Source organism: Cyprinus carpio, chromosome B3 (genome assembly GCF_018340385.1).
Source record: "Cyprinus carpio isolate SPL01 chromosome B3, ASM1834038v1, whole genome shotgun sequence".
Classification (NCBI taxonomy): Eukaryota; Metazoa; Chordata; class Actinopteri; order Cypriniformes; family Cyprinidae; genus Cyprinus; species Cyprinus carpio.
In genome coordinates this window covers 40,367,542-40,422,564 of record NC_056599.1, presented here as the reverse complement: position 1 = coordinate 40,422,564, position 55,023 = coordinate 40,367,542, and the positions used below count along the sequence as shown (strand labels likewise).

Sequence of the window (55,023 nt, the reverse complement as noted above, 5' to 3'; positions counted from 1 at the left end):
ATAGATGTTAATAATGCCGAGAAATGCACCTTTTCATATGGACAAGGGAAGAACCACATAATTAGAGAAGATTTGTTTTTTATTTGAATTTTTTTTTTTTATAGTAGAACTTTCAAGATTTATATAGATTTATTTCTTGTCTGTGAGCTGGTTTTATTGTGTTACGTGCTCCATTCATGGAGACTGCATTAGACGACAGAAAGCACATCCAAAAAAAATTCTTTCCGCAGGAAGAAAAAAAAAAGCAAAGGGATTACGTGGGCGCCTACTTATCATACAGTAAGCGTGATATTACTCCCACACTCCTCATAAAGTTTAAGCTTTATGAAGTTTACCTCACTTCGGAACATGCATTCATGGATTTGTGCTGCACAACATCTTCACTCATGGACAAGTGTGACATCTTATACCTCTGTAGATAAATACAATTTAAATTCACGTCTCGCACACTTCATTGCACTTTGAATGGAACATATACGTTCACTTTGAACTGGAATCATGGGGGAATATCCTGTGATGGAATATCCACTTCGCAGGGCACTTACGTTCGAATAGAACAAACGTCTGAAGCGATAAGAGAAACATACAAAATGTGCAGAGCAGGGGGGTGTGTTTGATGTGGTTTAGTGGACGTCTGAAGCGATAAGAGAAATAGTTAATTATAACAATTAAGTGACTGCGACTATTTCATTGTGATTTGGTTTGCCTTTGGAATTTTACCTTATTACTTCAACTGTATTGTTAAAAAATGCACAAACCAGCACAAACATAGCACAAACAAATGAGACTATTGAGGCTGAGTGACCTCAGAATGATCACTAAACAATTTAATAGCCTATCTAAAAAACCGAAGCAGCACAGACAAAAATTTTATGGCACAAACCAGCCCAAATGAAGCACCAACAAAGAAGATTATTTTGGGTGAATTTGGAGTAGGGCCTATGTGGGGGGCTAAGTTACCTCATCGCCTATAATTCAATGTCTTATTTTAAAAACCGAAGCAGCACAAACAAAACTTTTACCAGCACAAACCAGCACAAACAAAGCACAAACAATTGAGCCTATTTTGGGTGAATTTGGAGTATGTGGGGGGGTTGAGTGACGTCATCGCCTATAATTCAATGTCTAATATTTTAGAAAATGAAGCAGCAAAAACGAAAATATTACCGGCAGAAATGAAGCACATACGATTGAGCCTGTTTTTGGGTGAATTTGGAGGATGTGGGGGGGCTGGTGACGTCAACGGCTATAATTCAAATCTAATATTTTAAAAAACCGAAGCAAGACAGCACAAACTAAACTTTTACCGGCACAAACCAGCACAAACAAAAGAGTCTATTTGGGGGTGAATTTGGAGTATTTGTGGCTGTCAGTCAGGCATTCAGCCTTTAATCCCTGGTCGCGTTAGGTTATGACAGTCAGCTCAGTAAAGCTCTGCCCAAAGGAGGCACTGGAGGAGGAGGACAAGCTGGGCCCACAGGCTTTGGTGGTTGGAGGCCCGCCATTTTTTAGTTGATATTTGGGGGCTTGCAGCGAATGAGTGGGAGAGTTTGTTCCCAGCATACACCAGTTTCCTCCATTTTCTGTGAGAAGCATAGAAAATGGAGATGCTGGAGAGAGGGATAATGTGTATGGTGAGATGGGCTGTGTCCTTGGTGTTTCCGGTGGCTGTGATATGTTGTCCTGGCTTCCCTGGCTGTTTTCCAGAAAGTCGACCTTGGGTGCTAAGTCTTGGAAGCTGTTCTGATACATCACAGTCTGTCTGTGATATACAGTTCAATCATACGTAAATCATATGGCAAGCTTAAGCCTATTGCGTGTATTTAAACACAGAACTGTTCAGCTGTGCTGACCGCACGCACCATACCATTGCTGGTGGGCCAGTAAACACTGTTGAGCTGCTCTTGACACGGTCTTGTGTTGTTTCTACCTGTGCGGCAATTTTTTTTTTCATCACTAATTGATGGATGTCTACAATATCAATATAAGGAGAAGCCTAAAAAAGGCCAGAGGCCTTGCCCGTGTCTGAACTATAAAGTGAAAACTGGCCCGAAGCCCGGCCCAAGGGGCGTAAAAAAAGTTGGCCCATCGGGCCCGGGCTGAAATGCAGGTCTCTAAAGTAGATATTGTCCTTAAGTACTCTTGCACCAATTTTGTTTGGGTGAAGGCCATCCGGTTTAAACAGTTGTCTATGGCCCCAGAAAAGATTGAAGTTGATGAAATTCACTTATTTATACAGCAAGATCTTTGAAATCATGTGTTCAGGCCAAGCAACCATGAAAATATATTGGTTCCCCTTGCTGGGAGTGGTCCACTGATGAACAACTGAACTTTGAGTCTTTGAAGTGTTTCAAAGAGTTCACAGAAATCCTTCTTAAGGAGTTCTGACTGCTCTTTCCGAATATCATTCTTCCCCACATGGATGATGATCAGTGTTGGGCAAGTTACTCTGAAAAATGTAATCAAATTACTGATTACTCCTTTTAACTTCTCACAAGTTATTGTTTTGATTAATTTATTTAATAAGTTATTAGTATTTGGTTGAGTTACTGGTGAGGGGCCCAGAATGTAAGTAATCACGTTACTGTTTTGATAACTTTATTGAACCCGATAAATATTATTAAAGCATCAACATTTACAGAACACATGTTATTTTTAACTAAAGCAAACTGCTGCTGTGTGAATGAAAAAAAAAAGAACTCTGCATTTATAATCTCAAAAAATACATTTCAGTTTATCGCAACTCACAAATCTCTGTTATTAAAACAATAAATATACAGTAGGTGGCCAACAAGAGTGTGCTTTCTACGGCGCCGCGAGCGCCGCCATGTCTGCAAAGTGCATTTGCAGCTTTTGATCCCTGAATGTCGCTTTAACCACAAGTTATCAAACAAACGCATCAAAGCACATTTTCGCAAATAGACGTCAGCCTTGCCTCGCTGGTGGTGTTACATTTGACGGCTGCAGTCAGAGGAAAATTAAAGAAAAAACACTGTAGTTAAAATTAATATTCACAGATGAAACTTTAGTAGCCTTAAGTTATGTTCATTTCTTAGAACGAATAAAATAGAATAAAACACGCACATACTTTGTTATTCGTTATCTGTCATTTATTTTGACAGATAACTGCTTGGGAAAAGATATCTGTCTGTACACTGATTAAAAAATTGTTACCTGTTTTATAAATTATTTCCATTATTTTAGTAAAAACATAAGGCACTGAATAATTTAGCTCCCATTATTTAGGCCAAACTAAAAAACAAGAAACAAATAAATTAAACCTGGCCAAGATGTTAGCTAAAATCATTGAAACTGAAAAGAATGGGCGGATTAATAAATGTCCTCACGTTTAAACAAGTTTCTCTCCTTATAATCAACAAAGTGCACATGATGGAAAAAGAACTTGATTTAACTGGCAACTTCAGTGATTTTAAAGGGAGCCTTATCTAACTTAACCTGCTTTGTATCTTTATTATTTAATGTAAAAGAGATTTATTAAATCAATTAAAATGAATGAATTGGAGCAGCATCAGCCGTTAGATCATTTTAAAACATCAAATAGCCTTTAATTTACAGGTTATAACTGCTTCTGTCTCGGTTGTAGACTTGTGAAGATTATTTTTAGGTTACAGTATGGGATCCGCATTTAAAAGAAATGTGCTCTTTTACTATTCATATTCAAGTGTTTGTGCGGAAAATTATTGATGCGCATGCATGACAGGGAAGCGCCCTCGAGACAATTTTTTTATTTTTTTTTTCCCCTTTTTCCTGATAATGAAATAACTTAAAACTGGGGTGCCTTACATACATGAGAAATATATCTACAGAAATCTTGAAATGTCTACTTTTAAATGAACCAATTAAAAAACGAAAGCAAATACTCCCTGATTATGCGTGTCCTGTGGAGATGAGTCCAACACCGGGAATTTCATCTTGCAGCTGACAAGAAAACATTAGTTTATTAATAAATAATTAAAATGTCTAATTTTTCACAATTATTAGGCTACTTCTGCCTGTGCTTTGTGGGGCAAATTTAATACGTGTGCTTGAACGCGGAATATATTAGCTAAGGCTCATTATGGATTAGACTGTTCATTTAATATGAACATGCGATTATTTGAATAATGACTTAAATGAATGACTAGTAACTAGAAAATCTTACGTGGGGGGGGGAAGAATCTATTAAATATCATCTAGACATCTCTGTTAAAGTTTTAAAAGCATGTTTTATACGCATTTGTTTTAAATTCTGCTTTCAGAACGTCCGAGATGTCACATCCTTAACATTGATTTTCCTCTGAAACACAAAAAACGAAAAACTGAAAAAACTCAAGACATTTCGTCTCTGACTTGTCTCGGACTCGTTGGTTGTTTTGCACTCGGACTTGTCTCGGACTTGGTCATTGGACTCGCCAAATGTTTCTCGTTGGTCTCGACCAAGTCCAGGAAAAAAAAAGGGCTCCTTCAAAACAAAATCCCATTTACATGTCGTGACTGAAAACATGTGGAAAACGCTAGGTGCGCCGCTTTCCCTTTCCTCATTTTTTCCAAAGCACTCTGTAGCCTGCGCTCTATGCTCGCGCTCCAGTGGCGTCTGCTGTTGCTAAGCAACCATGACCTGCTCTCCATGAAGACGCAGAAGTTTTCAGCAAAAAATAAATGGATTGGATTTCCCAGCACTAAAAATCCCTTGCAGTAGCTCTGCTAATAAATTCATTTTAAAAATGGCTATCCTTGTACAGCTATGATCAGCTGTTTTTCTCCATCTTGGCTTCACTTTCAGTTTTGTTACGGGAAAGGATGTGAATGACCAGCAGCGCACTTGCTGCGTTCTGAAAAGTTTAGATGTTTCTAATTTAATTTTCTACCTGTTAGATTGTGTTTTATTTTACGTCTACACATAGGTAGCCTTTAACTTACCCTTTTACAATAATGCACTACTAATTAATGTTGTACAGTATAGGGGTTGCAAGACTACTGATTTCTACTAGTCGATTTTTTTATTTAAAAATTACTTGAGTTACTCGAATACTTGTGGTTCAATTCTATTGTAAATGAAAACACATTAAATATTTTTTTATCAATAAACGCTTTATGCAACAATTACATATGTAAATTTGCAAAACTTTATAATTATGACATTACACATAACTTTTCATGTAACAGCAGTATTTGTATCTGTAACAATCACAACATTTTTTGTATCTGCATTCGGATACAGTTACTTGATAAGTCCGTTATGACTTCTTATCTTTTTTTTTTTCATAGTTATCACTGAACAAGTATGTCGTGTTAAACTAAAATAATGATTAATTTCTAAAATAATATTTATCATGCAGAGAGATGCCATAACAAACGTTTAGGGATCATTTGAACAGGACTGAATTAATCCAATGTGCACATTTTCATTATGCAGAACTCTTATTTTTTAACTTCACTAAACAAATGTGCGTGTGCCACGCAAACCGGCAAAAGATAAAGATGCAAATAGAAAATGTATCCGTATCTACGCTGATTATTAGCCTACTCGAGAGAGAACTGGTTTTGGTTTTTGAGAGACTGAGAAGCGCAACGCGGCTGCTTGATTAGTGAGCGCGCTGTGCTTATTCCATCATCATTCATTTCATATCATAGCCTAAGTTTTTAAATCATTGCCTTTTAAATATATACAAATAATATAACGTGTATGATGCATTATTACAGGTGAAATTACTCTTCCCAAGCTCTGATTTCTGAGAGATGCACGGAGAGGCAACACCAATGTGGTTTTTGATTTGTGCTCTTTTCACTCATAAAGTTTACATTCATTCACTTCACACTCGTGACTTTAGAGGTCTGTGTATACTATTGCGCTGATCCCATTTAGATTTTTGTGTTTTTACTAGGGCTTGCGTAGACTAGTCGAGCTCTGTCGGAAACAATCATTATTCCTTGTCCGTTATTCATTTTTGAAGCCATTATCTGTGCCATTCCGAATAAGGTATTCAGCTTCAGGCACACCCCTAATTATTACATTACAATTTTAGTTTTTCATGCAACATAGGATAAGGTCATAGAAAAAATAACAGCTCCACGCAATATTGTAATCCTAAAATTCACGTACTTGCAAACTCTTTGTATGCATTATGGTTAATACATGCTCGAGTAGTCGATTGTTTAAGACAGCGCTCGACTAATCTATGCAAGCCCTAGTGCAGTATGACAAAAAATTTGCTGTATTTATGTGCGCATGCCCAGTAGAGCCAAACGTATCCCATCTAGCCTTAACTGCACGCATTTGTCATATCCCGAGCTTTGCGTGTGTGTGCTGTGCCCAAGGCATCAGTCATTTTAATTTTTGACCACAAACATAATGTCAACAACAGCAGCATTATAAAGTAAATAAAATGGTAATAAAGTACATAAAAATAATTTGACCCTACAGCTCCAAACTCGGTCCTAGAGGGCTAGAGTCCTGCAGAGTTTAGCTCCAACCCTAATTAACCCTCTGGAGTCGATTAACGCGTATACGCGTTTTGGGGTATTTTCTCCTGATAACCCCGAAAAGAACTTAAATTACACTTTCAGTTTTTGATCGTACAGATAAGTGCAATACATCAATCGATCTGTAAAGGGTCTACTTTTTTTTTGTATACAGACATAATAACAACAAAACTTTGTGCACTTACTAAAATAAAGATAACAAACAAGGAGTGCTGTCTGCAGCCTTTGTCTGCGCTGATCTTCAGATACAAATGCGTCATTAAAATTGAACTGTAACTCAGTGAATACTCAACGAAGAGACATGAGAGAGATATCTATAGAAAGCCTGACATGTCTACTTTTAAACAAAACAAGTGCTGCTGAAAACAAATATTCTGTGATAAAGTAATCCATATGAAAACAACGCGATGTCCGGTTTTCACGTCTCCCTTCATTATCTTCTAATGCGACCACGCCCCCGCGCCGAGCGCGCTTTGAGATTCAAATGTTTCACTGAAGCGCGCGGCTTTTGAATACGCCCACACACCCGAAGACAACGCAGCGAGACTGTTCTTCAAGTTTTTATTATTTTTACTGTTTGCTTCGCGATGAGAGGAATAAGACATAATTCACCCCAAAAGATGTGATGTGTGTTGGGATTTGAGATTTAGGATTTCCTCAGAAAAAAGAATGAAGCACTTTATTCAGCAGAGTTCATAAAACATGAGTAAGTCTCTTTTTATTTATTTATATACTTGTACTAGTTTTCACATAACGTGTAAACATTTTACTAGTTAGACTTTTTCCAAATACTTTTTCCAAACTATATTCCTGACTAAATGTATAATCAAGTGAAAATATTATGAAGTTTCAATAACAATATACACTACTATACCATTCAAAAGCTTGATGTAAATAATATAAATGTAACAATAAATGTAACTGTAACAAAATGCAACAATCATTGCTGTTCTTTCAATTTATCCCCCCTAAAAAACCTAAAAAAAATTCTCAGCTCTTTCAACATTAATAATAATAATAATAATAATAATGATAATAATAATAACAATAAATGTTTTTTTTTGTAGAAAATAAGATTGTTAAAAGGATTTCTGAAGGATTGTGTGACTGGAGTATGATGCAAAAAATTCAGTTTTGAAAGTCAGCTTTTGATTGTTCCTAATAAACTGTTTTAACTGCACTCACAAGTGAATATTAAATTAGTGTGTGGGATAATTAAATATATTCTAAATAAACTACAAACATAAAATTATATAGATTTATTTTGTCCTCACATTCTTTCTTGTAGCTCATCCCTCTCAGTGACACAGCTGACTGAATGGCTCATTATGCAGCTCATTATCAGGCCTTTGTCTTCTCAGGTGTGAATTCATGATAGTTTTGACGCCTACTCGCATATGACTTTTACCAACAAAAAGTGTCTTAGAAAATTTAAATCAATATATTGTTTTCTGTAAGTGAGTAAACAAGATGATTTTCACATCATTTAGAAAAAAAAAAATTCTAGGCTACAAGCCTCCAGTTCTCAAAATTCCTGGGAACCAATTTTCTGTATGTGTTTTATTGCCTTATTCAAGTGATTTAACATTTTTTAGTTTTTCACTAACCACGCATAACATTTTTTTTTCTCAAAAACACAATCTGTACATACATGCTGCTCACATATTATTATAGCCTAGTTTGTGCAGATTACAGTGAGATTAGACTATTAGCCATTTAGATATTTATAAGAAACTGAAAAAAGCACAAATGTCAGGGCATGACAAAACTTCTCCAGGCCCCAAAAATACCCTTAGACTCCAGAGGGTTATTAAAGCCTTGAACCAGCTAATCAAGCTCTTACTAAACACACTAGAAACTTCCAGATAGTGTTAAGGCCAATTGGAGCTAAACTCTGCAGGGCATTGGCCCTCCAGGATCTAGTTTGGAGACCACTGTCCTACAGAGTTGTTACTTTGCACATGCTTTTTGATCATTACAAATAATAATGTAAAATTATTTTCTTAGAAAAGGAAATATGCTGCCTCTAGCATCACATACATTAGTTAAGTATGTGGTCTTGAAGAGGATCCTTTCTTTTTCTCTCGTTTGGACTCGGTCTTGACTTGGGCTTGAAAACTTTTGGACTTGGACTTGACTTGGACTTGAACCACTTTGGACTCGGTCTTGACTCGGTCTCGACTAGTCCTGGTCTTGGACTTGACTTGGACTCGACAAAGCTGGACTTGATTACAGCTCTACTATGCAGTTGCAAAAATTGCAAAAGCCAAACCCAACGAGACATGAAAACCCTTTGCCTAAACCTGCTCTGGCAAGTTTGAAACCCTCATCAGACACTGTCCATATGAAAAGAGCAAGACATTCCCACATTTATTTTTCGACCCCCATAAGCTATACAGAACTACCCCCCAAACCCCTCCAACTGAACTGAATTCAGTCTCTACTGGTTGCTTAGTGTAAAATGGACATATCTAAAATAAAATAAAAATGGTGTAAACATAACCAGCGAACTGCAGAACACATTTTTATTAATCATTTTATATATTATTTTTATTATATCAAATAAATAAAAAAAAACACCTCAACCCGGGATTTGAAACTGTGTTGCTAAAATCACTAACTTGATAAACAAAACTTCACAAGGAGACGCTCTTCATTCATCCCACTTTGCAATAATAAAAATAACCATGTCATCAAGCAGATAATTCTTGTGTTTATTATAGTGTTTAAATGCTGATCTTATATATCAGGCCCGGATTGGCTAATCGGCAGCACCAGAGAGGATTCCCGGTGGGACGGTCTGTTTTTTGGCCGCGAGGGCTGTGTGTTGTCATGTTACTGGGTTGAAATATGCAGCCTGCACTCACAGCAGCCCTACTCTTTTTATTTATTATTTTTCTCCCAGCCTCAATTGATAATTAATCATTCTTTTTTGGAAAAAATCATTGTTATTTGTGAACGTAGGTGTTTGAGGAAGGCTTTTAAGACCAAGCGGAATCCTCTACCAACTGCTCCTGCTTCACAGTGAGCCTGACTCGGGACATTCCAAAATGTCATTTGTCATTGCGCTTAAAGGGTTAGTTCACATGTCATTAATGACTCACCCTCATGTCTTCCAAACCCGTAAGACCTCTGTTCATCCTCGGAATACAGTTTAAGATATTTTAGATTTAGTCTGAGAGCTTTCTGACCCTCCATTGAAAATGTAATGTCCAGAAAGGTAATAAAAACATCATCAAAGTAGACATGTGACATCAGAGGGTCCGTTAGAATATGTTGAAGCATCAAAAATACATTTTGCTCCAAAAATAACAAATTACGACTTTATTCAGCATTTTCTTCTATTCCGGGTCTGTTGTGAGTGCGTTTATGACGCTGCTGACATGTGTTTTCTGGTACGCCCAGTAACAAGATAACACGTCAGCAGCGTCATACTTCAGCGGCGTCACTGCAGGTGTTGTGAATGCGCTCACAACAGACCCGGAAGAGAAGACAAGTAGAACAGTCAGTAATAAGATAGGAACAAACAAATCACATTAGCAATATCATAAATAAATACAACTAAACAAAATTTCAGGTACAGAAACTAATTAAAGTTTTAAATAAAATAAAGATTAATCAATTAAAGTCATTAAATATATTCAGTGAAGATCAGTGAATGATTTTCTTTTGTTCTTTAACTTTAATGACAGTCAGCGCGTTTATTAGGCTGCTGTCTCTTTAAGCAAAAATACTGTACATGTGTGTTTTCTTTCTCATCTGTTTACGTTCATGTAAGACAAAAATGCCTGTGTTTATGATGATATACTGATGTAGTTTTCTGTATATTGGTCGACAAATATGAAAGAAGTCAGTTTCGGGCTCAGAACAACCTTTTCTGCAGTGGAAATATACGGAACGGTCTGAGAACGGACACAAAACCAGAACCCGCAGCACGACCGCTGCTCCTGTGCACGCTGTGCACGCCGCTTGCGCTTCATGTGCACTGCACACAAACAGGGTGCAAATTCTTTTCCGTTCCTGCACTTGAATCGTTTTTAATCAAATTGAAATGCGAACGCAGGAATCGTTAAGCATAATCGAAATGCACGCGTTCTTATCAAAATTTTCTGGTTTCTGATACCAACCCTAGTGGTAAGTGAATGTGTGAGATGCAGATCGGAGCAGATGGGGTGGTAGACTATCCTTTTCAAATCTGCAGTAAAACACATTCAGTTGTTGATTCTCCTCAGACTGTGGGGGTGGTGTCTTGTACATGGTGAAGTTCCTCAGACCAGTCCATACTGACGCTGGATTGTTTGCTGAAAGCTCTTTTCTCAGCTTTTCCGACAATTTTTTTTTAGCCACTCTGATCTCTTGTTAGTCTGTTCCTGTCCTGGTTATACAAGATTTTATCCCCACTTCTGTAAGCATCCTCTTGGCATGACGAAGCTGTTTGAGTTTCCTAGTAAACCACGGTTTTATCATTATTAAATGATAGAATGTCCTAGCTAGGAATGCAAATATCTTCACGAGAAAACTGATATATGAAGTTACAGTCTCTGTGAGTCTCTTTAAGTGCCATAGTTTAAAAAAAATGCTTTATTGACTGACGTTTCATAGACCTTCAGGGTTTTTTATACTAGATTTCACTTGAATCTCAATTAAAACCATTTTAAACTGACTTTAAAATCTCAAGGAGATATAAATTGAAACGGGTGAAAATGTCAAAGTGGATGCTAAATAGCCTAAATGACCTTGTATCTTGTTATAGTAACCGAAGACCTTGATTGCATGTTACCATGAAACTAACAATATGATTTGTTTTTTAAATGAACAATTCCTGTATAAATGGGACAGCAAACCTTTATATCAAACATTTTTAAATCGTCAGATGAGCAACGCAGGAGGCAGTTTCTGCACCAGAACGCACAAAGTGAATGTGCATGCACCAATTTTTAGGGTTGTTTTGAGCAAAGCCGGTGAGTGAAGTCGGAAGTAATAAAGAGATAGATATTTTCACACTTATTGTACACTTAATATACCTGTATAATTAATAATGTATTGCAAACAGCTTTTGTTACTTTGACTGTTCATTTTACTGCTCTATGACATTTCATCTTTAATTTATGGCACATTAGAGCAGCTCGATTTGCAGTGGCTCAGTATTGTAATCACAAGACATCTTCCTAAAATAAACAGGTAGCCACTTGTTATCACATTATACGAGTACATGAGTACTATTTTGTGTCATGTGCACTGTACACAGATGCTCGTGTACGAGTAAACAAACGAAGTATACTTTGGCCTTTTAAAGCAAGATAAACCATGCTCAGCATGCACACATTGATGAAGAATGAGTGAGACGCGAATAACCTAGTGCAGGGAGTCGCGAGGACAGGATTAAGAAACCGCTGCCCTAGCACATTTCACACAAAGGCTGCTAGTTTCACTTTTAAAACGTGTATGTTTGTTGGTTAAAATAAATGTGGTTTACTGCCCAATATTGCTTATTTTTTTTTTTTTTTTTTTTTTTTTTTTGAGACTGAGCCCATGCAAAATGCGCAGAGAGCGCGGTTTTCGCGAGGACCAGGATTAAGAACTGCTGGCCTAGTGCATTTCACACTGGCTGCTAGTTTTACTTTTAAATTGTGTTTGAACGGTTAAAATAAATGTGGTTTAATGCCCTATAAATTTGTTTGTATTTATATTTAAGATTTAGTTTTAATCCAAATGCATGCACTAATTGAGTGAACAGCAATCAAGATCTTGCAACAGGAGTGCACGCGCTTCTTGACTCTCTCTCCTTACCGATAAATAACTTTGGTAAACTTGTGCATTGGTTTACTCGCTTGCTTTTTGACATATCTGACTTAACTACAAACTTTTCAGTGATGTCTGTCAGAAAGGGATATTCGCTAGACAAGCTCACGCATCTGTGCCACCGTGCGCGTAGACATCCTCGGTTCTCTAATAAATCCATTCACTACTCTCTGTTCTGATATCAGTGATACTTTATCTGGCTACGGCATTGTCCACAGGCTGTGTGGTATCAGAGCATTTTTTTATGAATAAAAGTACATGAGTGCAGTATTGGCCCCTAATACCAGTATCGTCGCATCTGTGCATCCCTATTATAAAGTCATGTCCTCATGTCTTTCATGTCTCAATCACTTTATTTGAATGTCTAAAAATATTAAACATATAGTATGGGAATGTTTAATGTAATTATAATGTTTTTATTCTTTTTCAGACTTGCTGGGTGTAATCTCACTGCTCACATTGTGAAACTCTGTCATCAGCTCTACAATCCTCAAAGTTGTCCTGATGGAGCTTTGATCTGAATAACAATGACCTGCAAGGATTCAGGAGTGAAGCTGCTCTCTTATGCACTGAAGAGTCCAAACTGTCACCTTGAGATACTGAGGTGTATAAGAACAAATAACGGATAATGTAGAGTCAGTCATAATGTTGATTTGTGTTTGTAAATAATCGTGTTGTGTATGTTTTGTAGATTGTCTGGCAGTATGGTAACGGAGGAAGGCTGTTGGTTATGTGTCTTCAGCTCTGAGTTCAAACCCTCACACCTGAGAGAGCTGGATCTGAGCTACAATCACCCAGGAGATTCAGGAGTCAAGTTGCTCAATGACAAACTGAAGGATCCAAACTGCTCACTACAGATGCTCACGTATGTGGGGGCTTCTTTTGATAAGAAATTGTGGTGAAATTTAGTTAAACTAGTTGTATCTGAAGTAATACAGCAGAGTCCACAAATCACACTTAACCCTCAGGTTTGTTTCAAATCCCTGTAACACCCAGTTGTGGTGTTCCCAGGCAAAAATGACCGGAAAAAATAGATTATATTTTTAATTTTTTATTATTTTTTATAAATATTTGTGTGTTTTTTTTTGTCAGCTTGTTTTCTTTCAATTAGGATTGGTTTTGTGTTAAAAAATAGCTTATAAATCTCTTATGCAATATTATCACCAAATATTGGACATCATTTTGTGAGTCAAAAAGCATTATTTATTGATAATTTTGACAATATTACCAATAAAATCTGAAAAAATTGCACTGTTTACATACTAGGCATTCTCTCAATGTTTAATCAAGAAGTTTGTTTTGAAAGCTTTTTATTTTGTACAAAATTGCAACAACAACAAAAAAATTCACTTGTGGTGTTCCCCGACACCGTAACAACTTATGTGACAATTAGGTTTTTTTTTTTTAGGGATGATGTCTCCATGCACACCACATAATCGGTAAAAGGCCAGTTAAATGGAAACAGGCTGTAGACAGCAATTTTCGCAAAGTTTTTTTTTTTTTTTTACGCATATTCTCTGTCGATAACAAAAAAGGAAAAACTGGATGGAAAAACTTGGCTAGTGTGTTGATGATTTTGATTTTCCAGTGACTGTTGTCACCATAGACTGTATATAAATTAATATTTATGACTGAATATGATAGATTTTTAAATTGAATATTTTGAGATCCAGTGTGTGATTTAAGTGTTCTCTTAATTTTTTTTGAGCAGTGTATTTGAACATGAACATGATCAACATGCTTGCGACATGCCTTGCATTTTAGTTCCAAAGTTTTATATTGATTTTATTTTCATGCCTTGCATTTTATATGGGGAGGGAAAATTTCTGCGGGGTGTCCCCTTTACTAATAATGCACAAATGAAAGAACACTAATGCAAAATCTCATTTACATATCGACCAATGCACCGCAAATAAAGAAATAAAAAAGACACAGTAAATTGAAAAGAACTGGAGGCCAAAAAAATGAAGGTTTGCTAGAAGTTTTGACAGACTTGGTATTGCGTGAGTTGAGGGTTCCAAGTTGTCTTTTATTTTTCTTGAAAATTAAAAATAACATGGCCTGGCAAATGATATGTTCGAATAATGTGTTCTTCTGGTGATCCAAATAAATTAATATGCGTGGAAAAAATCCACTCCCTTCTACTACGTGCTCTCTGTTTTTCTGCGGTGCCTCTCCTAGCAACAATAATTGCAGCTATTTCAAGTGCAAAATAATTTAAGAATTTGAGTTAATGGTACAAATGCAAGTAATTTGACAAGCGCAAATGTTAGTAAACACGTTGCATTATTCATTTGAATACTTTCCTCCCATAAATTTTGCCTCCTGAAAGGCAAACTCCTACAAATGCATATTCAGTAAGGTCAAGCAAAAAAACAACTGTGTCCACGCCTTTTCAGTGCTAATTCATCACTGCGCATCTTTAGTAAATCCTGACGGTACATTTTTGATGCCAAAAGGTGGTTTGTGCTGGCGCAAGCTGTTAGTAAAACTGGCTCAATGTATTTCTCAGATTTCCAATCTTCCATTCGTTTCAATGGATGGGTCATTTTGAGCAATTAAGCTAAGATCAATAAGACCTACAATCAGTCAGTATCAACATTAAATATAAAAACCAGTCCTATTTGAAGAAACAATACTTGACAAAAAGATTGAATCCCATTTTTGGTGATAATATAGCACAACAACCGATTTATAAGCTATTTTTGTAGTCTGGTCAAATCATTTTGACCGGGGAACACCACAAGTGTTATTTTGTGCTATTTTTTACAAGATAAAAAGCAATTCAAAACAAATTTCTTGGTTAAACTTTAGAGCATGTTAGTGTGAAAAAAAAAAAAACTAAATTTTTTTTAGGTGATAATATTGCATAAGAGATTTCTAAGCAATTTTTTGTAGGCCGGTCATTTTTTGACTGGGAACACCAGAAGTGTAACAAGGTTGAATAAAATAAAAAAAATGTTTAACTAAAATTTAATTTTTTTTGCAGTGAAGTAGTTATAACACTTGTGTAAACAAAGTCAGTAAATCTTATTCAAATGCAATAACATGAAGTAACATTTTCGGGAGAGAAGAGAATTCTCTCTGGGTCAAAATAACCCGAACACATCCTAAGGGTTTAAAGGTATAATTCACCCAAAAATTAAAAATCTGCCCAATTACTCTCATGTCATTCCAAACCTGTAAAGACCTTGCTCATCTTTGGAATACTTTAAGATATTTTTGGTGAAATCTGAGAGCTTTCTGACCCTGCATAGACTGTAAAGCAACTGAAATGTTCCCAGGAACGTAGCAGCCGGCACAGTGATGTAAACCGAGATACACTGCGCCTTGTTTACAAACAGAGGGAGATGCATGCTGAATGCAACAGTGCTCCGGACTGCGACTAAAACAAAATTTTCGCATTTGCGACCAAAAATATGTATTTGCGAGTGAAGTTTTTGTTGAGGTCGGCACTGGCGACTAGAGAAATTTACATGTAAAAATTTTGCATATAATTACTTTACTACTTACTGTTTTGCGATCACATATTTTGTTTATCTTGACATAATAAACTGAGACAATGCGTATCAAAGTTTATGTGGAAAAAAGCCTTTCAAACAGTCCGCATCTCTGCTGAACAGCTGAAAGCAGGTCCAGTTGTGCAGCATGAGAGAGTGGAGACTCGCGAAGTAAAAGTGCAGAAAAACAGTGTCTATTTTGTGCGCAACTTGAACAAAACTACAGTAGGTAAAGCTGTCAGCTGTGTAGAAATTAACAATATATCATTAATTTCACTTATAATCTATACTATGGCTTTTGTTATCAAGATATTTAGTCTAAAGGTTGTGCTCTGTTAATGTGTGAGCTTCATATTATATTTTTAGCACTTGCCATTAATAATTGCAATAAGCTTTGTTACATTTTAATAAACAAGGTATATTTAAATTAACCGCTAGTGGGCTGTGAGCCTATGTGAGCCTGGGCTACCATGCCGAACGGCTTAACAATAGTGGGGGTGTAAGAAAAATATTGATTCTCAAAAACGGAATATCGATATAAAAATTATTCATACAAGATTCATGGCAGTTGTTTTGTTTTGAGTTTAGCCTATATCCTGACAGCTAGAAAGCAGTCTTCATCTCTGAACTTAAACAGTGACAGGAAATACTAGCATTATGGCACGCCACTATTGTTAGCGTTAATATAGTTTGCTGCCAGTAATGGAGGATGAAAAAATTGTTCCAGTTCTCGCCAGTTCCTGCCTTGCTGAAGTGTGACGTCATTTGGGCTTTTGTGGTAACGTCTGCCCCGGGACCACTGTGTTGTGGTAATGTCCACCCTGGGACCATGGCTTGTGGTAATGTCCACCCTGGGCACGGGGCATGGCAGGCAGTGGGGTCGCTGCGCGACTGCAGCTTTCTCTTGTGATGGGAGCGTTTTGTGCAATTAAGGCGTTGCTCGCGTCACAGTCACGGCGATTCCACGCGGAACATAAATACAAACTGAAAAATCGGTGAAATCCAAGTTGAAAGGTTCTGATAATATTCAAACATAGAGCTGTGCAATTAATCGCATTTGATTGTCATGCGCATCTCATCAGTAAAGCCGGTCCCTTGATTAGTAGTAAATCATCATCATCATCATTAATTGTTCAACATCTGTATTTATGTTGTTGTTTTACAATTGGTTTTTTTTTTTTTTTTTTTTTAGGAATCCTGCAAGAATTTTATTTTTCATTGATATTAAGTAGAAGTCATTTTTTGTTCAGATCAAAATGTTATGACATTGTATGTCACAATTGTAAACCTAAACTATGAACCTTTAAAGCCAGGGTCTAAAAATATATATGGTCATTTTTATAAAATACATATTATACATATAGCTACATTTAGTATCCTGCAAGCACTTGAATTTTTTCCCCCCTTTACACATACTGCACAAAAAGTGTTCAAATAACTTTGAATGTTACAAGGACTGATTATTGCAAATGCAGATACCAGTGTGTTCTGGTTAAACAATTTTTATTTATTTGTGTTCTGGTTAAACAATTTTTATTTAATGTGTTCTTAATGACAAGTTTCCTAAAAATTGTCCTATTCCTAAAATAAGAAATATCCCAATATATCGTTTTGCTTACAGTATCGCAATATATTACAACCCCTGTATCGTGATGTGTGTCATACCGCCAGATTATTGACGATACACAGCCATAAAAAAATAGTAGGCTATGACTGTATGAGCTCTGGCTGCCATGGCGACCGGTTTTAACCCTTTAGGCGCCAGGGTTTTTTGGAAAAAATGCTGTATTTTGACATCAAGATTTCAAAAGTTTGTGGCTAGAAAGGCCTTAAAGATAGAGATCCTACTGTGAATAAGAAAAATGTTGGGCATGACCGAAAGTATATTTGGGGTGTAAATATACTCATCTAATTTGCATATTATGACGTCACCAGGGGGCGGCCATCTCGAATTTCAATTGATGTTTGAACGTACTTGCATTTTTTTTGTGTGTGTGCCTTTTTATCCTCATTCCAAATGATCAGAAAAGAGGAAGCCAACAATATAAAACAGGAGAAAGTACTAAATTATTACTATATTACTACACTTTATAGTAGTAAAACGGATGTGAACAGTAGCCTACTTTTTGATCAGTTCATCAGTAATATTATTTGATAGCTGTGCGACTGTACATGTAATGGCAGCGCGCAGCACCTGCCGCCACTAAATTACATTATATTTGTCCCATATTGTCGTCAATATACAGTACATACTGACTTCAACTTGGACCACTAAATAAATAGACTGCTATTGTTATGCAAGTATGAGGGTTAGATTATTTAGTGTACAGGTCATTTCAAGAGTGATAATCAAAGTGATTGAAAATATTTATTTTCATGCATTTTTAAATGTTTAAAAATGTGGAAACCACTCATTGCATCACAGCATCTCCTGACTGCATTATTATTTGTAAAATAGGGGCTTTATGGAGTGTGTGTATACGTGGTTATAAGTATAACAGTTTATATTTTATTAATATAGGGAAATGAACAAGTGTCTCAGCCCTCAAGGGACTATTTGGCCACCCAGCTTATTCCTGCTTGAAAAGCAAAATGTTATTGATACTGTAAAAAACATCAACTTTGAAGCACATGCTGATTGATGGACTAGCCTTACGTAACATTTCTTACTACCTTCAAGCAATACTACATTCAGTGAAGGTAAAATAGTAAAAAAAAAACAAAAAAAAAAAAAACCTTAATAGTTCATTTACCTGGAACTTGAATCAGAACTGGAAAATTTCTAACAATACCCAGCCCTACATATGGAGATCCGTATACTGTAATATATGTTGCATTTTGGCATTGCCAACCTTTAAATTAAGTTGACAGTAAGTAATAAACAGTATTGAGCATTGAGTAACAAACCCCTCAGTAAAATCCTTCAGAATATAGAGTACGATACCAGAAAGTAATACCTCGGTATCAATACTAAATCGATACCATAGGTGGCAAATAACCAGCCTCAAAAAATAAGTGAACTGAAAAAAAAAAAAAAAATTGAGGATAATAAAAGTGAATTATCATCATTTATAGTATTTAATAATCTTGGTTAATGTTAGGTATGTGTTTAGTAATGTTTACATACTAAACATGTATTAGTAGCCTACATTTATCTTTTATAAATAATCATCGACCTAGATATATAAGTGCTGTAATGCTGTTGATGCGTTTTTTTTTTTTCAAGTGTTATTCTAACAGTCACAGTAATATTAAAAATCACGTTATTATTTCTCTGTCCCTCAGTATGTTTTTTAGATTTCAGACTCAGATGGGCAAAGAAAAAGCTTTAAATCTCTCTCTCTCTCTCTCTCTCTCTCTCTCGGCTGCTTCGTGTTAGCGGTCGACAATGTGGCAGAAACATTCCCTTCATATTATTGATACTAAAATTAATATAGCAAAGCTGCCAAAATGTGACTAAAATGTCACTGGTTCTAGCGTCACATGTTTGAGCTTTCGTGTTTACTGCGTCACATCTTATGTTTGTGCGTTGATCAGTTGTGAATAAAAGTTTAAATTAAGTCTGAATTTATGAATGATGACCTAACCTGTCGATCTCTTAATTCTCGGAAAAGGATCAGGATGTGCACACGATTGAGCAAGTTAGCAAGATTGGATGTGCTGAATCCTGTGGTCAGTTCGTTCACCTTTATCATCTGTTTTGTATGTAAAGTAATGCCATATTTCACTTCTACTGCTCTCTGGATTTATTAGTTGCGGGCGCATTAATAGAGTTTCATCTGTTTGATCCATGGCGTTGTTCTTCAGGTTTACCGGTTTTGCATCAATTTGGGAAGCACTGCCACCTACAGGTGAACTTCAGAACAGCAGTGCATGAAATACCGAATTGAGCAAAATTATGATATCGTACCGTTTGAAATATAATAGATACCGGTATTTTTTCCAGTCCCGGTATACCGCACATCCCTATTGAGTAGTTGAGTATTGTGCATTTTCCCTTACCACTATTTTTTAATAGTTGTTTAATGATTTTAATGGAACCGGAATTGGAACCAGAACTGTTAGGCGGAACCGGAACCGGAAAGTTTCTAACGATTCCCCAACCCTAAATATAATAGTCCAGTCTAGAGGTCATAAATGCATGAACTAGCTTTTCTGCATCAGAAACAGGCAACATGTTTTGTAACTTGACAATATTTCTAAAGAGGAAGATGGTTGTTTTTGTAATAAGGAAGATGTGATATTCAAAAGACAAATTGCTGTCTATTAAATCTACTCTTTAAATGTAAAAGTAGTGGTAGCAGTGCGTCTGTCCCAAATGCCAGTTGATTTCCAAGAAATTCTAAGTTTTTTTTTTTTTTTTTGCATAATAAGTAGTATATCTGTCTCAAAACCATGTAATAAAATAAAATAATGTCATCCAATCTTTTATATATTTAACACAATCAGTTAACTTAGATAATTTAGAAATTTCATCTGTTCTTAAAGAAATGTTTAACTGGATTTATCAAATGTCTTTGTGTCTCTATAGTTTGGACCATGGAGGACATTTCAGGATCACACCAGGACTGCAAAAATGTAAATTCTTCTCATTCACACACACACACACTTTTAATATTCATATTAATTAGTTCTGCATGATTTGCGGAAAGGATCTAATTGTGATTTTTCTGACAGATATTGCAATTGTGATTTTAATTTTGTAAAGTCAATCTTCAGCTCAGTCTTCTCAATAGTGTGCAGCACACACTGTACATTAAAGGAATACAGCATGATTTTAACTGTAGCCCCTCCTCTACCTTGTAGTCCAGCTGATGCAGTTTGCCTTTCTATCCAATAGATGGTTAGCTTCTTGCTGCTGAAATGCAGTCAGTGTTGCCTTCATAATGTTTTTTTTAAAATCAACCTTCTATGGTAAAAAAGTAGCCTAACCGTTTGGTTTCTGTGGTATTTGCTATGAAAAACAGTAGTCTAAGAACATTTAGTACAAGTACAAATGCTCAACAACTGATATGACTTAACTACAAAAATTACTGTAATTATATTCCATATATATTCATTAAAAGGAATATATAATATTTAAAATTGTGTTGGAATAATTAGGGCTGTCCATTTAACGCGTTAATTAGATGGATTCATGTTTGATTTGAGGCCTCCTGTCTACTTCCTAGAAGCAGACTGGAGGCACACAAAAAATGGTAAAATATTGGATAAACAATAACGATTATGTATCGAGGAAAAACGAAAAAAAACTGTATAAAAGAATGTACAGACACTGATTCGAAAGGGTCTCTGAAGAATCTCTCGGCCTTATTGTCTCTGATAAAGTCTATCCTTCTGGCATCAAAACCTCAAGACTTTGAGAGTGACTTCTCACAGCAACAGCAGAAGCCACCACACCACACAAAGAAGGCAGTAATGCTTTTGCTGTGGGATAGACTCACTGCATGTTTTTTCATATCCTCATTGCAGATTTTTGGGGATTAGCTAATTTAAATGTTTCAAATCGCAATTCCCATTTGATTTTGATTAATTGTTCAGCCCTAATATTAAAGAAACACTTCACTATTTTTAAAAATAATCTAATTTTCCAACTTTCCCTACAGTTAAACAGTTGAGTTTTACTGTTTTCAAATCCATTCAGCCTTTCTCCGGGTTTGGCGGTAGCACTTTTTAGCTTAGCTTAGCATAGATCATTGAGTCTGATTTGACTGTTAGCATCTCACTCAAAAATGACCAAAGAGTTTCGATTTTTTTTTTTAATATATATTACACAGCGCCTGAAAATTTGCCGGCCACAACTCTACAACTACACAAACTTAGTGCTGGTCACGTTGGAAGTTAACTAGCTGAGGACTATTTTCAGGTGCTGCGTAATATCATTGCGCCTGCTGGACACATGGTACGGCAGCAAAGTTTCTTGATTATTAAGCCGGAATTAAATATAGTGGTCATTTTTGAGTGAGATGCTAATGGTCTAAACAGATTCAAAGATCTATGATAAGCTGCAGCTAAAAAGTGCTACCGCCAGACCCGGAGATCGGCTGATTGGATTCGAAAACGGTAAAACTCAACTGTTTAACATAAGGGGAGGGAAAATTAGCCTATTTTCAAAAATATTGGAGTGTTCCTTTAAATATCATAGATGTTCTGACCTCTCTTCTTGTGTTCAGATGCCTGTGATCTCGCATTGGATCCAAACACAGCACATGCTCAACTCATCCTATCTGAAGGAAACAGGACAGCAAAACATGTGGAAAAGAAGCAACCGTATCCAGATCATCCAGACAGATTTGAACTCTGTGAGCAGGTTCTGTGTGAAGAGAGTCTGACTGGACGCTGTTACTGGGAGGTTAAATGGAGCGGCACAGGTCTTGTAGGGCTGACCTATAAAGGAATCATCAGGAAAAGTGGGGCTGACTGTTGGTTTGGACTCAATGAAAAGTCCTGGGGAATGTACTGTAGGGATATAATTTACACTGTCTGGCACAATAACAAGAGCACTGATATATCTGGCCCTTCATCTCGTACTAATAGAGTAGGAGTGTATGTGGACGTGTTTGGCCGGCACTCTGTCCTTCTACAGTGTCTCTGACACACACACACTCACACACATATACACATTCAACACCACATTCACTGAACCCCTCTATGCTGCATTTGGGGTTTATCCTGAATCTTCAATGTCTCTGTGTTAAATTTAACCCCCTGGAGTCGTATTTTCTCGATGACCGCAGAAACAACTAAAAATGCTCCTTCATTTTTGATTGCACAGATAAGAATAAGGTCATAATAACAACAACAAAAACAATGTGCTTTTGTAAAATAAAGAAAATAAACAGGGTGCGTTCTCCGCCGTCTCACTACACGGAAATAAAACAACATTAATCTCAGCGAATATTTGCCTCAAAGATATGATAAATATATTTATATAAAGCTTGAAATGTCTACTTTTAAAGGAAGTCACGTCCAAAACAAATATTCTCTGTTAAAGTTGGTAATGCTAGTGAGAGGTCTCTTAAATAATTGAATCTATCCCATGTTCAGTAAGAGGGGGAGATAGATTAAAATGGCTTTTACAACAAGAAACTTTCTGGATTTATACACTTAAGGGGACTAAGCCTCTTGGGTTTAATGAAGAAATATATTTTTTATCTTTTTTATTTTATTTTTAATTTTTTATTATTTTTGTAAGTTTTTGTATTGTCATGTTTATGCAGATTATACATTTTTATTATTTTTATTTTCTAGATTTATTATTGTTTTATTTATTTATTTTTATAGGTTTGTTTTTTCCCTTAATTTTTTTCTTCTCTTTTTGAATATTATGTTTGATACAAAAAGGAGAGCCTTGGCCACTCCAACTGATTTACCAGCTGTCTTTGATGATTGCTTACTAATTGTTACGAAGACTTGTTTAAACAATTTATGTGTATGCTGAAGAAGGCTGTGTAGCCGAAATGCATAGATCTACACTTTTATCATTTTTTGTCTTTTAGCACAGTTAATTAAAACTTTTTACCTTCACTATTTGAGTGCATTGGAGTATTTTATCTTCACAATTTTGGATTGTTTGAAAATGCCATGCTGTTGATCTTGAAATGCTCGCCTAGGTAATTTATGTTAGTGGCACCAATCTTCAGTAAAAATCATGCCAAGACATTGAAGTTGTTAAATTGCGAAGATATTTTTGATATCTCGAACAGTGTTGCCATGACAGTGTGTTAAACGTGACACACTTTGATGTGACTAGTGTGGTGATTTACATCAAAATGGACACATGTTTGGCTTTGTGGGCTGAACACTTTGATGTGACTAGTGTGGTAGTGCCACCAACTGTCAGATGGAAGTAGGACATTTTTAAATCACATTAGAATGACCAGAGTGGAAAACAGATCAGTAATGAAACTATTTTCTGCTTTTCAACTTAAAAACAATACACTGGTGACAGTAAATGCATAGCTCAAAGAAAATAAAAACCTTGACCAAAATTTGGCTTTGTAATTTGTATTTATTATTTATTGCTAATTAATAATTTCTAATCCGCTTGAATTTGTAAGTGCTCGCACCATGAATAATGCATATTTGGAAATGTGTAATATAGCTTGTTCCGATCACTCTTCGTGTTCATAAAGCGTTCATTTCATTTTTGTGATCACTCTCCGTGTTCATAAAGTGTTCATTTGTTTTGTCTGACGGGTATAAAAAAAAAAGGTTAGTATACTGCAGCAGAGGTTGCGGCAGCCCTCCTGTTAAGGCCTCCTCGTGTGAAGACTGAAGAGTGTAAAGACCATCGACTCTACCGTGCGACTCCACCGGGCAGGGACACCGGCAAGGGATATAAGTATTGTTTTGATTAATCCTTTTTTTTCCTTATACTTGTTTCACTTCTGTTTCGGTTTGTATAACCAATTCTTACTATGTGTTTCCAGATCCCTACTATCACTACCACTCGCAAACCACGCATCACACAATATAGGCAGCGCAATCCTAACAACCTGCACACTCTGCCTATGTCTGCTAATACACTACTTTCTTTTTCTATTGGTCTCTGGAATTGCCAGTCTGCTGTAAACAAAGCCGATTTCATTACTTCTATTATTAGTCATTCAAAGCTTACTCTCATGGCCCTGGCAGAGACCTGTATCAAACCAGAGGACACTGCTACACCTGCAGCACTCTCCAATAATTTCTCATTTTCCCACTCCCCCCGTTTGACTGGAAGAGGTGGAGGTACTGGTCTGCTCATCTCTAATGATTGGAAATTTAATCCTTTACCATCTTTTGGTATCAACTACTCATTTGAATCTCATTCAGTTACTATTGCCTACCCTCTTAAAATCCATTTTGTAGTTGTCTATCGACCCCCAGGACCACTAGGTAACTTTTTGGATGAATTAGATGTGCTGCTCTCAACCTTTCCTGAGGATGGTACTCCCCTAGTTATGCTTGGAGGCTTCAACATCCACCCTAAATAAACCTCTATCTGCAGTTTTCCACACTCTGCTTGCCTCTTTTGATCTCAACTGAGTGTAAACTACTGCTACTCACAAATCAGGCAACCAACTGGACCTTATTTACACACGACACTGCTCCACTGATGATGTACTGGTTACTCCACTGCACACCTCAGGTCACTTCCTCCTTACTCTTAACCTCAACATGGTTCCTGCCACATCATTTAACCCTCCACATGTCATCTTTCGACGTAACCTACGCTCACTCTCACCCTCCAGGCTATCTGCAATGGTTTCATCTTCGCTTCCTTCCCCTAAACTGTTAGCATCTTTTGATGCTAACAGTGCTACTAATACTTTCTGCTCCACTCTTACATCTTTATTAGACACTGTTTTCCCCTTGTCTTCCAGGCCAGTCCGTACCACCCCTTCAGCCCCTTGGTTATCTGATGTTCCCCGCGAACATCGTTCTAAGCTTAGAGCTGCGCAAATCCAAAAAACACTCCTCTCTTCCTTCTCTGCTAATGTCTTCACTGCTAAAAGGACATACTACCATAACAAAATTAACAATTCGTCTAACTCTCGCATGCTTTTTAAAACATTTTCCTCACTTCCTTTGTCCTCCTCCTCCCCCTCCTGCTTCATCTCTAATAGCTGACGACTTTGATGTTTTAATTTTATTAATGAAAAACGTGGCAGTGCACAATTTTCCACACCACAATCCGTAAAGGGGGTTTGTGAGGCGCGGAGGTGTAAGAGGTAAGATAAGTTTGAGTTATGATTGATGATGATCTATTTTTCTAGCATTTCCTCGCTAATAAAACTGTCCGGTCCTGCAGATTTTGCTTTATTCAACATCAAGAAGATCAGGCCCTTTCTTTCAGAACATGCTGCACAACTCCTTGTTCAAGCTCTTTTTCTGTCCAGGCTGGACTATTGCAATGGTCTCTTGGCAGGTCTTCCAGCCAGTTCTATCAAACCTTTACAAATTAGTCCAGAATGCGGCAGCAATATAAATTTTTAATGAGCCCGAAAAAGAATACACGTCACACATCTGTTTATCAAGTTGCACTGGATACCAATAGCTGCTCGAATAAAATTCAAGGCATTGATGTTTGCATACAAAACCACCACTGGCTCTGCACCCCTTTACCTAAATTCATTACTTCAGACTTATGTGCCCTCTAGAAGCTTGTGTTCTGCAAGTGAACATCGCTTGATTGTGCATCCCAAAGAAGCACAAAGTCACTTTTACGGACTTTTAAATTAAATGTTCCCTCCTGGGGAATGACCTGCCCAACTCAATCTGAGCAGCTAAGTCCTTAGCCATCTTCATGTATGGGCTTGAAAGAAATTTTTTAGGTCTTTATAATACCCTTAGACTCCAGAGGGTTCTATTCTAATTCTATTCTTAAAAATAAATAAATAAATGGAAAAATCTAACTACCTTTCTAATCTTTTTGTATTCTGTCTATTTTCTTTTAATTTATTATACAATTATATAAAAAAGACCTAACACTAGCTTGCTCTATTCTTTTTCTATTCTATCTGTTTTCTTTTTATTTATTATATTATTTAAAAGTCCTTGCTACGTATACTGTGTTTAGGCTAACTGAGACTTGTTATAGCACTTGTATATCATTGCTCTTTTGTTGTTTTTTGATTGCTTTCATTGTCTTCATTTGTAAGTCGCTTTGGATAAAAGCGTCTGCTAAATGACTAAATGTAATAATAAAGCAACTCTCCTTGATTCATTGTTCAGCAACTCTTGGTAAGAAATTGTGTATTTGTCATGTAAAAACTTATTTTGTGTAGTGCTTTCTCAAAACCTTCATTTCAGAGCTGCATTACAGAGTTGTAGCGAATAAGCTAAAAGGGGAAATATGAATAATAAATCATAACTAGTTAGATCTGCTGTAAGTATTTACTTGACCTCTCAGTGTCAACAGTCAGTCAATTCTAAGAACGTTAATTTCCTGGTTAAGGAAAATAACTTTCTTACTGTACAAAACTACTCAGAGCATGTAGCAAAAAATCTGCATGATTAGGGACTTCAGTTATGAGCATACAATGAACAACCTCAAGTGTGATACAAATAAGACTTTATTAACTACATAAACACTTAAACTAGTCTAACATACACATGCATACAGTTGGCATAGGAAAAAGGTTTAAAGCTTAAGCAGTAAAGAGATGAGAAATAAAGACATGAAGCTATGATACAATTTGATATTCAGCAGATCTACAGCCTGAAGGAAAAACATCAGTTTCTTAGTTCAAACACACCTTTGTAAAAGGTGCATATAATACTTAATGTATCAATTAATAAGACTAAGTTTGATACTTGCAAGTCTCGCTTGTTTGGATAAAGAGTCCTGATGCACTTTGAAGGGATCTTGATGAATGAATAGTCAAGGCCGAAGCGTGGTTTTTTTAAGGCTCTTAGCGCAGCATCTTCTCCTGGAATTCGCGAATCTAAAGAGAGAAAGAGGGGTAAAAACTAATGTGTTGCATAGGCATCACACATATAATATACAATCTCATTTTAGATCACGAAAATACAAACTCATAGAAGATGAGATGGTACTCGAGTCACTATTCTTTGGACTCGTGACTCGACTTGGACTCGCGGACTGATGACTCGTACTTGGATTCGGACTCGAGGATATATATAAAATCGGACTTGAGCATTCATCATGTTGTTTTTGACTAAATATGTTGTAAAAAAAAATTATATAAGGTGTTACACTTTTCCTGTTTCGTGCCCAAGACCGGCCCGGGATCTTTTTTTTTTCCCCTCACAGACACTGCTACCGCTCGCTCTCTCTTTGCTTGACGACACACTCACTGACGTCACTCACTTTACGGTCATGCATGTCAGATCAGATTACATGATTTTTTTTTGCCTGGTTGCGATAGTCACTGTGTCAGATGGATGACGCAATTTTGACTCCTAAAATCCTGTGGTGGTCGTGAACAAGAAACTAGTCAGAAAGCAACGTGTAACGTTTGTCTGACATGTCGCGTGCCGTCACACACACACACACACACACACACACACACACACACACACACACACACACACACACACATATTCACTTGAACACATACAAACGCACTCACCCTAAATCACTCGGTCACTCACACACAAACGCTCTCTCTCTCTCTCTCACACACACACACACACACACACTCTCTCTCTCTCTCTCGGCATATCGTAATGATTTTTTACGTTTTAAGTATCTTTAAAATACAGTGTCCTGTAAAATGCACGTTTCTTTTTTTCGCTGAGTGTATTTCTGTAATACAGTGTTAAAGTATTAGTTCACACAAAAATTAAAATTTCCTAATCATTTACTCCTCCCAATGCCATCCAGGATATCCATGGCTTTTTTTTCTTCAGTGGAAAATAAATTGTTTTTTTTAAGGAAAACATTTCAGGATGTTTTCTTCATATAATGGACTTCAATGCCTACCAACTCATTTCAATTCAATACATTTTATCAGTTCTTTGAAGGTCCCCAGAATGGAGACATGTAGGCACTGGGGACTCGAGACTCTACTCGGACTCGACAGTTGGTGACTCGACTACAGTCGTGGCCAAAAGGTTTGAGAATTACATAAATATTAGTTTTCAAAAAGTTTGCTGCTAAACTGCTTTTAGATCTTTTGTTTCATTTGTTTCTGTGATGTACTGAAATATAATTACAAGCACTTCATACGTTTCAAAGGCTTTTTATCGACAATTACATGACATTTATGCAAAGAGTCAGTATTTGCAGTGTTGGCCTTTCTTTTTCAGGACCTCTGCAATTCGACTGGGCATGCTCTCAATCAACTTCGGGGGCCAAATCCTGACTGATAGCAACCCATTCTTTCATAATAACTTCTTGGAGTTTGTCAGAATTAGTGGGTTTTTTGTTTGTCCACAGCCGCCTCTTGAGGATTGACCACAAGTTCTCAATGGGATTAAGATCTGGGGAGTTTTCCAGGCCATGGACCCCAAAATTTCAACATTCTGGTCCCCGAGCCACTTAGTTATCACTTTTGCCTTATGGCACGGTGCACCATCGTGCTGGAAAATGCATTGTTCTTCACCAAACTGTTGTTGGATTGTTGGAAGAAGTTGCTGTTGGAGGGTGTTTTTGGTACCATTCTTTATTCATGGCTGTGTTTTTGGGCAGAATTGTGAGTGAGCCCACTCCCTTGGATGAGAAGCAGCCCCACACATGAATGGTGTCAGGATGCTTTACTGTTGGCATGACACAGGACTGATGGTAGCGCTCACCTTTCCTTCTCCGGACAAGCCTTTTTCCAGATGCCCCAAACAATCGGAAAGGGGCTTCATCGGAGAATATGACTTTGCCCCAGTCCTCAGCAGTCCATTCACTATACTTTCTGCAGAAGATCAATCTGTCCCTGATGTTTTTTTTTGAGAGAAGTGGCTGCTCTTGCTGCCCTTCTTGACACCAGGCCATCTTCCAAAAGTCTTCGCCTCACTGTGCGTGCAGATGCGCTCACACCTGCCTGCTGCCATTCCTGAGCAAGCTCTGCACTGGTGGCACTCCGATCCTGCAGCTGAATCCTCTTTAGGAGACGATCCTGGCGCTTGCTGGACTTTCTTAGACGCCTTGAAGCCTTCTTTACAAGAATTGAACCTCTTTCCTTGAAGTTCTTGATGAACCTATAAATTGTTGATTTAGGTGCAATGTTATTAGCCACAATATCCTTGCCTGTGAAGCCATTTTTTATGCAACACTGATGGCTGCACGCGTTTCTTTGCAGGTCACCATGGTTAACAATGGAAAGAACAATGATTTCAAGCATCACCCTCCTTTTTACATGTCAAGTCTACCATTCTAACCCAATCGGCCTGACATAATGATCTCCAGCCTGTGCTCGTCAACATTCTCACCTGAGTTAACAAGATGATTACTGAAATGATCTCAGCAGGTCCTTTAATGACAGCAATGAAATGCAGTGGAAAGGTTTTTTTGGGATTAAGTTAATTTTCATGTCAAAGAAGGACTATGCAATACATCTGATCACTCTTAATAACATTCTGGAGTATATGCAAATTGCTATTATAAAAAACTTAAGCAGCAACTTTTCCAATTTCCAATATTTATGTAATTCTCAAAACTTTTGGCCATGACTGTACAACACTGCTCATAGATACCAATCATCATATAGATGAGGTTATATTAAACTAGTGATCCATCATAAGCATGTATAAAACATATACAATACACAAAACACAATATACAAGAACAGTAACGCATACACAATGCCCTAAAGTATATGTGAATGAATTCAAAGACAGGTGTTTCTATTAATTAATTAGAGAAGAGTCCCCAGCTCTTGTTTTTTCCTCTGGTGATTTGTATTTGTTGTCATTGTGTGCTACTCAGTGTGTCCTAAAATGTGGCGGTGACTACCCAGAATGCATTGCACAATGATGTAGATTCCCATTCTTTATAAGCACCGCTTTGTTACACACTACATGGTGAGAAGATGAAAAGCAAATGTCAACAAAACTTTTCTGAAGACAGTCCGAGTTCCCCTTCCATCGTACTCCCCTTCCTCCCCTTTCACAATGTCAAAGCTGGAACTTTGACTGCTTTACAAACTAACTTTAACAAAGATTAATAGATGCTGTGACAAATGTATTGCTCATTTATGGTTCATGTAAATTAACGCATTAACTAATGCTAACAAGTGAGATATTATTGTAAAGTGTTTCCAGTGTTTTTTGTTATTACTTGCTGTTCAGGGGCAGAGTTATATATTGTAAATCAAGGGATATATATATATTTTTTTTCTTTATTTTTTTTATTGAAGGTAACATTGGGTACAAACGTGTAAAACCATTAATATATAATCAAACATTTATACAGACATACCATACCAGAGACAAAAAAAAAAAAAAAAAAACAAAAACAAAACAAAAACAAAAAAAAAACATACATACTAAATAGAGGTGGAAAAATAAGATTATTAAGAGGATTCGGGAAATAGGTCATAATATTTATACAAAAGTTTTCCATTCTTCTTGTTCTTTACAAGCTTGTGTGATTTTAAGAAGAATATTAAGTTCCAAAAATAAAATGTTTTAAAACATAAGGAAGACTTATTACATTTCTGCTTGTGTATAAAGAACTTAGCATATAAGATTATAAAATTTAATACAAACTCCAGGGTGCCATCTTGTGGGAAACAAAAGTAACAGATAATATCTTTCAGGGTGAATGAGTGAGTTATATTTTGAGAATGGAGAAAGTGAGTACCCAAATCTTCCCAAAACCTTTTGGTAACTGGACAATTAAAAAATAAATGAGGAATGGTTTCAGTGTCCTGTTTACAAAAGCTGCAGCATGTGTCAATGTCTAGAAACTTAGCAACAAAACAATTTGTAGGGTAAATGTTATGTAAAAGTTTAAAGTGGACCTCTTTAGCTTTATTAGAGATACAGTATTTGTGAGGAATCAACCATGTTTTTTTTTTTTCCAATTTATTTCACTTATTATGGAATTCCAATAAAACATCCTCCTTGGAGCAATGGATTTACTCTTTTGCAAATGTCGGCGAATATGCTTATTGTTACATTTTTTATCAACAGTTCTCCACCATCCATAAGTGAAAACTGTCTGATATCTTTGTTTCCATAGCTCAGATGATTTTTAATTAATTGTCTAATTCCGATAGGGATGGCATCAGTGATAGATTTAAAATCTTTAAAAGGTATTGGGAAATCATGAGCTTCCATAAACTGTTCATAAGAGAGCATAGTGCCAGAATCATCAAATAAGCAGAGTACATGGTTAAGTCCTCTATCGAACCACTTAGGGAAGAATACTGATTTATTCCTAATAAGAATGTCGCTGTTGTTCCAAAGGAGAGATTTGTGCGGTTAGAAGTTGTTACTGAAGGATTAATTTCCAGGCCAAGAGGGACTGTTGATGGAAGTTGGACAGTTTGATAGGTAGTTTATTTGGGAGAAAATTACACTTTAGAAGAAACGAGAGCCCACCCAGCTTATTAAAAATAAAGTTCGGAATAAAGAAAAAAATAGAATCAGGATTTCGAATGCACCTTTTTAACCAATTAATTTTGAATGTGTTGACCACATCTATAAAATCCAAAATCTCTAGACCTCCCTTTTCTTTAGGGTTAGAGAGAACATTCTTTTTTAGCCTATGAGACTTGTTCTTCCAAATGAAATCTAAAAGAGTCTTGTTGATTTGATTAGCAGTTGAGTCCTTTACAAATAGAGACAAAGAAGGGTAAACAAAGCGAGAAAGGCCTTCAGCCTTGGAGAGTAATACTCTACCTAAGACGGACAAGTCTCTTTGTAGCCAGCAGTTGAATATTAATTTGGTTTTCTGTATCCTATTCGAAAAATTTTAGTTCTGTCTAACTATAATATTTTTACATACATGTATACCTAAATATTTTACATTCTGTTTAACTGGAATGTTATCAATAGCAGAGTCACTACAACAATGAAGTGGCAACAGCTCACACTTGGATCGATTAAGCCTTAAACCAGACGCATAAGAGATTTCTCCACCAGTTCAAAGACAATGCTCAACTGGTCCTTGTTGTTCAAAAAAATGGTGGTGTCGTCCGCCAGCTGTAAGATCTTTGTTTCTTTTCCAAAAATCTTTATTCCTTCAAAATGTGCTTCCTTTACTAAGTGTATATCTAGTAGTTCGGTTACTAAGATAAATAAAAAGGGAGAAATGTTGCACCCCTGCCTGACCCCCCTATTAATCTGAAATCGTGGAGAAGTATTTTGATTAATTATAACAGAACTATTTATATCTTTGTAGAACATGCTGACAATGTCGATGAAAGGGCTTCCAAAACCAAATGCCTTGATGGCTTGTATTAAAAAGGGGTGTTCGATTGTGTCGAACGCTTTGTAAAAATCAAGAAACAAAACTAAGGCGTCAGACTCAACATTGTCAGCATAGTCAAGCAAGTCTAAAACGAGCCTTATGTTATTGCTAATGTGGCGGTTTTTCATGAAACCCGTTTGAGTTTCTGCAATTATTGAATTTAAATCAGATTTTAATCTATTTGCATATACAGAGGCCAGAATTTTATAATCTATAGTTAATAATGTGATTGGACGCCAATTATCAATTAAGTGAGGGTCTTTACCAGGTTTCGGGATCAAGGAGATGATGCCTTGCTTCATTGTTGTTGTCATTTCCCCTTGATCAATACACTCCCTATACATGTGCATTAAAGGGAGTTGAATAAGGTCCCAGAAATGAATATAGAACTCCGCTCCTAGCCCATCTATCCCGGGAGATTTTCCTTTCTTCATAGCAAACAAAGCATTTTTAACCTCATTTAAAGAGAGATCAGCGTCACAAGATCACATAAAGGGATACTGTGCTGAAATTTTTTCAAAAAAACTTACAACTTTTCTTCTCTGTTAAAATTAGACTGATATAAATTACCAAAAAACGAGCTAACAAATTTAGAAATGTGAGTAAAATCCTTAGAAAGGGTGCCATCAATGAAGAGCTCAGTTACAGAATTTCTTTTAGCATTCCTTTTTTCTAAAGCAAAAAAATAATTGGTGTTCTTTTCGCCCTCTTCCAGCCACTTGATCTAATAAATGCCCCCTTTGCCATTTCTGTATATATTTGGTCTATCTGAATTTGGATGGCTTTTAGCTCAATTTCTTCTTCTGGGTTAATGTTTCCTTTTGACATTAATTGAGTTAACTTAATTCATCAAGACATGTTCTGACTTGTATTTTTCTTTCTTTATTTCCTTAGATCTTTTTATAGCCAATTGTCTAATTTTATATTTGAAGTACTCCCACTTTTTCTTATGTCCATTATTAATGTCAATCTCGAAGATCTCTTTCGCTAGAAGCTTAACAGATTCATTAAAGGAGTCGTCACTCAAAAGAGTATTGTTAAACTTCCAATAACCTCTTATGCCCGATTGCGGGTCACTGGAGCCTAGTTTCAAAATAATTAAGTTGTGGTCCGAAAGGGGTGCATAAACATGTTTAACCTCATTAACAAATTGAAGAGCAGAAGAAGAAACTAAAAATAAATCAATTCTCGACTTCAAAGTCAGACTTCTATTACTCCAGGTGAAATCTTGGATGCCTGGGTTAAAAAAAACGCCAAGCATCAGTCAAGGATAGGTCTGAGCACAGAGAAGAGATTAAATTGCTTCCTTGGGAGGAGCGAGCCGCTCTAGGTGGGTATCTATCCTCTATTTCGTCAGGACATTCATTGAAATGAATTATAAAGGCATTTACGTATTTTCCCCTCAAATCCCTTAGCTTGCCAGTAATGGTTTTGAATAAGTTTTTGTTTTCAAAGTGTGAATTAAATCCATATACATTGCAAACTATGAAAACTGTATTGTCCTGCTTAACTATTATTGTTATCCATCTACCGTCACTAGAGGGCACAACTTCCAAAATATCCCCTTTGAAACCATGCACAAGGATTGAGACACCAGCAGAATGATTAGAACCATGACTAAAGTGAACAACATTACCCCATTGAGCTTTCCAGAACCTTGTATCAGAGTCACAAGAGTGCGTTTCCTGTAATAAAATCAAGTCAGCTTCAGACCTTTTACAGAATAAAAATAATGCTTTCCTTTTTGTTAAGTCCCCAATACCTCTCACATTTAAAGACAAGATGTTAAAACGTTTAAACAAAAAGTCCATAAAGGAACAGAGATATAGAACAGAAATTACCTGAAAGTGCTATTGAACGCAAAAAGTATGCAAAGACCTTACTAGAAGGTGATGATAACCTGCCTTAAAATAGCAAGAACCCTGTTGTACAAGTAGCTGTCAACTTAAGAACGTTCGAGACGGCTGTACTTATAGTAAATGAAACTAACATGATCTCATTTAAAGCCCAACATGGAGATCATATATAGTTGTATGAAGAGAGAGAAAAAAAAACCAAAAAAAAAAACCAAACAAAGTAAAATCTGTTAAGGTAGTACTAGTATTAAGTGCTCAACCATCTCAGACTGTAACGGGCGCTGTGTTCATGCCTACCTATGGCTTTGGTAAAAGAAGATGCTCAGCCAACGAGGCTATTCCGGACAGTCAATAACTTTTCCATTGATGACAGCCGAAGCACCTCGGAATGAAGCCTTTTTCCCTTCATCACGCGCCTTCTTGATCAAAGGCCAGAGCTTCTCCCGAGCCGCTCTGTCCTCCGGAGAAAGAGCTTCGGTAATCCTGAGACGATTCTCTTGCAAATACTGAGAGTTTTTTAGCTTCTTTCCAGACGGCATCACGAAGGCGACGCAAGGCAAACAAAACTATAGTTGATCTCGCAGCGCCGTCATTTCTCAGTTTCCCCACGCGATGGACGATGTCAATGCCTTGTTTCAAGTCTTCACGAAGCTTTGGTGCCATTTTCCCAAGGATGTCGATTATCTTGCCTCTGATGTCTTTCATCTCTTGACTCCCTTTACGCCGTGCATCTTAAGCGACCACCTTCTACTGTAGCGTTGACACTCAGCCACAGCTTCTCTCAGGTGCTTATTTTCTTCTTGGAGCTTTGTATTGGCAACTTTCATTTTCTCCAGTGTTTGCTTGTGTTGTTGAACATCCAGTGACAGCTGTTTGACAGTTGTTGTCAGCTCCTCAACACGTTTGGAAGTAGCTTCAGTAGTTATGCCTATAGCAGAGACTCTCCGGAGTGTTTCATCCTGCTTGCTGGTCATGGCTCGTATCGCCTCCATGAGTTCAGCATTAGCCGTCTCCCAGTTTCGCGCACCTTGATTGAGATTCACGATTCCTTTTCTTGGCAGGCTTCTCTGGTGTCTCCACCGCCAAAATGGGAAATAAACCGGTGTCTGACAATGGCTCTGGGGTGGTTTCATACCAGCACATTTCGTCTCCACTCAAAGGATTCTGGGCTACCGACTCTTGAGACTGGTTATCTTCCATGTTTAGCGGCACGTGTAGAGAAATCGTTGAACTTTCAGTGTTCCTCTTTTTCTTTTTAGACTTGGGCATTCGTGGAAGCCTACAATTACTACGTCTTGCTATATGTTCGTTTTTTCTTTTTTCTTTTTTTTTCACTCTTCCCTTCCCTTCTCTTTTTTTTTTTTTTTAAGGTTCTGCCATCAAATTATTTTAAAAAAAGGCAGTAATATCATAAACCCTTCGAAATTGCTCGCAGAGCGACAAGCACACGTCCTCCTACAACGCTGCCATCTTGGGAGCCCTAAATCAAGGGATATAGTTCTTGTCGAACATATCCAGTTTGACATGTTATTATATGTAAAACTGGGATATAATGATGCTGAAAATTCTGCATTCATCACAGAAATCAATTACATTTTAAAAAGATATTCAAATCAAACATTATTGTAATAATAACGTTTCACAATATTACTGTATTTTTGAATCAAATAAATGCAGCCGTGGTGAGCAGAATAGACTTGATTTAAATACATTTCAACCAGTTCCTCATCAAAGACATCCCGAAGCGCTTCACAGTGTCTTAGCTGCCATGATAGCATGGTTTCCCAAATGCCAGAATGTTAAGTACCTGGACTAAAATGTGCTTCTGTGTAATATGCAGAAATGTATTAGGGACAGCTACTTGTTTGATGATGGCTGTGGCAAAGTCCATTTGCTGTACATTAGAAACTCCATGCAGCATTTCCCTCAATGTGCTGAATGTAGCAACATTCCGCATCTGTTTGTATTATGATTCCAGGCCACTGAAGGACTCAGCAGCATTTGTGAAAACTCCTGTCTGAGGTCCTGAACCTCTGGAGTATGCTCATGACCAAATGTGCAAAATGCTGGCATGAAAACTTTATGTCACCAGGAATCTGCCTTTTACAACTAAAGCAAATGAATGGCATCTGTTCAACAAGGCAAAACTGCACTGTTTGTGTACATGGTGTCTAATAAGGAAGTATCGGACCATTTTCTAGCAGCAAATTCTTTGCAGTATTTCAGGAACTTTAAACAAAGGCAGATTTTTGGGATTAGTCAGTTAAAAAAATATTCATACCCCTTCATTTTTTTCACGTTTTGTTCTGTTGCTGCCTTTTTTTCCACATCAATCTACACTCCATACACCATATTGACAAAGCAAAATCAGAATTGTCACAACTTCGTAAATTTATTAAAATAAATAAAACTGAAATAAGTACATTGCATAAGTATTCATACCCTTAAGGTGCTATAGGTGAGTGTCTTCAGAAATTTTTTTTGTTATGCTGGTTGAAACTCTCTTCACATTCCAATAGCCATCAAGTTAAGTGGTCTAAATGTATTTATCTGTATTGATATGTTCTGTGGAAGGCTCAGGACCAAGAAATGTTCCACGCTCAGTCCGAGCATTTTAATTCGCTTTCCTACCTGCCTGTCAATGTATGTATCTGCATTCCTCTGCGCAGCTGGTTCACGCAGACAGGATACGTCATCAACGCGTTCACGCACGCTGTGTTGACAGAGCAAGAATGGCAGGCAAACATCAACAACCCGATTTACTTCCTGGTATTGTAATACTTTTAAAGTTTTCTCACCGGTGCGTATATCGCATCATATTTTGCTTGTCTCGCTTAGTTAACACTTGTTTTCAAATCAATATGATCCCTACACAGTGTTCATTTCTCCCTAATCCCTGTGAGCAGGGGAAATCCGTTGAAGTTTATGCTGCGTTCCTGGCAGGTTTTTGACCCCGTAAGTCACAACTTCAAACCACGACTTTGTAGCATTCCAGGCAAGTCACGCCAAGCTGCCAGAGCACATTGTAATACATAATCGTGTGTGTATTATTTATTATTATTATATTATTATTAATTTGATTGCACTTTTTTTTTTACCACTTGCATAAACATAAACACTGCATCCGTAGGGGCTGCCATTGTTGTTTTCAACGGGCTATGTGACGTCAGAGCTGGGAGTACATCTATCTAGTACGAGTTCACGGGGTGGGAAGTCATGGGTTTGACTGCCGTTCCAGTGCACTTTCTCGGGTAGAAGGTTGGAAAAAAAAACATGGTTTTACAGGTTGCTGATTACTTAAGAAAATTCATTCACGGATTTGCGCTGCGCAACGTCTTCACACACAGACGAAACTTACTAGAGAAAAGTGTGACAATTTTCCCATTTGTAAATAAATACTATTTAAAATAGGGGGTACGAGGGCTGGAATTGGGTACCGCTGATGTAACCTATTGTAGTAATGTTTTATGTATTGTCTTTGGTATTCTGGTCTGTGTGTGCATTCACGCGCTCAGGGGGGCATGGCTTTGAATGGCGATTGCAGGGAGGGTGGGATGTTCGCTTTTCAGTGCTTTTAGGCTAAAGTTAGCATTTTCCTAGATCTCCTACTACACCTTTAACTAAATATTTAGCTGCAGCACCTTTACAGCCTCAAGCCTTTTTTGTGAAGACTCCTGACCTGAATATATCTACATGCCCAAATTCAGTTATAACCATAGCACCACCTGCTGGCAACAGGAAGTGACATGTTTTACGCTGTAACGAACTACTCCTAGAAATTTTCTGACACTTTATAAGTTTTTTTGGTAAGTCTTATCTAAAGGCCTTTGCGATGTTAAATTGTGAACATCTTGATTTTTCATTAAAGGGTGTGTCCATGGCGCCGTGACAAAGTTGGATGTCTCGCCATGGAAATAGAAGTTGTTGTAACTCAGGCATAAGATGTCCGATCTTCCCTAAACTTCACATGTTTGATAAGAGTCCTGGCCTGAACACATCTGGCCAATATTCCACCATAATCATAGCGCACCACCTGCTGGCAACAAGAATGGCTCGTTTTACACTAACTTAAACATGCAATGTCCAATGTGCACCAAACTTCAGATATTTGGAAAGAGTCATGGCCTGAAGACATCTAAAGGCCAATGTCCAGTTATAATCATAGCGCCACCTGTTGGCAATAGGACACATCATGCTTTATACTAACTCAAACATTCCATGTTCAATCTACACTAAATTTCATATGCTTGATAAAAGTGCTGGACTGAAGAAATCTACATGACAAAATCCAGTTATAGTCATAGCGCCACCAGCTGGCAGCAGGAAGATTGGCACATATAAATGAATTTTACATATTTCTCTTATATTTACCACATTAAACGCATATTTCTCGCCGTTCGCTGTTTTACTAAAGCCACCCACTGGCGGTGAGCCCGGGTGCGAGGGCCCGTTCATCGCTGCTTGCAGCTTGCAGAGTTAATTCTTCTTCTTCTTCTCCAAAATGAATCGCATTTTTGAGGGCCTAAACATGCTCGAAAAGTCATGAAAACCTTTGCACACACGTCAGACCTGGTGAAAATTTACATCTGATATAGGTTTCAGAAGAGGGTGTGGCAAAATGGCTCAACAGCGCCACCTATTCTAAAAAAAATCAGCAGCCCTCGAGCTGTTTCACGTACACCCACGAAAAATTGGCACACATATGTAAAGCATCAGTACCTACAAAAAAGACTCTTGGAGCAATATCCGAAACCCAACAGGAAGTCAGTTATTTTTAATTTTATGAGCAAATTTTGCATCATTTTTGTCATTTGCATGCATTGTTTTTTAACGAACTCCTCCTAGAGATTTATTCAGATCAACACCAAATTTGGTATGCCTAATCTAAAGGCTTTGCGATGTTAAATTGCGAAGATCTTGAGTTTTCGTTGAAGGGGCGTGTGTCCGTGGCGGCCTGACGAATTTCGATGTTTCGCCATGAAAAATGAAGTTGCTATAACTCACACATACAATGTCCAATCTGCCACAAACTTCACATATTTGATAAGACTCCTGACCTGAACAGATCGACATGCCCATATTCAGTATTATAGTCATAGCGCCACCTACTGGCAACAGGAAGTGACATATTTTACACTTTAACAAACTACTCAGAGAAATTTTATCACATCAATTGTTTTTTTTTTTCAGTCACTCTACTCTAAAGGCCTGTGCGACGTTAAATTGTGAAGCTCTTGAGTTTTCGTTTAAAGGGCGTGTCCATGGAGCCGTGACAAAGTTTGATGTCTCGCCATGGGAATAAAAGTTATTGTAACTCAGGCATAAATGTCCGATCTTGCCCAAACTTCACATGTTTGATAAGAGTCCTGGCCTGAACACATCTGAAGGCCAATATTCCATCAGGTGTGTCAAAATGGCTCGACAGCGCCACCTATACACTTTCAACGGGGTGCGCCTCGAGCTACGTTTCACGTACATTTTAAAAAATAGTACACACATGTTACACACCAATACCTACAAAAAAGTCTCTTGGTACGAAATTCGAATCCCAACAGGAAGTCAGTTATTTTGAATTTTCTCTGCAAAGTTTGTGTCGTTTTTGCCATTTTCAGGGGTTGTACTTTAATGAACTCCTCCTAGAGATTTATTCAGATCAACACCAAATTTTGTCAGTGTAATCTAAAGGCCTTTACAATGTTAAATTGCGAAGATCTTGAGGTTTCGTTGAAGGGCGTGTCTGTGGCGGGCCTGACAAATTTCAATGTTTCGCCATGAGAAAGGAAGTTGCTATAACTCTGACATACAATGTCCAATCTGCCCCAAACTTCACATGTTTGATAAGACTCCTGACCTGAATAGCCAGGGCCTATGGTTAATATAATAATTTAATAGTGTAATGATTTCTATAATAATTAATATAATAATTCATTAATTAAAAATAATTATTAATAAATTAATCTATGATAATCATGGGCTACTTTGGTCATGCAGGTTTGTTAACTCAAACTTGTGGCCACGAGAAAAATGTCATTCCCTCAACATAGAATCTCCATGACAACATAGAAATCCCACGACAAAAACTAACCAAGCATGTCACCATAGTATTGTATAAAATGCTATACAAGTAGAATTTGACTTGATGTGTGCAAACCAAAATTTAAACATGTGACAGTATTTTGACACTTACCCAAAGAAAACATCATCTTTTAGAATGGAGTCCAATTTACTAATGGGACTCCCTTTAAAAGCGTGGGTAAGAAACTTCTTAACCGTCTCCACCCTCTGTCTCGCATTTTGTAATCTTTTTGTTGAGGGACCTGGTCCACGTAGAAAATTCTCATAAGAGTTCAAGAATGTGTCTAAAAGACAAAGACATAAATGTTACCATCTTCAACAGAAAAACCAAGGATTGTATGATTTTGATTGAGAGAAGTGTTTCTTTAGGCAAAGTTTTTCAGAGTGAGGAGACCTATCACATATGAATTTTGATATATAAGTGAAACACTGTCATATATAGACATTTTCTTTACACTGGGGTACTTTAAAATTAAAAAATAATTGGCTTTCAAATCTTTTAAATAGTTATAGCACCACCTGTTGTTCGATCATCATGTAAATTGGGCATGCTTGTTTAGAATCATGTGTTTTATCCCTTTACGGTTAGGTTGTCATAATGTATAGTTTCTATGATGCATCACGATTTGGATGTGGATGATTCTGAATCAACGCAGTTATAGTCATCCATTATGAGAAGAAGTTGGCGAAGCCTAGGAAGCGTTGGAGTGCTTTGACTGTTTGGGGTAGTGGCCAATCTAGGATCACCTTGACCTTCCCCTGGTCCATCTTGACTTTGTCAATGCTGACCACATATTCCAGGAAGTGGACAGAGGTATGGTGAAACACACACTTCTCTAACTTCACGGAGCTGAGGGCTCAATAATGCGTCAGCAGTGCCACAGGCTGATCGCTTCCATGCCATACCTCACTGATGCTGGAGTTTGTGCTAAAGGAGCCCCGACCAAGCATTGATTGCATAAATGAGCAAACTTTAAAGAACTGGAACTTTTCTGTTTTGCAAATCCTTTTTCTTTTTTTTTTTTGATTGATTGATGATTGATCTTAGTAAATATTATAATATTTGAGATACTGGATTTTTTGACTTTCATGAGCAGTAAGTTCTAACCATCAAAATTAAAACAAAAAAAAAACTTTTGAAATGTTTTTTACTTTAAGTTTAATGAATCTAGAGTATATGAAAGTTTCACTTTTTTAATGATATTCTAATTTTTTGAGCTGCACCTGTTTGTACACTATGATGAAATGATGGAGGAACTCCCAGAAAACCTCAGTCATGAATCTTTGGAAGATAGCGGATGAGTTGGACTGAACATATGGCATGACCTGATATTCATAGTAGCCAGTAGGAGTGATGAACGCCGTCTTCCATTTATCTACCTCTCGGATTCGAATGAGGTTATATGCGCTACGCAGGTCCAGTTTAGAGAAAATGCAAGCTCTGCAAAGTTCTTCCAAGGCTGGACCAGGGGAAGCGAATAGGGAAGTTTCACTGCGTGCTGATTGAGGGTCCGGTAGTCCATGCAGGGTCGTAAGCCACCGTTCTTTTTACCCACGAAGAAGAAGCTCAATGCCACTGGGGAGGGGGAAGATCGGATGAACTCCTGTTTGAAAGCCTCCTGGATGTACCTCTCCATGGCTTGTGTCCTCCGGGATGTACAGTGGATAGACACGACCCTTGGGGAGTATAGCACCAGGCAGCAGGTCGATCGTGCTGTCCCATGGCCGATGGGGGAGGTAACTTGGTGGCTGCCCTGCTTACTAAAGATGTCCTGGAACAACAGGTAGTCAGATGGGATCTCGGGTTTCATCTCTGGTTCAAGACTTTCGACGAGAGTTGATTTAACTTGGATTGGGGTTTGTCAGGGTCCAAGGAATAGGTAGGTTTGTTATGCAATGCTTGTGACAGGTTTTCACTCCAGCGGAGAATCTCTTACTGGTCTCCCACCTGACGATGTGTGGGTTAACCAGCGGCATCCCAGGGACAATCTAAGCAGTGGGATCCCAGAGCGGAGAACGAGCGGGTTCGGTGAGGAAGCAAGTGGGCAGTTGCTAGGATACACAAACGGACTTTTGCAGGAAAATCTGAGGGAGCAAGTGGGCAGTTGCTGGGATCTCCCAACTCGCGGAGAGAGTCCCTGCCGATAGATAGTGAGGAGGGATGATTCGTTCCAACTGCTAGAGGCTGCCAGCATGTGTAAATTGAGCATGTATGCACTTGAAGACGTTATTTTCTTCAGGCGGAACAACTGGAGAAACCACTACCCTTTTGTTATGTTTGGGATGAAAACATTCACTAAATTAAACTGCTGTAAAAATGTATTAGATAAATATTTTTTTCACTTTTTTTTGCATAAATCTATTAATCAACCTGTCCTGATCAAAAATACTAAATGTTTAAAAAAAATATCCAAGATTTTTACTCTTTAATTGCCAAGTTCATAAATGATTTCACTGATTTGCAGGGGGAAAAAAACACACAAAATGACTTATTTCCAATCTAAAGTGATTGTGGACTGTATATTTTTTACCTTTTATCATAGTCATGGGTATGTCAAAGATTAGTAACAACACTGGGCTTTGATGCATTGTTAGTTTTTTGTGCAGCATCAGATTATTTTTCTCTCCTTCATTTACTGTTCATGGCAGTATTTTTTGATTGCAAAGCCATAACACCATAAAATCATCCATTCTTGGTGGTTGTGGTTTTTCAGTGTTGTGAAGGTGTAACATTTTTAACTTTTACAGTTGATCACTAGGTGGCACCATTTTCCCCTTTATATAGGCCTGTGCAAAAAAAGTAGTTTCTGGCTTGTATATGGAGTTATATGGAGTATAACAGCATATTATAGTGTGTGTGTGTGTGTGTGTGTGTCTTTGTGTGAGAGAGACCTTTGTGCACTTACCTAACAATAACAAAGTAAGTCTATTTATGCACCTGCTGTCTTTTAATGGTGGTGAGAAGTACAGAATAAACAAAAACAAGTTCAGTGGATTTTGAACACTTGCATGCAATCCTGCTGGTCATTTGATGGTGAGAAGAGCAGCAAGCAACACAAGAGAGTGCAGTTGAAGTTTTTGCATTTTGGTTCCTAATAAATTATAGAGTAGATTTTTTACAGAAAAAAATGGAAACGTGCATCACTGAAGGGTTTTAAGGTTGTAAACTGGCTTTACCATCTAGAAAAGACAAGTATTTCACACATAGTCCGTCCGTACTTCTCACCATCAAAAGACAGCAGGTGCATGAATACACTTAATTTGTTTTTGTTTACTTCTTGTAGTTCTGAGAGCTGAGGTGCATATTTTGATTTTTCTCAGACGCATCAAGGTAAGCGTGCAAAGGTCTCTCCTACACTTACACTTACACTCAAACACTAACACACACACACAAACAATAATATGCTGTTATACTCCATTTAAGTCCATATACAAGCCAGAAGCTTCTTTTTTTTTGCACAGGCCTATCTAAAGGCCCAAATGGTGCCACCTAGTGATAAACTAAAAAATTGAAACCTTTTACCTCTTCCCAAAAGGGAAAACCACCAACAATCAAGAATGCATGATTATATGGTGTCATGGCTTTGCAATCAAAAAATGTCTATATGATGGAAGTCAATGGGGCAAAAACAGCCACGAACAGTAAATGGAGGGAGAAAAAATTTAAATCTGATGATGCACAAAAACTAACAATGCATCAAAGCCAATGTTGTTGCTAATCTTTTACATGCCCAAGACTGTGATAAAAAGTAAAAAAGATCCAGTCCACAATCACTTTTTTATATTGAAAACAAGTGTTTTTTCCCCTCCGAAATCAGTGACATCATTTATGAACTTGGCAATTAGAGAGTACAAATCTTGTTTTTCTTTTTATACATTTTTTAGTAGTTTTTGATCAGGACTGAGGATGATTAATAATTTAAGCAGTTTTTTTTAAATTAGCTGATACATTTTGGCTGCATTAATTACTGGAACCAGGAAAAAAACCGAACCAGGAACACTTCTTCCCATAACACCCGATGTACTTGCTACATCATTAGAAGAATAGCATCTAGGCTAATATAGTAGTCTGTTTCTCTCTTATTCCGAGGTCACCATAGCCACCAGATCCAGTCTGTATCCAGATCAGAGGGTCACTGCAGTCACCCGGATCCCGTATGTATCCAGCCCAGATGATGGATCAGCACCTAGAAAGGACCTCTACAGTCCTGAAAGACAGCGGAGACCAGGACAACTAGAGCCCCAGATACAGATCCCCAGTAAAGACCACGGGGACAAGACCACAGGAAACAGATGATTCTTCTGCACAATCTGACTTTGCTGCAGCCTGGAATTGAACTGCTTTCGTCTGTTTTTTTTCTCCATTCTGTCACCGATGGAGTTTTGAAGCACCATTCTTGGTTTGTAGGTAGTCTTCTGACAGTGGAAGACACAGGACACAAGGTTAGTAATTCTTCAACAGATGGTTTATTGAGCAGATCGAGGGAAGCAGAATGAGGAGCTGGAGAAACAGGTGAGTGCACACGGTGGCAGGTGAGTGCACGGTATATGGCCGGTATTAACAGAGTTCTTTGTTCAACCGGTGATGGGAAGCTGACAGTGACACAGTAGACGAGGAATCTTGACTCCCTGACAACATCACTAGTATGTACGGTAATGTGTCTTATTAGTTACCATATATGGGTACTGTAAGGACATGGGTGTTTGTAATTACTTGTCCCTACTGTAAGCACTATATATTTACCATGTATATACATTAGTCAGTACAGTAAAGTATCTAATTAGTTACTATGTATGGGGACTAACTGTAAGTGAACATTCTTACACACACTTGGCTGTATGTTCAAAATAATTACCATTGATGTACAACTGTTAAGTACCGCAGTGTTTCTTATTTGTTAACATGTACATACACTTCAGGTAAGTACCTTGAGTTACCACTCACTTGCCTGTAAGTACAGGATATTTACCATATACGTAAAAGGAAAGTACATGTAGTGTAAAACAAAGTCCTACCAACACATCTTTTTTATATGAGAATAAATGACCCACCCCCATCTGAAATACTCACCAAATTGGTTCTGTGAGGCTTTCTTTTTGTTTTTCTCAAATTTTTTGCGGACAACTTGACATGTCCTTTGGGTTTCCAGAATCTTTATTCTGTGCCTCAAGACAGAAATCTGCTGATGCAGATCCTTATTTTCTTGCTCTGCCCTTTGAAGTTTCTTTAACACATCACGGGGAGCATTTTTTCTCTCCTCACCCCCCATTTGTGTCAATTGTGTCCTCCTCATCCCCCTTTTCAGTGGCCTGCTCCCCCCCACTTGTGTCCACCTCTCTTCCAAGCTCTTCAAGCTTGGTCACAAGTGGGGGGGTTTGCATTATTCTTTATTAATTGTCTCAAGAAGTTTTTGAGATAGATATTTTTCTCTTTGACCTGAGTAATTCGTCCTTGTACGATCAATGCCTAAAAATAAAAAAGAAAGTATACAAATTTAAATAAAAGCAATTAAACGTGGTTGACAGTAAAGTCTTGGCATCCACAACTCTGCACATTTTGTATGTATCTCAGTGTTTTCCCTAGGTTAACAGCGCTGGGGGGGAGCTGAGTGGTGAGGTGGATGGTTGGCGAGGCAGCAGGTGCAGATATTTTTGTCTGCTTTTGGTGGGAGTGTGCGCGGGCATGTGTCTGTGCGCATTGGGCCGGAACTCAGAGAGCAGAGTAGAATTGTAAACGCACTAACATGTGGAAAAAGAATTTACATGCTGTAATATAAATAACATAAGACCATTTAGTTTGTTTAATAAAAATCTAAGTAGAGACCTGTTCTGTAGGAAACGTGATCTTGAATGACTTCTGTTGTGATCCAACACTATACAGAAAATTAAAGGGGTCATATAATGCCCATTTTCCACAAGCTGATATGATTCTTTAGGGTCTTAATGAAAGTCTGTAACACAGATTTTGCAGTTTGTTTAAAATTTCACAATGGTAGTGTAAAAAACACATTTTTACCCTGTAAGCTTTTTTCAAAACACTCTGGTTTGTGGAATTCTCCTTTAATGCTAATGAGCTCTGCTGACCCCGCCCCTCTCTTCTGATCTGCTCTCTGAGAGACTGTTTACTTTAGCCACAGTCATAGTGAAACTTGCTAATTAGCAAATTATTATTTGCAAATGATTCATTTAAATATATTATACTCACTGCTTCTGTCGGTGAGAGGCTGGATCAATGAACGATTCGCAAACGGTTTATAAATGCATTTTCAGATCCAAACGTAAGTTAATCCTCTGCCGATTTCAGTCGCTCAGATGTCGGGACGCTGCTGTCAATCAAACAATCGTGGGAGGGGCCTCCGACTGTGTGATCGTCACACGGTCATATGGCTCGATTTGAGAAAAGGGAAAACATTTTAACGAGATTACAAAAAAAAAACACTTGGTGGATTTTTTATCATTATAGGTTGGTTGTGTACACACACACTGCCAACACACATTTCATTTCAAACAACATGTAAAAGTGCATGTAGCATTATATGACCCCTGTATTAATTAGGGCTGCAACAAACGATTATTTTGATAATCGATAATCTAACGATTATTAGAACGATTAATCGACTAATCGTCGAATTATTTCACTGATAATCAATAGAATTTGATTGATTATTCAGCTCTTGCAATTAGTTAAATACTGTTATTACATAACAAAATAAATAAAAGACAGTCTAATCACTTCAGCTTTGGGAAATATTATTTAAATTACAATTATATACAAGTTAATTTATACACATAAATCTATTTGACACACACCAAAATGAGATGACAGAAAAACCTTCTTATTTACCATTTAATTACTATATTAAAAAGTTAAAGGTAAGTGATTAGATGTTTTATTTTTGGATAAACAATTTTATTCACAATATACACTACCAGTCAACCACCATTTTTGAACATTAACATTGTTGTTTAAAGAAGTATCTTCTGCTCATCAAGCCTGCATGTATTTGATCCAAAGTAACACAGCAAAAACAGTAACATTTTGAAATATTTTTTACTATTTAAAATAACAGGTTTTTTTATTTGAATATATTTTAAAATGTAATTTATTCCTGTGATTTCAAGAATTGTTAGCATCATTACTCCAGTCATATGATACTTCAGAAATCATTCTAATATACTGATTTGCTGCTCCCAAAAAACATACTATTATTATTATATATTATTATTATTATTATGTTAAAACAGATGATTAATTTTTTTTTCAGGTTTCTTTGATGATAGAAAGTTCAGAAGAATCAGCATTTTCTCTGAAATATAAATATTTTGGTAACATTATTATGTTTGTACATTTTGTAACATTGAATGATTTCTGAAGATCATGTGATACTGAAGACTGGAGAAAATTCAGCTTTGATCACAAGAATAAATTGCATTTTAAAATATATTCAAATAGAAAGCAGTTATTTTAAATCATAAAAATATTGCACAATATTACTGCTTTTGCTGTATTTTGGATCAAATAAATGCAGGCTTGGTGAGCAGAAGAGACTTCTATAAAAAAAAAAAAAAAAAAAAAAAAAACTTCTAAAAACCTTGCACTGGTAGATTAATCTCTCTTAAAATCCCTACTTACTGGGTTATGATAATCAAAACAGTCCTGAGCTAGATTAAGCTTTGATCTCTGCAAACCAAAACTATTCACTTCATTCAAATATTTTTAATAATAATGTTTAAGAAGAGATACCGTAAAGCTGCTTGATTTAAGGTATTGCATAAAATACTATAGACGTGACGTGAATGCTTTACTGAGCTCGTGTAAACATCCACATCAGTGTAATAAGATGCGTTTTTAAACTGCTGCTTTCACACTGCTGTGAGTTTCTTTGTTGTCGTTGTTTTTATTCGTTGATTGAGAGGAAAGCGCGCGTCCTAATATTTTCATATCCAAACCCATTCGGTTTGGCTCGGGTTAGTGATGTGTCGTTCTTGGACGATTCGTTCATTTTGAATAATCTTTAATGTGACTGTCGGGAAGAAACGAGTCGTCTCGGGGAGTGATTTCGTTCAGTCACGCATGCGCAATATTCTATAGGTTCTGTACTGCTAGTATAGTTCAACTGTGTTTCAGGTCAGTCCAATGGCAGTCTTGAGCCGGGAAAGAGATTGGTTAATTCATCTCATGAGTCTTTCGGTTTTTGAGTCGTTCCTTAATCACGTGACAACCCCCATAACGCTAAACCATGCAGTCTGAGCCGGGAATAAGAGAATTGATTTAGTTTCACCTTTGTGTGACCCAAGCACATTATTTTTTTAAGTAAATTACTTTAACTCTCCAGTTTTTATTTCAGTTTGGGTTGCAACTGTTGAAGCTGAAGTTAATCATAACCTTAATGTTTTTTTAAAAACTAACATAATAATTAAAATTCAAAATGTTATATTTGCTTTTAATTTATGTTCATTATGTCCCTTTTGGAGCAATCTTCTTATACCATAGGTTAGACAATATGTCAGTCTGCATAGGAAAAGCAATTATTAATACCAGCAAACTTAAAAATGGTGGAGTAAAATGAACAAATTGGCTATAAATACTGTTGTATTGTAGGCTTGGATTATTATATTATTGTATAGCCTAGTGTTTATTTACAGATAGAACAGTCACAAAGACAAATTAATCAATGTTTTATTTATAACAGGATTTTATTTATTTATAAATAATAACAAATCACGATCCTCAAGAAACAGTAACAAAAACATAGTGACAGACAATGTCAGAAATAGAGTATGGAACTGTACACGTGGTAAAGGAAACGACTCAAAAACCCGAAAGACTCATGAGGACGAACTAATCAATTCTCTTTCCGCTCAGACTGCATTGGTTTAGCGTATGGGGATGTGTCACGTGGATTTTTTTAAGGATGACGACTCAAAACCCGAAAGACTTATGTGAGATGAACTAATTCTTCTCTTTCCTGCTCATATGTGCATTGGTTTAGTGTCATGGGGTTGTCACGTGGATTAAGGAACGCCTCAAACCCGAAGACTTGTCATAGAAGGGGTGATGTTAGGCTAATCATGACCGGAACTGCAGACCCAGGTAAAGAATGAAAGTTATCCTTTTCTGTATCTTATAGCACGTGTAGTTTTGTATTGTTTTGTAGTGGTGATCAACGTTTGCGTACGTAGTAATGTGTTGGGTAAGTACCACGTAACATTTTACTTTTTTTTTACCATTTTGCATAAATGACGGAATGCAACTCTAAAAAAGATTTGTTCATTTTGCTGACCGAGGACTCAAAAGTCAGAGGTCTGTAAAATGATCGCGAACTTCCCCATCACTAGCTCGGCGCTTGGCATTCTCTCGAGCACCTGAGGCGCTGTAATCTTTTCTTCTCTGTGAATTGCATCGAGGGGAGGACTGAATTACAGTCTTGCGCTACAAGCTTCCACACTGGTCAAACCGCATTATTTGACGCTCTAAATTAGGTCAGATTAAATAATCAATGACTACTCGCACAACATGCTGGGGCGGGGCGCTACACTGTATATCTTATTACTTCGAGGCGTTTTCCTAAATTGATCATAAGCCCCCTGTGTGAAGTGGACTCACAGGAATATTTCCACCTTGGATGTTCCAATGCAATATGGTGCTTAGAATGTTCATGTGAGACGTGAATTTACATTGTATTTATTTTTAAGGCTGTCAAAAACGATTACACATAGTTTAATCAGACGATTACTTGCACGACTGTCATGGAGTTAACTGCGCGATTAATCACAATTTATCGCCTCATTTTTAAATTTGTTTGTACAATTGGTATCCTTACAATTAATAACTTTTCAAGTTTTTAATACTCCTAATTGGCAGGGGGCTTGGACAAATATGGAATGCGTTAATGCAATATAGTGTTTATTTAGTGAACCTATGTTTACAGAGCACTTGACAGACTGGACATGATATTCAAGGTCTTAGATGTTTTCAAAATACTTGTTCATGTCTATTTTAACAGCCCTTTCACACTGATCCTTGAAGATGTTGCCCAAAGTTTGCAGGATCTCCTTCTGTGGTGAACAAAAGCATGTCCAGAACTGGATTCCGGGACAATCCGGGTTGGGGACCTAGGACACACTGCGGTGGGAGTTCATCCCGGAATTGATCTCGGAGAGTGAAAAAAAGCCAGCCAAACAATGCCGTACAAGAATGGTCGTAGTTGAATGACACACGTTATCGTGCAACTCTTTTAGCAGGTGTTTTGATAGGCAGATTACGGTCGCGCGGAAAAAAAATTTGTTCCAACTGTAATGCAGCAGAGAGTTTAGCTCCATCACTATCCGCGTCTGGAAGCTGAGAATCGTTTGCCAGCTCTTAAGTTGAAAGTTATACGTGCCTACCATTTCTACACCGTAACATTACACACTACATCCTGATTGTGACGTGTCTTACAGACCTCTTAAGGTTGGTGTGTTGAACGCACGCACATATTCCAGAAATCATTGGCAGTGTGGAAAGTGGGCATAAACCTACGACCCAGGAACATTGCCGTGTCACATTACCCGTGTCTGTTTATTTCCTGAATCGCAGATGTGAAAGGGGCTTTACACCCACATGAAAAAGAACATAGGAATGTTTTCCCGTGATACTTCTGTCTTCTGCTCTGATGCAAATTTGCAAGGAAGTTGCCCTTTATATTTTCACACTACAAAGCACCTCATTCTCCTGAACATACATGCAAATTGGTATATTTATTAATTTATTATTCCACATTGTTTGCTTCTCTGTGCCCACGAAACTGTATTTTGTATGCAGCTAATTCGCAACAAACCCGTTTTTTTAGCTATATTCCTTTTTCATTGATTTATGTTTGGTTGGTCAACAACACGTGTGATATGAAATAGTTGACCTAAATAGAAATTGAGGACAGCTCCTTATTGTAACAGAGCTGCACGCATCCCCGCGACAACAACATTCTAACCAGCGAGCTGACTTCTCTTAGTTTTATCTAGTCTCTATGGCGATTCACAGGTATGTGTTACTCCATAGCGGAGATGATCTGACCGGGCTACAATAGACCAAAAATAAGCACTTATTATAAGTGTACTGTAGTGATTCTGGATAAGATAAAAATGCGGTATGGAAGATGAATTCAGGATATACTCGCACATTTTCAGGTTTCTCCAGATATATTTGATTGGGTTCAAGCTCAGGCTGTGGATGGGCCACTCAAGGACATTCACAGAGTTGTTCTATCCCCAAGCAGTCGCGCCCATCTCACTTGCTTTGTGTTTAGGGGTCATATAGGGCCTTTTCGCACCGCAGGAACCTTTCATCATATTACCAGAACCTATTTGTCGAACGTTACTCCCTCTTTTGAAGCGTTTCAAGGCACTGGCCAGATTTTTGGGTACTATTTTAACTACCGGAACTGCCTTTTTTGAGAACCAAAATTAAGCTCCTACTCGCCTCGACTCTCCGGATGGAGCATCGGTCTAACCAGCACAACTGGTACTACCTGTGACGTAAGTATACATTGATTGGCCAAACATGTACAAAAATGCCCTCACCCACCATGATTTAAAAAGCTGTGTAAACATGCTGTAAACATTTTGCAAGTATGGAGAACAGCGATAAATGGACGGACACTGAAGTGCAGGAACTTGTAGGCATAGTGTAGAGCACTGGCCAGGTTGTCATTGTGATAATCTCAGTGAGTCCTCCTTTTCATCACTTTACGTATAACAGATGGTAGCCACCCACAAACCAAAATGGGTACTACCGCCGCAGGGCCGCGGCGTTAACTGCAAGTCATTTGCGTGCAATTCATTCGCGAAACTACCCCCCAGGTGCGCGCAAAGGACGGATTGCGAACTGAATGTAATTGTAAAATGAGATAAAAGGAGGAGGTAAAACAACAATACAATATGATATAACATTTGTACCATCCTTTAAAAAACATAAAAAATGTACAGTGAGTTAATTTCAAAATGTAGGATAGTCTTAGGCTACAGTCCTACTCATCAAAAAATTAAAAGAAAGACCTTTTACACAAAGGATCTTATGGCTTGCTCATTGTTATTAAACAGTCATTAAATATAAGGCCTATATATACGGATAAAAAGCTAAATGTGTTTCATTTCGGTTCATTCTTGGTTTAAAAAAATCCTTCAGGTTCCATTTGCAGATCGAAATGAGAACGGTCCAGCATTTAGCAATATTATTATTAATTCTGTTATTTATTCTTGATTTTTCAAACTGCTAACACTTTGCATTTTTGAATTATGCCTTTACTGTGTGACCAAAAATTTTGTATTTTCTGTTTCAGCTGTTTTGATTCGCGCCTGGTGCCTCGCGCAACATTCATTGGAAACAGTAGCCGTTCACCGTGCCATTCGGCGCCAGCAGCGGTCCACTTTGGCATATTTTTGTTAATTATGATTTTTTTTTTTTCATCGATACTGAAACCAGGTGGACTACAAAGCCTATTTTTCCTAATGAATAATAGTTAAGCTTGAAATAGGCAACATCACGAATATGGAAACGTTTGGATTTCTCCCGAATGAGAGCCCAACCTTACCTTATGGTTCGCTTTAAATTATTATTCATATTATTTTTTTAGTTTGTTTATAGCTAAGCCTTTATTTTTATATACTGCAATTTTATTTATCCATTAGAATTATATATTTGTAATTATTGTTCTGTTCTGATAAATTTGTTAATTTAAAGGATTTGTTGTAAAGTAAAAATACAGAGAACTAAAAATATCCCTTTTGGCAGCTATTATATAAACATTTTTTTTTTTTCTGAAGTAAGAAATGCAACTAACATGACTAATTTATTTTTTAGCCTGTTTAAAAAAATAAATAAATAAATAAAATAACATGCAGCAAACGAAAATAGGCGATTAATCGGTTAAAATTTGTTACTGTAGGGTAATTATAATTATTATATACTTAGGAACAAGAGTCTGGGGCCTAATCTAGGCTATCCAGGGTTTTTTTTTTATTTTCATTGCCTCTGAAAATGACTTTGTGTCAGCACAGTCCTTGAGTTCGCATCCTCAACCTGCTTGAACCCAATCTCCACTCAACCTGCCTCGCGCGTTGCTCATCTTTTGGGACGATTTAAAAATGTTTGACATAAAGGTTGATGTCCCATTTTATACAGGAATTGTTCATTTAAAAAAAAAAAATCGAATTATATTGTTAGTTCTAATTATACTTCAATAAGTTCATTTAGGCTATTTAACATGCACTGTGACATTTTACCCTTTTTAACTTATAAACTCCTTGAGATTTTAAAGTCAGTTTAATAGTATTGAAGTTCAAGTTTTTTAAAAAAAAAAGGTTTAAATGCTTAAAATTATTTCTATGAATTAATAATATGTTATCATGTTTATTCTTGTAGAAAATAAGTGTTTATATTCTTTAAGAAAATAAGGAAAAAATAGACGGGACGATCCAAATATTATTCATATTTGTTTTGCTTCACCTATTTATGTAAGCTACAATTATTCTAAAAAAAAAAAAAAAATGTAATTAAAAGTGCCATCGCCTGAGTAAATTTGACCATTATAGAATTGTGACTTTAAAGGTTAGTGATTTAGGAGGGTGACAATACTGTGAAATTACAAATGGCATGGGATTTTAAAGCATAACCAACTGAAGGTCTATGAAACGTTAGCCAATAAGCATTTTTTTTATTTTTTTTTAACAATGGCACTTAAAGTTTTGAACTTAAAATATTATTTCAACCATATAGGCCTGTGAATAAACAGAAAACATACTTTTCAATGAAAGAACACTGAGAGTTTGCTTCTGGTGTTTTGGATTTGTACTTCAATATAATGAGCTCCAAGTTTAGGAATAGCCAACACGGGGGGGTTTTTTTTTCTCTCTCTTCTCTCTCTCTCTTCCTCTCTCTCTCTCCTCTTCAGACTCTCTCATCTCTCTCTATTTAAATCTATTTAACAGCATTAACTTACAATGAAATACGCTCTTCCTTCAGGTAGACTGAATGTTTTCCTGCCTTGCTAAATGTTGGGCTCATGATCAGTAAGTTGTATTCGCTCAAATTGATTTAGTTAAATCCAAAAAACTTGCGGACTTTGAAGCTGGGTCAGTTAGCGCGAGTCCCGCGCGCTGTGAAGCGGGAGCAGCTGACGGAGGACTCCGCTTGGTCTTAAAGCCTTCCTCAAACGCTATGTTCACACAAATAACATGATTAATTTTCAATTGAAATTTGTTATTAGTATGGTCTTTGAAAACCATAATATGGGCTGTGGGAAAATAAATGAATAAAAAAAGAGTAATGCTGCTGTGAGTGCAGGCATGTTTCAACACAGTAACATGACAACACAGCGTTCCTCACAGCCAAAAAACCTAAAAACCGAATCAGTTCAGCTGGGGGGCTGGGGGGTAGTTCTGTATAGCTTGTGGGGGTTGATATAAATGTGTG

At 37.2% G+C, this 55,023-nt stretch overlaps 1 protein-coding gene across 1 annotated transcript; it reads left to right on the top strand.

Annotated features, from left to right (window-relative positions):
* Positions 1-12,721: 12,721 nt before the first annotated feature.
* On the top strand, positions 12,722-22,992 carry LOC122136624 (stonustoxin subunit beta-like). Its single transcript, XM_042721013.1, has 4 exons — positions 12,722-12,889; positions 12,977-13,150; positions 20,317-20,363; positions 21,959-22,992. The coding sequence occupies exons 1-4, from the start codon at positions 12,813-12,815 to the stop codon at positions 22,378-22,380; spliced, it is 720 nt and encodes a 239-aa protein (XP_042576947.1). The 5' UTR covers positions 12,722-12,812; the 3' UTR covers positions 22,381-22,992.
* Positions 22,993-55,023: the final 32,031 nt, after the last annotated feature.

Excerpts from the sequence above, each read along its gene's own strand:
- LOC122136624 (XM_042721013.1), top strand. The coding sequence starts at position 12,813 with ATGACCTGCAAGGATTCAGGAGTGAAGCTGCTCTCTTATGCACTGAAG. Across the intron at positions 12,890-12,976 it reads TGTCACCTTGAGATACTGAG|ATTGTCTGGCAGTATGGTAA; the intron begins GTGTATAAGAAC and ends TATGTTTTGTAG. Across the intron at positions 13,151-20,316 it reads TGCTCACTACAGATGCTCAC|TTTGGACCATGGAGGACATT; the intron begins GTATGTGGGGGC and ends GTGTCTCTATAG.